General features: G+C 41.8%; 1 protein-coding gene across 1 annotated transcript; it reads right to left on the bottom strand.

Moving 5' to 3' along the window:
* Window positions 1-8,141: 8,141 nt before the first annotated feature.
* LOC106586887 (interferon-induced GTP-binding protein MxB-like) lies at window positions 8,142-44,793 on the bottom strand. The gene is made up of 11 exons (XM_082969244.1): window positions 44,709-44,793; window positions 31,820-31,854; window positions 31,040-31,221; window positions 30,342-30,476; window positions 28,393-28,604; window positions 27,655-27,870; window positions 26,969-27,101; window positions 26,630-26,788; window positions 23,653-23,729; window positions 23,111-23,305; window positions 8,142-18,006 (listed from the first exon to the last, which is right to left on the bottom strand). Exons 2-11 carry the CDS (start codon window positions 31,840-31,842, stop codon window positions 17,785-17,787), a joined length of 1,554 nt encoding a protein of 517 aa, XP_082825370.1. The 5' UTR covers window positions 31,843-31,854; window positions 44,709-44,793; the 3' UTR covers window positions 8,142-17,784.
* Between the last annotated feature and the right edge of the window lie 21,905 nt (window positions 44,794-66,698).

The following is a 66,698-nucleotide window of genomic DNA, read 5'->3' as shown; positions in this document are numbered from 1 at the left end:
TGGCAAATTTTCTGTTCACTATATATGACCTTACATGTAAGAAATATGTAAAAATGGACATGCAAATGTGAATGTTCTGTTTACATGTAACACATTGCTACAAAAATAAACTGACTGTATACGTACAAATGTGCATATCCTTTTTCTGTGTAATACAGTATTGTACAGTATTGACTTTTCCCAGTAAACTTTTACCTTCTGTTGAAATCCATATCTAAACAGCACAGTGTGATACACAATAGCATTCAGCTAGACAAAACTGACATTCTTGTATAGTACAGTAAGCAGTCAGTGTCAACAAAAAAGTAGAACAAAACTGAAATTTGTATATAACAAACATTTCCAGGGTTGACTGCAATGGTGAAAAAACATCAAAATATTTTGACCAGTACGGATCACACGATGACAAAAAAACTTTATTTTGGTGGCATTGGCCAATTTACTGACACAATAACTTGTTTTTGAAACATGAATTAAAAAGTTGTGCGTGAGTTATTACATTTTGCATACATGCAATAGAGTTGTGATGTCCCATAAAACAGTTGTGACAATTTACAATTTAGAGAATGTTAAGACTGTTTCAAAGAATTTGCCAAAGCAATTGAAAAAAACTGTAATAAACCAATTAGGCACATTTGGGCAGTCTTGATACAACATTTTGAACATAAATGCAATGGTTCATTGGCTCAGTCGAAAACTTTGCCCCTACACTGCTGTCATCTAGTGGCCAAAATCGAGTGTGCCTAACCTGGAATAATGCATTGTGACCGTTCTCTAGCATAAAAAAAAACTGTTAGATTTGAGTATGTCAAGTGTTGCAGTCATTTCAGTCACTGTAGTAGCTGACGTGTAGTGTTGAGTCATCCCAATACATAGACACACTGGCTTTACTCAAAGCCAGTGGCAATTCTGTAGTGAAGATTTTAAAAAGTTTAGGGCCTAAACAGCAGCCCTGGGGAATTCCTGATTCTACCACGATTTTGTAGGCGAGACTTCCATTAACCTCTTACATCTAGAGTACCCAGCCAGAAATAATCAGACACACATTTTTCAAGCTAGCATATAATGTCACAAAAAACAAAACCACAGCTAAATGCAGCACTAACCTTTGATGATCTTCATCAGAGGACACTCCTAGGACATTATGTTATACAATGCATGCATCTTTTGTTCAATCAAGTTCATATTTATATCAAAAACCAGCTTTTTACATTAGCATGTGACGTTCAGAACTAGCATTCCCACCGAACACTTCTGGTGAATTTACTAAATTACTCACGATAAACGTTCACAAAAAACATAGGGCTAGGGGGCAGTATTGACACGGCTGGATAAAAAACGTACCCGATTTAATCTGGTTACTACTCCTGCCCAGTAACTACAATATGCATATAATTATTGGCTTTGGATAGAAAACACCCTAAAGTTTCTAAAACTGTTTGAATGGTGTCTGTGAGTATAACAGAACTCATATGGCAGGCCAAAACCTGAGAAGATTCCATGCAGGAAGTGGCCTGTCTGACAATTTCTTGCCCTTCTTGATTATCTCTATCCATTACAGAGGATCTCTGCTGTTACGTGACACTTCCTACGGCTCCCATGGGCTCTCAGAAGGCGGCAAAAAGCTGAATCGTGGCTTTGCAGGCTCTGGCTGAAAAAAAGTAGCGCGTTTGGGTAGTGGCTGGTTACAGTACTGTGAGACTCAGGCGCGTGCCCGCGTCGACCCCATGCCTTGTTTTCTTTTGTCTGTTTACCTAAACGCAGATTCCCGGTCGGAATATTATCGCTTTTTTACGAGAAAAATGGCATAAAAATTGATTTTAAACAGCGCTTCGAAGTACGGTAATGGAATATTTAGAATTTTTTTGTCACGAATTGCGCCATGCTCGTGACCCTTATTTACACTTCGGATAGTGTCTTGAACGCACGAACAAAACGCCGCTATTTGGATATAACGATGGATTATTTTGGACCAAACCAATATTTGTTATTGAAGTAGCAGTCCTGGGAGTGCATTCTGACAAAGACCACCAAAGGTAATCAAACTTTAGTAATAGTAAATCGGAGTTTGGTCAGGGCTAAACTTGGTGGGTGTCTAAATAGCTAGCCGTGATGGCTGGGCTATGTACTCAGAATATTGCAAAATGTGCTTTCACCGAAAAGCTATTTTAAAATCGGACACCTCGATTGCACAAAGGAGTTCTGTATCTATAATTCTTAAAATAATTGTTATGTTTTTGTGAACGTTTATCGTGAGTAATTTAGTAAATTCACCGGAGGTTTGCGGGGGGTATGCTAGTTCTGAACGTCGCATGCTAATGTAAAAAGCTGGTTTTTGATATAAATATGAACTTGATTGAACAAAACATGCATGTATTGTATAACATAATGTCCTAGGTGTGTCATCCGATGAAGATCATCAAAGGTTAGTGCTGCATTTAGCTGTCTTCTGGGTTTTTGTGACATTATATGCTAGCTTGAAAAATGGGTGTCTGATTATTTCTGGCGGGGTACTCTACTGACATAATCTAATGTTTTGCTTTCGTTGTAAAGCCTTTTTGAAATCGGACAGTGTGGTTAGTTTAACAAGAGTCTTGTCTTTAAAATGGTGTAAAATAGTCATATGTTTGAGAAATTGAAGTAATAGCATTTCTAAGGTATTTGAAAATCGCGCCACGGGATTAGAGAGGTTAAGAATTATAGATACAGAACTCCTTTATGCAATCGCGGTGTCCGATTTTAAAATAGATTTTCGGTGAAAGCACATTTTGCAATATTCTGAGTAGATAGCCCGGCCATCACAGGCTAGCTATTTTGACACCCACCAAGTTTGGTACTCACCAAACTCAGATTTACTATAAGAAAAATTGGATTACCTTTGCTGTTCTTCGTCAGAATGCACTCCCAGGACTGCTACTTCAACAACAAATGTTGGTTTGGTTCCAAATAATCCATAGTTATATCCAAATAGCGGCGTTTTGTTCGTGCGTTCAAGACACTATCCGAAGGGTAACGAAGGGTGACGCGCGGACGCGTATCGTGACAAAAAAATTCAAAATATTCCATTACCGTACTTTGAAGCATGTCAAACGCTGTTTAAAATCAATTTTAATGCGATTTATCTCGTAAAATAGTGATAATATTCCGACCGGGAGTCGTTGTTTTCGTTCAAAGACTGATAATCTAAAATGGACTCTTCACGTGCACGCGCACGCCCGTCTCATTGTTCTCAGATCGACCACTATCCAAATGCGCTACTGTTTTTGAGCCATGGACTGCAAAGTCATCATTCAACGTTCTGGCGCCTTCTGAGAGCCTATGGGAGCCTTAGAAAGTGTCACGTTACAGCAGAGATCCTCTGTTTTCAATAAAGAGAATAAAGAAGGCCAAGAAATGGTCAGAGAGGGCACTTCCTGTTTGGAATCTTCTCAGGTTTTGGTCTGCCATATGAGTTCTGTTATACTCACAGACACCATTCAAACAGTTTTAGAAACTTTAGGGTGTTTTATATCCAAATCAAGCAATTATATGCATATTCTAGTTTCTGGGCAGGAGTAATAAACAGATTAATTCGGGGACGTTTTTTATCCGGGCGTGAAAATACTGCCCCCTATCCATAACAGGTTAACAGCTTTCTTTTTCAGCACCATGGAGGGATTCCTTTCCACCGCTACACCTGGCTATCAGCGAAGTCTCATCTGGCAGCGAAGCAGTTCATTCATCCTCATTTGCTGCCTTTTTAAAAAACATAGCTGATATGGCTGACTTGCTTAAACAAATGTGGTTTCTACTGACAATTGAGATGTACAAACTATGGCATAAGGGAACGATGAGGGGATAAGAGGCAATCCGTCATTTCGATTAAGACATTAATGAGCGAGCTAGGATGGACGTAGTCAATATAACTATTTGTTCAGCACTTTTGAAATTGACAGCGACAGAATTCAGAACATGGTCCGTTCTTACAGTATTCTCCCTGTACACAAGGGAGTCAGAACCGAAGGATAAATAAAGGTGGCATATAAGCAGAATATGAAAGCTCTTACAATATTTGATGATGACATTTCTCTAAAACAGGCTATAGGCTACATGTGCACCACCAAGTCAGAACAGTAGGCTAAGTTATGGGAGCAAAAGGGAGCAAGGGAAAGGGAGCAAATTAGGCACATGGGGTACTAACCAACCATTCTATTTTGTTAGTTTTTTCTCATTGTTTGTAACTTATTTTGTACATAATGTTGCTGCTACTGTCTCTTATGACCAAAAAGAGCTTCTGGACATCAGAACAGTGATTACTCACCTTGAATTGGACAAATAATTTTTCTTTAATGAGTCGGACGGGAGGGATTTACTCCAGACACCCGAACAGGCGTTAATTCCTACCATTCGCAGGAGAAAGAGACAGAGTTTTCACGGAAGGAGATCGGGGTGTCTTGTGATGATCAGGCGACGAGTGGCTAATCTGCCTTTGCTATCGGTACTATTGGCCAATGTACAATCGCTGGATAATAAAATGGATGAACTAAAAGCATGTATATCCTACCAACGGTAAATTAAAAACTGGAATATCTTATGTTTCACCAAGTCGTGGCTGAACAATTACATGAACAGCATACAACTGGTAGGTTATACACTGTACCGGCAGGTTGGAACAGCAGCCTCTGGTAAGACAAGGGGTGGAGGTCTATGTATATTTGTAAACAACAGCTGGTGCACGGTATCTAAAGAAGTCTCGAGATTTTGCTCGCCTGAGGAAGAGTATCTCATGATATGCTGTAGACCACACTATCTACATAAAGAGTTATCATCTATCTTCTTCGTAGTTGTCTATTTACCACCACAAACCGATGCTGGCACTCAATGAGCTGTAAACGGCTTTAACCTCTATGGGCTAGGGGGCGCTAGCGTCCCCCCGTGGTGCACTCCATCAACAGCAGGTGCATTTCAAGAGCGGCAAATTTGAATCCAAATAAATGTCAAAATTCAAATTTTTCAAACATACAACTATTTTACACCCTTTGAAAGATAAACATCTCCTTAACCTCTATGGGCTAGGTGGGACGCTAGCGTGCCACCCGTGGTGCACTCCATCAACAGCAGGTGCATTTCAAGAGCGGCAAATTTGAATCCAAATAAATGTCAAAATTCAAATTTTTCAAACATACAACTATTTTACACCCTTTGAAAGATAAGCATCTCCATAATCTAACCACGTTTTACGATTTCAAAAAGGTTTTACGGCGAAAGCATAAATTTAGAGTATGTTAGGACAGTACATTTACAAGAGTTGTGTGTAATGTTTTGTCAATTCAAAGACAGGGTCACCAAAACCATAAAACCAGCTAAAATGATGCACTAACCTTTTACAATCTCCATCAGATGACACTCCTAGGACATTATGTTAGACAATGCATGCATTTTTAGTTCTATCAAGTTCATATTTATATCCAAAAACAGCGTTTTACTATGGCATTGATGTTGAGGAAATCGTTTCCCTCCAATAACCGGCAGTCAAGTCAGCGTCACAAATTAAATAATTAAAATTAGAAAACATTGGTAAAATATTATATTGTCATTTAAAGAATTATAGATTTACATCTCTTGAACGCAATCAACTTGCCAGATTTAAAAATAACCTTACTGGGAAATCACACTTTGCAATAATCTGAGCACTGCGCCCAGAAAAATACGCGTTGCGATACAGACTAGACGTCATGTTGGGAAGATCTAAAATCGAAAATACTATGTAAATAATCCATGACCTTTGATTCTCTTCATCAGATGTCACTTCCAGGTATCCCAGGTCCATAACGAATGTAGTTTTGTTCAAAAAAGCTCATCATTTATGTCCAAAAATCTCCGTCTTGTTAGCACATGATCTAAGCCAGCCGGACTTCTCGTCATGAACGAGGGGAAAAAATATATTTACGTTCGTTCAAACATGTCAAACGTTGTATAGCATAAATCATTAGGGCCTTTTTTAACCAGAACATGAATAATATTCAAGGTGGACGAATGCATACTCTTTTATAACGTATTGGAACGAGGGTACCCAACATGAACTCGCGCGCCAGGTGTCTAATGGGACATCATCGTTCCATGGCTCTTGTTCGGTCAGATCTCCCTCCAGAAGACTCTAAACACTTTGTAAAGGCTGGTGACATCTAGTGGAAGCAATAGGAAGTGCCAAAATATTCCTCAGCCCCTGTGTTTTTCAATGGGATAGGTTTAAAGGTAATACAACACATCAGGTATCCACTTCCTGTCAGAAAATGTCTCAGGGTTTTGCCTGCCAAATGAGTTCTGTTATACTCACAGACACCATTCAAACAGTTTTAGAAACTTTAGAGTGTTTTCTATCCATATGTAATAAGTATATGCATATTCTAGTTACTGGGTAGGAGTGGTAACCAGATTAAATCGGGTACGTTTTTTTATCCAGCCGTGAAAATACTGCCCCCTAGCCATAACAGGTTAACGAGAGTCTTGTCTTTAAATAGCTGTAAAATAGTCATATGTTTGAGAAATTGAAGTAATAGCATTTCAAAGGTTTTGAAAATCGCGCCACAGGATTCAACTGGCTGTTACGTAGGTGGGACGAATTCGTCCCGCCTAGCCCAGAGAGGTTAACCTGTTGGGTCTAGGGGGCAGCATTTGCACGTCTGGATAAAAAAAATGTACCCGATTTAATCTGGTTACTAATCCTACCCAGTAACTAGAATATGCATATACTTATTATATATGGATAGAAAACACTCTAAAGTTTCCAAAACTGTTTGAATGGTGTCTGTGAGTATAACAGAACTCATTTGGCAGGCAAAACCCTGAGACATTTTCTGACAGGAAGTGGATACCTGATGTGTTGTATTGACTTTAAAGCTATCCCATTGAAAGACACAGGGGTTTAGGAATATTTTGGCACTTCCTATTGCTTCCACTAGATGTCACCAGCCTTTACAAAGTGTTTTGAGTCTTCTGGAGGGAGATCTGACCGAACAAGAGCCATGGAACGGTGATGTCCCATTAGACACCTGGCGCGCTACTTCATGTTGGGTACCCTCGTTCCAATACGTTATAAAAGGCTATGCATTCGTCCACCTTGAATATTATTCATGTTCTGGTTAAAAAAGGCCCTAATGATTTATGCTATACAACGTTTGACATGTTTGAACGAACGGAAATATATTTTTTCCCCTCGTTCATGACGAGAAGTCCGGCTGGCTTACATCATGTGCTAACGAGACGGAGATTTTTGGACATAAATGATGAGCTTTTTTGAACAAAACTACATTCGTTATGGACCTGTGATACCTGGAAGTGACATCTGATGAAGAGAATCAAAGGTAATGGATTATTTACATAGTATTTTCGATTTTAGATCTCCCCAACATGACGTCTAGTCTGTATCGCAACGCGTATTTTTCTGGGCACAGTGCTCAGATTATTGCAAAGTGTGATTTCCCAGTAAGGTTATTTTTAAATCTGGCAAGTTGATTGCGTTCAAAAGATGTAAATCTATAATTCTTTAAATGACAATATAATATTTTAACAATGTTTTCTAATTTTAATTATTTAATTTCTGACGCTGACTTGACTGCCGGTTATTGGAGGGAAACGATTTCCTCAACATCAATGCCATAGTAAAACGCTGTTTTTGTATATAAATATGAACTTGATAGAACTAAAAATGCATGCATTGTCTAACATAATGTCCTAGGAGTGTCATCTGATGGAGATTGTAAAAGGTTAGTGTATCATTTTAGCTGGTTTTATGGTTTTGGTGACCCTGTCTTTGACTTGACAAAACATTACACACAACTCTTGTAAATGTACTGTCCTAACATACTCTAAATTTATGCTTTCGCCGTAAAACCTTTTTGAAATCGTAAAACGTGGTTAGATTAAGGAGATGTTTATCTTTCAAATGGTGTAACATAGTTGTATTTTTGAAAAATTTGAATTTTGACATTTATTTGGATTCAAATTTGCCGCTCTTGAAATGCACCTGCTGTTGATGGAGTGCACCACAGGTGGCACGCTAGCGTCCCACCTAGCCCCAAGAGGTTAACAATCAATAAACTTTGACTAATCCCCAAGGTTTGTAAGACAATGGGTTAATAATTAGGCAAAGACTCAGCATCTGCAAAAGGTTCGTACGGTTTATTCAGAGAACGTTCTGCTCAACATTAACAAAGAAGTTCATTTTATCCTCTCCCCGCTTACGCACACATCTCCAAACAAACAGTAGGTGAATAGTATCCCTCCCTGGAGTTCCCATCACTGTTAATCACTACCTAGTGCTGTCTGTTCCTTTCCCCCGAGATTAGAGAAACCTTGAGGGTCACTCCCTTTCTCCTCTAAGTTACTCCAAGTTCCTCAGTTGCCGGGTCAATCACAGTCTACTTGTTGTTATCTTAGTCCCACTAAAACACACATGCACATTTTGTCCCTGTCCTCTACTAGACCTTATGGGCCAGTCGATTAGTACTTTAATTATTCATTATACATGCTACATCAACTACTAATTACTAATTAGATACGTTTCAGAGTGGATTCTTTATTCATTTACTTATAATCAATTATTTCACTTTCATTCCACCCCTAAATGATTAAATAATACACTTTGATAATCAAACGCTATATGGAAACGTAATTGTGATTACAAGAATTAACAAAACCAATACATGTATATACATCCAATACTCATCAATGACTGTCCTAGGCCTATCCCAAATTATGACACTTTGTTTCAGGATTTCCATCATAAAAGGAACAGTCAATCTAAACATTGAAAACAGTCTCATCAAACATTGGCTCCTCATGGTTAAAAGAAACGGAGTCATCTTCCAGGCCTGGAGGCCCGAATTTGTCCTCCCACTGGTCGGAGGGCGGAATCGGTCCATATCTCACCATCTGCTGCGTCTTCGATCTCTCTAAAGTTCTGGGGATTAAACCTCTCACACATGGGACAAGACAACATCCACACAACACAATACCAACACACTCATACAAGTGAAAGCAGCCCATAATACAGTTCTTACAACACTTTTCCATTTCCCAAATATGAGCTGTGTTATCAGGAATGTACTTGCAGCAATGAACCTAATCATTCTACCTACACCGCCCTCTTCTGCCAATAACATATCGAGAGTCAGTCTATTTTACTAGGTCACGAGGGAGGTGGCGGATAATTGGTCAGAGAACCTCTTTACTGCATCCCCGGTTTCATTCATGAATCTCTGTTGCATTAATACAATTATTATTATTATAAGGTTTATCTTTTCATTCTTATAAATGACAACAGTGTCGTATGATTAGTACCGGAAGGTGGTGGATCTGAATGTATCAGAAAGATTTCCAAGACTATGATGCAGCTCAGAGTCTCTACTCTTCCCAAAAACCGTCAACCCTCTCCTGCCCTTAGTTGATCTGCTAGGTACCACCCCATACTCACACCTCTAGGAGCACACACAGTGAAGTACGGTCGGGATAGGGAATCTTCGTTAAGGAGGTAACCCCCGGACCCTGTTGGTACTCGGTTCTTCTCTTAACTCTGTGTGTGATCAGCAGTGCTCATATGTGTACATACCTTCTTGCAGTGGGTAACGTGGACCCAAGTGACTCTCTCAGCTTTTCTAATGGCAAAGGCAGTGGTTTAACAGAACCTGGTATGGGCCTTCCCAACGGGGCTGCTTCCAGTCTTTTCTCCTCAGGGAATGGATCCACACCCAGTCTCCTGGTTGGATTGAGTGAATCACCTTCTTCTGTAATTCACCTGTTGGACACAAAATCTTGGACATACGGGTTTGGTTAACAAACAGTCTTCTCATGTGCTCTGCTAGTATATCTTTGACTTTAATGTCTACCTGTTCTAGTCTCTCTAACTCTGGCATTCTATTTGTTCCACTTGATTAGCTAAAATGTCATCCATCATTTAAAGAGATAGATCCTAGTAAACCAACTCTAGGGATAATATCTTGACCTAATATTTTAGCTACCATCATCGTGTCCACCAAGTAAGTTGGGAATGCTTCTACCCGTTTGTTATACTTATCTATTATTGTTAAACACCCCTTCTTCCCCTCACTTCGGAATAGTTCAATCAGTCCATTTTCAAATGTTGGAGTGGATATTCTACATTTTTTGAAAGTAATTATCCTCTAGGCCATGAAGTAGACCTCTAGGCCGCCACTCTTTCCTAACCTGCAGTGTTTCCTAACCTGTTCTATCACCTGCTCTACCATTCTTCCCCCCTGTTGATACATGGCTCCGCCCATGTGTCAATATTGCCGCATATCTAAACAGTGTCTTTGGTAAGATTAGTAAATTATCCTTATGTCAGACCTTCTCTTGTAGGATTGCCCACTTTCATTTTCCACATGTCCAATTCTCCCTGGGGCATTCGTTCTTGGCTATCCTGCAACAATTCTCTGTCAAGTGTCTTATCTTCTTTAAGATTTATCTGTGCTGCTTTGTATGGTTTTAAATGCCTGTGTGCTTGTCTGTGTAAATAGTAACTTTTTCTCTCCTTATTTCGCCGGCTCTAGTCAATGCTACTATTTCGGCCTGCTGTGCAGAATAGTGTCTGGGCAATGGTTCAGTGTCTAACACCTTAGTTCCTGAAACCAACTAAGCTTTCATTCCCCTTTTAGTTAGGGTAACAACTACTTACAACAAAATGATCATATCTCTTCCTAGCGAATTTACCAAACATAAACTTAAAATCAAAACTAAAATACCTGCCAATGGAGCCGATAGTCTCTCCATGAATTAATATCCCAAAGCTAAGCGAAACAAACTAAATTCTCTTCCTGTCTTCTCCTCCTGGCCCCCCTCCTTTCATCCTGCTACTCCCAAACCCTCAAGGTTTCAGCAGTGCGGGGGATGACTTCTCCGTCTGCCCTTCCTTCTATCTGCCTGTCACTCTTTCTCATAACAGTCAGTGTTAAATACTGATTGTTTCCAAATATTGACTAAATATCTCACTGTCTCCCTGGTTGCACTCCTGAATTTTATAAAAATCAACATGTCTATGGTAGTAATATCAAGATTATTGCACCGTTAAGTAAGTTTCTGTTACTCTCAATGATCCTGGATCACAGATGTCATATAACCCTGTCCTGTTGGCTTAGAACATGTCCTAAATACTTGACATTAGTCTACCATTATTAAACTTTTTCAACAACAAAATATAATAATACTATTACATCAATTCCACAGCCTTGTGTTAAATCTCTTCCACTGAATACAACAACAGCTGACTACATAAAGGAAAATACTTATCTAAATAATGTATATAAATACTACTACTGGTCAAAAGATATTCAAATAACATAATCAGATCAAAATGACTAATCTGAACAATACCACAAAGAAAAGTCATTGTACCCTTATCGTCATTCTGCCTTCTCATTGATTCAAATTACCAATATGACTAAGAACTTTAACCTGTTAGAGCTAGGGGGCAGTATTTACACGGCCGGATAAAAAAACGTACCCTCTTTAATCTGGTTACTACTCCTGCCCAGTAACTAGAATATGCATATAATTAGTAGATTTGGATAGAAAACACCCTAAAGTTTCTAAAACTGTTTGAATGGTGTCTGTGAGTATAACAGAACTCATATGGCAGGCCAAAACCTGAGAAGATTCCATACAGGAAGGCCCTGTCTGACCATTTGTTGTCCTTCTGAGGCATCTCTATCGAAAATACAGTATCTCTGCTGTAACGTGACAATTTCTAAGGCTTCCATTGGCTGTCTGAAGGTGCCAGAAAGTGGATTGGGGCGTCTGCTGTCTCTGGGCGAAGAACTGCAGCAGATTTTGTGAGTGGTCAGGCTGGGGACAGTGACACTGGATATGCGCATTCATGAGAATTCTCCATCTTTTCTTTCAGCCTTTGAATGAAAACAACGTCGTCCGGTTGGAATATTATCGCTATTTTACGAGAAAAATCGCATAAAAATGTATTTTAAACAGCGTTTGACATGCTTCTAAGTACGGTAATGGAATATTGTGAACATTTTTGTCACGATATGCGCTCGCGCATCACCCTTCGGATAGGGATCTGAACGCACAAACAAAACGGAGGATTTTTGCACATAATTATGGATTATTTTGAACCAAAACAACATTTGTTGTTGAAGTAGAAGTACTGGGAGTGCATTCTGATGAAGAACAGCAAAGGTAATCCAATTTTTCTTATAGTAATTCTGAGTTTAGTGAACACCAAACTTGGTGGGTGTCAAATTAGCTAGCCTGTGATGGCTGAGCTATCTTCTCAGAATATTGCAAAATGTACTTTTGCCAAAAAGCTATTTTAAAATCTGGCACCGCGATTGCATAAAGGAGTTCTGTATCTATAATTCTTAAAATAATTGTTATATATTTTGTGAAGGTTAATCATGAGTAATTTAGTAAATTCACCAGAAGTTTGCGGTGGGTATGCTAGTTCTGAACATCACATGCTAATGTAAAAAGCTGTTTTTTGATATAAATATGAACTTGATTGAACAAAACATGCATGTATTGTATAACATAATGTCCTAGGAGTGTCATCTGATGAAGATCAAAGGTTAGTGCTGCATTTAGCTGTGGTTTTGGTTTTTGTGACATATATGTTTGCTTTGAAAATGGCTGTGTGATTATTTTTGGATGGGTACTCTCCTGACTTAATCTAATGTTTTGCTTTTGATGTAAAGCCTTTTGAAATCAGACAATGTGGTTAGATTAACGAGAGTCTTATCTTTCAAATGGTGTAAAATAGTCATATGTTTGAGAAATTGAAGTTATAGCATATTTAAACAGCGGTTGACATGCTTCGAAGTACGGTAATGGAATATTTAGAATTCTTTTGTCACGAATTGCGCCAAGCTCGTCACCCTTATTTAGCCTTTAGGATAGTGTCTAGAATGCACGAACAAAACGCCGCCGCTGTTTGGATATAACGATGGATTATTTTGGACCAAACCAACATTTGTTATTGAAGTAGAAGTCCTGGGAGTGCATTCTGACGAAGACAACAAAGGTAAGAACATTTTTCTTATAGTAAATCTGACTTTGATGAGTGCTAAACCTGCTGGGTGTCTAAATAGCTAGCCCTGTGATGCCGGGCTATCTACTGAGAATATTGCAAAATGTGCTTTCACCGAAAAGCTATTTTAAAATCGGACATATCGAGTGCATAGAGGAGTTCTGTATCTATAATTCTTAAAATAATTGTTATGCTTTTTGTGAACGTTTATCGTGAGTAATTTAGTAAATTCACCGGCAGTGTTCGGTGGGAATGCTAGTCACATGCTAGTCACATGCTAATGTAAAATATTTTGATATAAATATGAACTTGATTGAACAAAACATGCATCTATTGTTTAACATAATGTCCTAGGGTTGTCATCTGATGAAGATCATCAAAGGTTAGTGCTACATTTAGCTGTGGTTTGGGTTTATGTGACATTATATGCTAGCTTGAAAAATGGGTGTCTGATTATTTCTGGCTGGGTAGTCTGCTGACATAATCTAATGTTTTGCTTTCGTTGTAAAGCTTTTTTGAAATCGGACAGTGTGGTTAGATTAACCTGTTAGGGCTAGGGGGCAGTATTGGCACGGCTGGATAAAAAAAATGTACCCGATTTAATCTGGTTACTAATCCTACCCAGTAACTAGAATATGCATATACTTATTATATATGCATAGAAAACACTCTAAAGTTTCTAAAACTGTTTGAATGGTGTCTGTGAGTATAACAGAACTCATTTGGCAGGCAAAACCCTGAGACATTTTCTGACAGGAAGTGGATACCTGATGTGTTGTATTGACTTTAAACCTATCCCATTGAAAAACACAGGGGCTGAGGAATATTTTGGCACTTCCTAGTGCTTCCACTAGATGTCACCAGCCTTTACAAAGTGTTTTATGGTTTTGGTGACCCTGTCTTTGAATTGACAAAACATTACACACAACTCTTGTAAATGTACTGTCCTAACATACTCTAAATTTATGCTTTCGCCGTAAAACCTTTTTGAAATCGTAAAACGTGGTTAGATTAAGGAGATGTTTATCTTTCAAAGGGTGTAAAATAGTTGTATGTTTGAAAAATTTGAATTTTGACATTTATTTGGATTCAAATTTGCCGCTCTTGAAATGCACCTGCTGTTGATGGAGTGCACCACGGGGGGGGGGGACGCTAGCGTCCCACCTAGCCCATAGAGGTTAACGAGAGTCTTATCTTTAAAATGGTGTAAAATAGTCATATTTCTGAAAAATTGAAGTAATAGCATATCTAAGGATTTGAATAACGCGCCACAGGATTCAACTGGCTGTTGAGTAGGTGGGACGCAAGCGTCCCACCTAGCCCATAGAGGTTAAGGTTTTTGTATTTCGCGCCACTCGATTTCAAAGGCTGTTGACTAGGTGGGACGCTCACGTCCCTCGTAGCCCAGGGAAGTTAACATCTGCTAACCATTTGTATGTGACAAATACAAATTTATTTGATATTATTTAACATGTTTTGTATGATGATCAAATGTTGGTATAATTATTGTAGCCTTTGTTTGTGTAATAACTCCTGTGATGATCTGAAGGATCAGCTTACAGTGGGGCCACTCTACAGCATGCTCTCTCTCGTAGAGGGGGAGAGGGGGAGAGAGGGAAGTCGGCTGTTTCATGGTCGGTCATAAAATACGCTGCCCCTATACTCTGTAGTGTTTGAGACCGGAATGTAAACTGTGGAATACAGAGTGACTCTTGGACATCAAAAGCTTAAAAAGTTAAATCATATTTATATTTTGAGAATGTAAGAGTGGTCCGTGGACACTTAACCTGTTGGGGCTAGGGGGCAGTATTTTCACGGCTGGATAAAAAAAACATACCCGATTTAATCTGGTTACTAATCCTACCCAGGAACTAGAATATGCATATACTTATTACATATGGATAGAAAACACCCTGAAGTTTCTAAAACTGTTTGAATGGTGTCTGTGAGTATAACAGAACTCATTTGGCAGGCAAAACCCTGAGACATTTTCTGACAGGAAGTGGATACCTGATGTGTTGAATTACCTTTAAGCCTATGCCATTGAAACACACAGGGGTTGATTAATGTTTTGGCACTTCCTATTGCTTCCACTAGATGTCACCAGCCTTTACAAAGTGTTTTGAGTCTTTTACTGTGAGATCTGACCGAACAAGAGCCATGGAATGGTGATGGCCGATTAGACTCTGGCGCGCGAGTTCATGTTGGGTACCCTCGTTCCAATACGTTATAAAAGAGAATGCATTCGTCCACCTTGAATATTATTCATGTTCTGGTTAAAAAAGGCCCTAATGATTTATGCTATACAACGTTTGACATGTTTGAACGAACGTAAATATATTTTTTCCCCTCGTTCATGAAGTGAAGTCCGGCGGGCTTAGATCATGTGCTAACAAGACGGAGATTTTTGGACATAAATGAGCTTTTTTGAACAAAACTACATTCGTTATGGACCTGTGATACCTGGAAGTGACATCTGATGAAGAGAATCAAAGGTAATGGATTATTTACATAGTATTTTCGATTTTAGATCTCCCCAACATGGCGGCTAGTCTGTATCGCAACGCGTATTTTTCTGGGCGCAGTGCTCAGATTATTGCAAAGTGTGATTTCCCAGTAAGGTTATTTTTAAATCTGGCAAGTTGATTGCGTTCAAGAGATGTAAATCTATAATTCTTTAAATGACAATATAATATTTTACCAATGTTTTCTAATTTTAATTATTTAATTTGTGGTGCTGACTTGACTGCGGGTTATTGGAGGGAAACGATTTCCTCAACATCAATGCCATAGTAAAACGCTGTTTTTGGATATAAATATGAACTTGATAGAACTAAAAATGCATGCATTGTCTAACATAATGTCCTAGGAGTGTCATCTGATGGAGATTGTAAAAGGTTAGTGCATCATTTTAGCTGGTTTTATGGTTTTGGTGACCCCGTCTTTGAATTGACAAAACATTACACACAGCTATTGTCAATGTACTCTCCTAACATAATCTAACTTTATGCTTTCGCCGTAAAAACTTTTTGAAATCGGACAACGTGGTTAGATTAAGGAGATGTTTATCTTTCAAAGGGTGTAAGATAGTTGTATGTTTGAAAAATTTGAATTTTGACATTTATTTGGTTTCAAATTTGCCGCTCTTGAAATGCACCTGCTGTTGATGGAGTGCACCACGGGGGGGACGCTAGCGTCCCACCTAGCCCATAGAGGTTAAGGGACAGTCATGACAAGTGTGTTTCATTTGGTGATCTCATGAAGGACAGGAAACACACATAAGTACATTTCCCATCTGTCAGGTTTACATCTAAATGTTGTGAAACGTATGTGATTGAACATTAAACTATTTGTGGAAATATGTTATGTGATGTTATCCTTCTAAATGAGAGTATGGATATTCACATGAAGTTTAATTTGTCAGTGGCCATGCCCCCGTGAGCCCAGACGTCACATTAGGTGTCATAGAACTGCCCCTTCTCAAAAAGAGTAGAAAACCCACTTTCTACAAAATGTACATTAAGTCAGAGAACGCCGGGATGGAGTCCCCACATTGAAATGGCTACAACTCTACAGGTCATTGTACCTGAGAAAATATGGCGCTGTCGCTACATGCTGGATTGGTTAAGAAATCTACAAACTGAAGTCAAACAACGCCGGGATGGACTCCCCATGTTGAAATGGCTACCACTCTATAGGCCCAGGAGACCAGGCAGCATGTAGTGTTGGCTACATGGCTGGAAATGGTTAAACTCTGAGACAATCGATCCCTACAGAATAAGAGCAAATTCTAGATTTAGAATTACTAGTCTGCAGCTGGAAAATACGTAAGTCTAGTATGAGAATACCAACAACCGCAGAAGCATCTACTCTATCCAACAACCATCTGTACGCCTGACATATACAATACATCAAACACTATCCAGAGTCACTGAGAAAGCTACAACCACAAAAGACATTGTGACTTCTGGGGAAGTTAACCAGAGACGCTCTGATGAACTGACTCTCCAGCAGACGACAGTGACTTATGGGCATACATATAAACATTGCAATTATTTTCGAATGAGCGGCCGTTCATGTGCAAAGGATTAGCATTTCAATGAATATAATTATCAACCGTTTGTAGTGAATCCATTTTGTCCTTCCTGCTCTTTATCCGTCCCCAACCCTTTCCATTGTCTAATAATACATTAATGAGAATGACTAATCGATAAGATATAAAAATATCTGGAGAGTCAATTCGGGAAATAGAGACTAAACATTTTCCTGTGGTGCCCCGACTTCCTAGTTAATTAAAGTTTACAAGATTAGTTTAATCAAGTAACAATAATTTCAAAGAGAATTAGTTTGATAAAATAACAGTCTTCACATTTAATGATAGTCACAGACACGACATTGACTATATCTCAGAATTTCTGCATTGAGAAATTGTCAAGCACTGTCTACTAATCTTGTCATTGTCTAGTCCAAGGCAATCCGCTTGGTCCTGCAACCTTTTATGTTTCCAGCCGACCTCTTGTTCCTCCTGTAGGATTTCACTGGTGTCGTCATTACAGCATCTCACTGATTTTAGCCGATCTCATACGTTTGTTGAACACAAATATACAAATTATATCTTATTTTACTCATTTTTTTAAATAAATAACATTTGGCCGTTACTGCCCTTTCCAAAAATCTGGTTATACTTATATTGACATGATTCTGTTTTTGGAAACATCTCTGAATTTTGTAACTGACAAGACATCAAACTCTCACAGGCTGCTGATTTTGTCATTGGCCAGTATAAGGCGATCCAATTGGGCCTGCAACTTTGCACGATACTGTTCAATCTCTGAATCCTCCTGTAGGATGTTATCAGTGTCATCTCTGTGTAGCAGATCCAGCATTTCACTGCACACAATCTTGGCTGACTGCTTCAGGATGAAGTAACTGATCAGCATGGGCACCTGGTCAGCCAGTCTTTGCACCACAATCTGTGAGAGAGGTGAGGTGGGATTGAGAGTAAGGGCCCAAAGTGATGAGATGGCCAAACGGCAACCAAGGCTCCGCAAGGTGAACTATAGACTTCAGAGTTGGATAGGTCTGCAAAATGCAATATACCAGAAATATGACCTATTATACCTATTATAGCATTCTCAGGAAGAAATCTTAGGCATGTATTGATTGGTGGGGAGTTAAGATAATAACATTTATTTTCCCTAACAACAGTGGTGAAACTAACCAATACACATTTTAGTGCGATTATATTTCTTTGTTCTGTGCTGCGATTCTTGCTGTATTTATTATAATATAACTGCCGTTCAAAAGTTTGAGGTCCTATTTTTGTCCTTTTTTTAAAGAAAAGCAATTATTTTGTCCATTAAAATAACATCAAATTGATCAGAAATACAGTGTAGACATTGTTAATGTTGTAAATGACTATTGTAGCTGGAAACAGCTGATTGTTAATGGAATATCTCCATAGGCTTTCAGAGGTCCATTATCAGCAACCATCACTCCTTTGTTCCAATACACGTTGTGTTAGTTAATCCAAGATAATATACACTGCTCCAAAAAATAAAGGGAACACTTAAACAACACAATGTAACTCCAAGTCAATCACACTTCTGTGAAATCAAACTGTCCACTTAGGAAGCAACACTGATTGACAATACATTTCACATGCTGTTGTGCAAATGGAATAGACAACAGATGGAAATTATAGGCAATTAGCAAGACACCCCCAATAAAGGAGTGGTTCTGCAGGTGGGGACCACAGACCACTTCTCAGTTCCTATGCTTCCTGGCTGATGTTTTGGTCACTTTTCAATGCTGGCGGTGCTTTCATTGTAGTGGTAGCATGAGACGGAGTCTACAACCGACACAAGTGGCTCAGGTAGTGCAGCTCATCCAGGATGGCACATCAATGCGAGCTGTGGCAAGAAGGTTTGCTGTGTCTGTCAGCGTAGTGTCCAGAGCATGGAGGCGCTACCAGGACACAGGCCAGTACATCAGGAGACGTGGAGGAGGCCGTAGGAGGGCAACAACCCAGCAGCAGGACCGCTACCTCCGCCTTTGTGCAAGGAGGAGCAGGAGAAGCACTGCCAGAGCCCTGCAAAATGACCTCCAGCAGGCCACAAATATGCATGTGTCTGCTCAAACGGTCAGAAACAGACTCCATGAGGGTGGTATGAGGGCCCGACGTCCACAGGTGGGGGTTGTGCTTACAGCCCAACACCGTGCAGGGCGTTTGGCATTTGCCAGAGAACACCAAGATTGGCAAATTTGCCACTGGCGCCCTGTGCTCTTCACAGATGAAAGCAGGTTCACACTGAGCACGTGACAGACGTGACAGAGTCTGGAGACGCCGTGGAGAACGTTCTGCTGCCTGCAACATCCTCCAGCATGACCGGTTTGGCGGTGGGTCAGTCATGGTGTGGGGTGGCATTTCTTTGGGGGGCCGCACAGCCCTCCTAATGGCAGCCTAGAGGTTGCCTGACTGCCATTAGGTACCGAGATGAGATCCTCAGACCCCTTGTGAGACCATATGCTGGTGCGGTTGGCCCTGGGTTCCTCCTAATGCAAGACAATGCTAGACCTCATGTGGCTGGAGTGTGTCAGCAGTTCCTGCAAGAGGAAGGCATTGATGCTATGGACTGGCCCGCCCGTTCCCCAGACCTGAATCCAATTGAGCACATCTGGGACATCATGTCTCGCTCCATCCACCAACGCCACGTTGCACCACAGACTGTCCAGGAGTTGGCGGATGCTTTAGTCCAGGTCTGGGAGGAGATCCCTCAGGAGACCATCCGCCACCTCATCAGGAGCTTGCCCAGGCATTGTAGGGAGGTCATACAGGCACGTGGAGGCCACACACACTACTGAGCCTCATTTTGACTTGTTTTAAGGACATTACATCAAAGTTGGATCAGCCTGTAGTGTGGTTTTCCACTTTAATTTTGAGTGTGACTCCAAATCCAGACCTCCATGGGTTGATAAATTGGATTTCCATTGATTATTTTTGTGTGATTTTGTTGTCAGCACATTCAACTATGTAAAGAAAAAAGTATTTATTAAGATTATTTCTTTCATTCAGATCTAGGATGTGTTGTTTAAGTGTTCCCTTTATTTTTTTGAGCAGTATATTTTAAAAGGCTAATTGATCATTAGAAAACCCTTTTGCAATTATGTTAGCACAGCTGAAAACTGTTGTCCTGATTAAATAAGCAATACAACTGGCCTTCTTTAGACTAGTTGAGTATCTGGAGCGTCAGCATTTGTGGGTTTGATTACAGGCTCAAAATGGCCACTCCTTTCACAGAACAGCACAAACTGGCTCTAACCTGAATAGAAAGAGAAGTGGGAGACCCCGGTGCACAAATGAGCAAAAGGACAAGTACATTAGAGGGTCTAGTTTGAGAAACCATTGAAGCACAGGAGTGATGGTTGCTGATAATGGGCCTCTGTACACATATGTAGATATAGCATAAAAAAATCTGCAGTTTCCAGCTACAATAGTCATTTACAACATGAACAATGTCTACAATGTATTTATGATCAATTTGATGTTATTTTAAAACTTGTTTGGGATAGGGGGCAGTATTTTCACGTTCGGATGAAAAGCGTGCCCAGAGTAAACTGCCTGCTACTCGGGCCCAGAGTCAAATATGTGCATATTATTAGTTGATCTGGATGGAAAACACTCTGAAGTTTCTAAAACTGTTTGAATCATGTCTGTGAGTAAAACAGAACTCATATGGCAGGCAAAAATCTGCGAAAAATCCAAACCGGAAGTGTGAAATCTTTGTAGTTTTTTTCATAGATGTTCGTAGTTTTTCAAGTGATTGCCTATCCAAACTACAGTGTCTGTGGGGTCCTTTTACACTTCCTAAGGCTTCCACTAGATGTCAACAGTCTTTAGAACCTTGTTTTATGCTTCTACTGTTACTAGGGAGAGAATAAGAGCTCACTGAACAAGTGTTCTGCCTGAGGCCAATGATTTGTTTACTGCGCGGTCACGCAGGTGTGCCGTTCCTTCTTTTTCCTCTGTAATGAATATGCTATTGTCCGGTTGGAATACTATCGAACGGTAATGGAACTTTTTGACTTTTCGTCTAGGGTTTTGCGCTCGCACAATGTGCCTTTGGAATAGTGATCTGAATGCGTGACCAAAACGGAGGTATTTGGACATAAATATGGAGTTTATCGAACAAAACAAACATTTCTTGTGGAAGTTGGAGTCCTGGAAGTGCATTCCGACAAAGATCAGCAAAGGTAAGTGAAGATTTATAGTTTTGTTGACTCCAGAACTTGGCAGGTAACTGTATAGCTTGCTTTGATTGCTGAGCTCTGTACTCAGAATATTGAACAATGTGCTTTCACTGTTTTGAAATCTGACACAGCGGTTGAGAAGGGTATCTATAATTCTTTCAATAACTGTTGTAAATTTTAATGATGAGTATTTCTGTAAATTGATGTGCTCATTCACCGGAGTTTTGGAGGCAAAACATTTTCTGAACATCACGCGCCAATGTAAAATGGGGTTTTTGGATATAAAAATGAACTTTATAGAACAAAACATACATGTATTGTGTAACATTGAGTCCTGGTGTCACGTCCTGGCCAGTATAAGGTTAATTGGTATTGTAGTTTGGTCAGGACGTGGCAGAGGGTATTTGTTTTATGTGGTTCGAGGTGGTGTGTTTGTTGAAGGGGCATTTGATTTAAGTATTCCGGGGTTTTTGGGCACTGTTTGGTTTTCATGTATTCTATGTTTAGTCTAGTGTGTCTGTTTCTATGTTTTGGTTAATTGGGGTTGGGACTCTCAGTTGAAGGCAGGTGTTGTCTATTTACCTTTGATTGAGAGTCCCATATATTAGGGTGTGTTTGTCATTTGTGGGAGATTGTTTAGTGTGTCAACATTACAGGACTATCCGTTTATCGTTCATTCTCTTGTTATTTATGTGTTCATTTTGGAGTGAATAAATGTTCAAAATGAACAACCGCATGCCTGCTGCGTTATGGTCCTCCTTCACCGTCGATAACTGTGACACCTGGGAGTGTCATCTGATGAAGATCGTCAAAGGTTAGTGATTAATTTTAGCTGTATTTCTGGTTTTTGTGATGCCTCTCCTTGCTTGGAAAATGGCTGTGTGGTTTTTCTTGCCAAGGTGATGTCCTTACATAATCTAATGTTATGCTTTTGCCGTAAAGCCATTTTGAAATCGGACAATGTAGTTGGATTAACGAGAAGTGTATCTTTAAAATAGGTTATAATAGTTGTATGTTTGAGAAATTTGAATTATGAGATTTGTTGTTTTGTATTTCGCGCCCTGCTATTCCATTGGCTGTTGGCGAGGGGTCCTGCTAGTGGAACGTCTGTCCATAACAGGTTTTAATGGATAAATATTTCGATTTTCTCTGAAAAACAAGGACATTTCTAAGTGACCCAACCCTTTTGAACTGCAGTGTATATAGAGAGTTGGAAAACATTTAGAACGGACCCCATGTTAGCCCTTGGAGCATTCCATTTATCCAGTCATGACAAGTATGTAGATTCTACTTCAAGACTTTCAGTTACACAGCATTGTTTAAAAAAATGTAAATGCCATGAACTGCTATTGGTCAATATTGTCAACATGGCTGACATATGGACATTGTTGATTATACTGTGTAATGTAAATGCATCATAATTCTATTTTTGATTATACCATTGCATAGTTGAATACTCGTTACTGATTGGCTTGAAGGGCATTCTAGAGCATGCATTATTTCCCTATAATGCATGGTACATCAGCACGGTACTGCATTGTTAATGGAGCTAGCACATAAGCATTTTGCTACACCTTTTATACCAGCTGTGAACTGTGTATGGATGAATACAATATGTCTCTGGGGTGGAGTACCAGGCTAGATGTAGTCCATACATACACGTTGAGATCTCCAAAAATTTGTGGAAGGCCCTGATGAGAAAGTGTGAGTTTGTTGATAAGCACACTACATAACATGCCAGTTTTATGTTAGCTGTAGGTTTAGTTAATTAGATTTAATATCTGGAACACTCTATACATACAGCATAGTAGATCTGTTGCATTTTACCTCATAGTATGCCTTGAGCAGCTCAGGGTACTTGCTCCTGGTGTCGTGAACTGAGCCTTCTGCTGTTCCCTCCATTCGACTATGTTTGTTGAAGATTTCATCTTGTGTGTAGACCTGCATCTCCATCTCAAACTGCTCCACGATCCTCTCCTTCACTATGGTTGACTGCTTTTCCTGGATTGTTTCATTTTTTCTCTGAGTTTAAACAAAGATTAAGATTCCATGAGGACATAAAGAATCTTGGATGCAGGGAGGCAGTAAAATACTCTTACTGTTTCAGATAAAAGTTCAGTTCGATATGCTCTAAATATCTTGTGGTGTTTTATTTTGAACATTTCAAGCTACGATCCTACAATGGACAACTTGTAAATTGTAATTCTTAATAAAAATATATTGTGATTTTTAAGTGCTACTTTGCCTCATGTATTCCTGCCTTCTTGCTAGTGCCACTAACTAAGATTTCCATTTCAGCCTAAAATCACAGAATAGAGAATTGTATGATTATCATGTCAGAGCACTTAACAGTTTACAATCGTCATTACCATTGAGACCCGATGAAGATAAGGATAATTCTTAAAGCTCTCTCTGGACAAATGATCAAATTGCTTCTGTACCATGTCTGAAAAACAAAAACAAATGTATTTTGTGAAGAGATATTCCACAAAATGTTATTATTTAAAGGAATAGTACATCCAAATTACAAGTCAATAGTCCCAATATTAATATTTCATGTCCAAGTAATCATTGAGTAACTTCATTGAGCTACACAATCAATTTGAGATTCATTTGGATATGAAGAGGAAAAAATGAAAACAGGTAAATTAAACCAATGCGTGGATTGATGTCACCTTGTCCATAGACTGCTTACAGGGTAAGGAAACCAATGTCATTTTGTAATTTGAGTGAAATGTTCCTTCATGTCCTATTTAGTCAATTAAAGTTCAAATGTCACTTGTGCAAGTTCAATGAAATGACGTTCTTGCAAACTGTAAACCCAACCATGAAGAATTAAAAATAACAGAAGATAGAACAAAAACACTAGAGAAATAAGAACGCGAGAAAGTAAGTTATATACATGGACAGTTCCAGGGTCAGTAGCTATATACAGGGACAGTTACAGGGTCAGTAGCTATATACATGGACAGTTCCAGGGTCAGTAGCTATATAGAGGGTCAGTTCCAGGGTCAGTAGCTATATACATGGACAGTTCCAGGGTCAGTAGCTATATAGAGGGTCAGTTCCAGGGTCAGTAGCTATATACATGGACAGTTCCAGGGTCAGTAGCTATATAGAGGGTCAGTTCCAGGGTCAGTAGCTACTGTTTGTTTCAGGGTCAGTAGCAATGTAGACAGGGTCAGTAGCTATATACATGGACAGTTCCAGGGTCAGTAGCTATATACATGGACAGTTCCAGGGTCAGTAGCTATATACATGGACAGTTCCAGGGTCAGTAGCTATATACATGGACAGTTCCAGGGTCAGTAGCTATATACATGGACAGTTCCAGGGTCAGTAGCTAGATACAGGGACAGTTCCAGGGTCAGTAGCTAGATACAGGAACAGTTCCAGGGTCAGTAGCTATATACAGGGGCAGTTCCAGGGTCAGTAAGCTAAATACAGGGTCAGTTCCAGGGTCAGTAGCTACTGTTTGTTCCAGGGTCAGTAGCAATTAATAGGGTCAGTAGCTATATACAGGGACAGTTCCAGGGTCAGTAGTTATATACAGGGACAGTTCCAGGGACAGTAGCTATATACAGGGACAGTTCCAGGGACAGTAGCTATATACAGGGACAGTTCCAGGGTCAGTAGCTATATACATGAACAGTTCCAGGGTCAGTTCCAGTACCATATGTACTATGTGGAGGGATACTGAAGTGGTATGGTTAGATACTGTATGTATAGGGGTAAGTTGACTAGGTATCAGGATATATGATAAACAGAGTAGCATCTCAGTATATGATGATTGCGTGTGCTTGTGTGTTTAGAGTCAGTATACGTGTGTAGATGTTGTGTGGTTGACCAAATTGAGTGAGTGCGTGTGCGTGTGTGCGTGTGTTGGAGTGACAGTGAGTGTGTGTAGAGTTCTGACAGTGTGCATAGAGACAGTGCAAAGATACAAATGAATAAAGGGGTCAACTTAGATAACAAAATGGTTACCTGACTATCTAGTTAGTAGTCTCATGGATTGGGGATAGAAGCTGTTCTGGAGCCTGTTCAGGAGCTGTTTGTCATGCTGATAAGATAATTATCTAATAAAGGTAAATGAATCAATGAACCATTATGAATTATAAGTCATGTAGTATGCTTAATGAATAATCAATGTAATGATCAATTAGTCCCAGAAAGTCCAGGAACCACTGGAGAGGGAGAGAAATGTGTGTGTGTGTGTAATTGGTGTAGAGAGCAGGGGACAGATGATCAAGGGAGTTAAAACTTCAAGGGGTTCCTAACCTTGAGGGAAAGGAACAGGCTGACCTGGATGGTGATAAACAGTCAAAGGGGAGATGCAGTTCACCAACAGTTTGTGTGTAAATGCGTGTGCGTAAGTAAAGAAGAAACTATATAATGACTGTTTTGTTATCTTGACCTCAGAACGTTCTCTGAATAAAGCTGAATGAACCTTTTGCAGAAAGCTGAGTCCTTGCCTAATTATTTAACCCATTGTCTTACAAACCTTGGGAATTAGTCAAGGCTTATTGATTATTGATTGTTATCATTAAGATATAAAATTATTTTAACACATGCAGAAGCAGAAAGAACAATCTATGGTTTGGGTGTCTGGGGTCTAACAGTTTTCCGGGCCTTCCTTTCACACCGCCTGATATAGATGTCCTGGATGGCACAGTGCTCTGCCCCAGCGATGTACTGGGCTGTCCGATCCACCCTCTGTAAATCCATACGATTGAGGGTGGTGATTTTGCCATACCAAGCAGTGATGCAGCTAGTCAAGAGGCTCTCAATGGTGCAGCTGTAGAACTTTGAGGATTTGAGGGCCCATGCCAAAGCTTTTCAACCTCCTGAGGGGGAAAAGACGCTGTCTCGCCTTCTTCACGACTGTGCGCACGTGTGTGGACATTAGCGATTTGGACACCGAGGAACTTAATGCTCTAGACCCGCTCCACTTCAGCCCTGACAATGTGGATTGGGGTGTGATTCACAAATACCTGCTTTCTTGGGGGCTTACTGCTTAGTATAATAGGCATGTTTGTTTTGTCATTACTACCATACAGACCCATACATAATGTTCAATAAAGGGGCTTTTGGAAAATTACATCGAACCTAGGGCTGTAACATGTACGCTAATAAATCTGGAAGCAAGTACAGGGAGTAAGTTTAATAAATAAACAAATTAAACAAAACAAGAGACACGAGTAGAATACAGACATGAAACACAGAACAGAAACAATAAGGTGTGTAACGATGGTGGCAGGTGTGCGTAATAATGATTAAACTGGCAACAACAAGCACCAGAGAGTGGGAGAGAAGGAGTAGATGTCACAAGGGCTTTTGGTCACTTACCTCTGATTGTCTGTAGTGTCATCATAGCTGGTCTCTTAAGTTCAGCCACTAGTTTCTGAACAACACGTTGAAATACCCTGTAGTTACTGAATCCTGGCAGCTCACTTCCCCTGTGCTTCTGATCATATTCATCCACCACTTGTTGCACTACTTCATGGTCTAAATTCAGGAAAACAATGTTAATCATTTATTGGAGATTATAATCACTGTTGTATGACATAACTATTAGTAGTATAATAATTATATCAGTAAATATTAGGAATGATTAGAGACATATATTCATTGGTCAGACATGGTATTATGATGAGCAATACCTGGGCTATTCAAAATTGTACCTACAATGTGATTTGGCATTTTCCAAACATTTCATCCACTCTGTAAATTCCTTTCGCATGAGCTCAAACAGATTTTCTTCAACGATCATATCTCCATTGGACAGTTGGGTAATCTGATCATTGAAATCTGTTATGACCTGAAGGAAACATTATAAAACATACCTGTTTAATATTTAGTCCTTTTAGATTACTGTTTAATGAAATTGCTCCACAAGACCCATCCATCCTTATGTTCTCTACAGATATTAAACAAGAACTATCTTACAGTGGCTTGTCCAAGTGTTTTTGTAAAATCAGATGTCAAGGCAAAGTATTGTTTAACCTAGTGACAAAGCTAATCAGCTGGAAATTAAGGAAAGGGAGTGGAGAAAGTGGGATTGTTAAGTGGGAGTGTGGAGAAAATGTTAATGCTATTTAATTTATCTTTCTGGACAGTATGTCAACTCTTAAACATGTGTGGCAAATTTGACCAATCCAAATGGCAGCGATTGTGCAACAGAGCTGATGCCTTTACATCAGGTACCATTGCCCAAGTTCTCTATAGGACATTATCCTGACAATTTACTGAACCATGACTATAACACACCTGGACTACTGTGCAACAGTATGGCTTCCAACCCCACAGACATTTGTATTGAAATTTTGTACAGAAGAAGTTTACGAAGCTGAAAGATAGAAAGATGTGCTCACCTGAATGAGGTACTTCCTCTTCTCTTCAGGTTCCAGGGGAGGCCTGTCCTCTATTTGACTCAATAAATGCTTTACCTCCACCAGCCGCTCCTTTATCGTCGCTGACATCTGGGGCAAGGATTTCTGACCAGGAGCAAACATACACGTTAATAGGTACCAGACCACATGTTTTCCAGTGTGCACTGGGTGTAGGGAGAACAGATAACCATAGGGTATCTGGTTGGACTAACTTTGATGTGTTTGACCAGGGCATTGCTGAGCTTGGTGGCTAGGCACTTGGTAGATGCCTTCTCCTCACGCAAGAGGGATCTATACATTGAAAGGGAGAGAAATAACAAACTAAGGGCACAAGGCGAGACCCAGATGCAGACACTGGAGGCAGAAGGTTTGAGTCTTGATATTTATTAATCAATCCAAAAAGGGGTAGGCAAGAGAATGGTCGTGGAAAGGCAAAAGGTCAAACCAGTTCAGAGTCCATGAGGAACAGAGTGGCAGGCAGGGGTCAGGTGTAACGGTCAGGCAGGCGGGTACAGCGTCCAGAAAACATGCAAGGTTCAAAAACCGGGAGGACTGGCAAAAGAAAATAGAAGCAGGAGTACGTGAAAACACACAGGTTGACTTGAAAAACATTCAACCATCATAGCTACCTTGCTAGCAATTATGGTAAAAAGTATTTACACCTGGCTAAAACAATTCATCATTAGTGAATTATAAGATGAGAAACAAGTGTCATGAGATAACCAAGCACTGTACTGGACAAAGTACAAAAGCTATACACAATAACGTTAGACTTACTTGGGCTCCGATGTCATCTGGTTGTCCTTTCACAGCCACCCTGGCAATCCCTGGTAAGTCAATCAGACTGAGGTCACACACCATGGAGGATGTGATCTTTAGAGTGATCAGGTGTTCACATATCCCCAATCCCTCTCCTGCTAACTCGTTCTGAGCTGTTAAATCAATGGGAAAATATTGATGAAATAACAGATGTGTCTATTATTTGTTTGTTTGTCTGTCTTATACCCCGACAGAACTCTTCTTATTATAATATATATTCTGTAGTTGTTTATGGTAAATACCATACAAACTTTTCCACATTAAATTTGAATAGATATGTCAATGTCAGTAGCAGTATGTGCCGTTTAAGATCTGTTTGTTTGTTTATTATTTGTTTGTTTGTCTGTCTTATACCCTGACAGAACTCTTCTATTTATAATATATTATGTATTCTGTAGTTGTCTGTGGTAAATACCATGCAAACTTTTCCACAATAAATTATAATAGATTTGTCAATGGTGGTCAGGTACCGTTTAAGATAAGGGAGAACAACATATTTTTTATGAGCATGGCTTATTTCTATTACAGCGTATAGGATGACTGTCATTCATATTCCATTCACCCAGCTCAATGTTACATCGATAGGTTTAGGCTACTACGTGATTCTGGAATTTCCCCTATACCCATGTCATGACTGTCCTGATCAGGTCAGGTTACAGGAGACCACAACCCTACAGATTATCTCTCAACCCCCAACAGAGGAGGAGAGATCTAGGGGTCTGAAGATGTGGGGGTTTTATGATGACCTGTTTTATGAACTCAAGCCGGAACACCTGGCCTACACTCCCCATCGAATCGTGGTATTTACGCTGTTTCATTCCTACGCTGTGAGCTCTGAGCTACAGAGCTGTTTGTCCTCGGGTACGTTTTTTATCCGTCCGTGAAAATACTGCCCCCTAGCCATAACAGGTTAACACATTTTCCAAAGAAGGGCCAGATGTATACAAAATGGTGTCGTCTGCGTAGAGGTGGATCAGAGAATCACCAGCAGCAAGAGCGACATCATTGATATATATAGAAAAAAAGATTTGACCTGAGAATTTAACCCTGTGGCACCCCCATAGAGAGTGCCAGAGGTCCGGACAACAGGCCCTCCGATTTGACACACTGAACTCTATCTGAGAAGTAGTTGGCGAACCATGCGAGGCAGTCATTTGAGAAACCAAGGCTATTGAGTCTGCCGATAAGAATGCGGTCATTGACAGTGTCGAAAGCCTAGGCCAGGTTGATGAAGACGGCTGCACAGTACTGTCTTTTATCGATGGCGGTTATGATATCGTTTAGGACCTTGAGCGTGGCTGAGGTGCACCCATGACCAGCTCGGAACCCAGATTGCATAGTGGAGAAGGTACGGTGGGATTCGAAATGGTCGGTGATCTGATTGTTAACTTGGTTGCTGCAGGGGGTGCAGAGCTATTGGCCGTGGTAGGGGTAGCCAGGTGGAAAGCATGGCCAGCTGTAGAAAATTGCTCTGGAAAAATGCTTATTGAAAAATGCATATTGAAATTATTGATTATCGTGTATATATATCTATATATATACCCAGTGGAAGATGTTAACTAGCTGTCCTCCGGCTACACAATGGTGCTACCTTACAGATTGCTGTTGAGGCTACTGTAGACCTTCATTGTAAAGTAGTGTGTTTTAATCAATTATTTGGTCATGTGAATATATTTAGTTTAGTTTTATTTAGAAAATATAACTTTATAAATATTTCGTTATTTAAATGTTTCTGAATTTCACTGAGGAGGATGGTCCTCCCCTTCCTCCTCTGAGGAGCCTCCACAGGTTAATGTACAGTGTAGAATAATATGTCTGTGTGTTTGTGTCTGTGTTCGTTCCCATCTGACCTTGTTCAACGTGGTTCACGACTTCTGAAGGTTCGTCAAAATCAAAGACTTTCTCTCCGTATGAGATGACAGCCTCCCATTTCACTGTCCTGTCATTACAGAGTTGAAGTAGCAGTGGGCACCTGGTGACAATACCTGGAAACAAGGAAGTACCAATGACAGATCATTATACTGTATTACAGAACAATCAATACAATACAATATGACAGTAGAGTCAACAACGGACCGGGACATGAATTTCATGATAAATATTTAACTTCTGCAGGCTACAGACAACAATGTAGCTCTAATGTTCTGAAAGCATGTCAGACATGTCTGACTAAATGTTGAGAAAACTCATGTCCAGTCAACTTGCAACGAACATTTTCTGAAAAGGTTGGCTGCGGTTATCAAATTAATTTGAAGGTTCTAAACATTTCAGTAATGTCCGTGTCTCTGTGGTCCTATTGTACTGTCTGTTTCCTGACCTCATCTATGGACAAGGACAGTGTGAATTCCTGCTTCAGGGTTGTTTACCTAGCCACTGGCATTAATCGCCAACTTCAGCATTTTCAAACCAAAAACTTGTCAATGCCCAAATCATGTTTAAGTTACACAACCACTTTCGGAGACTGGGTGATTTGGTCATTACATTTAAAATGCTAATATTGATTTCATATAGTTTGTTTGTGTGTTCAGAAAACATTACAGAATCTCACCAGTCCCTCTGGGCAGCGCCACCCCAGAAAGGGTCTCAAGCACAGAGCTCTTTCCTGAACTCTGGTCTCCCACTACAGCAATGGTTGGCAGTGGCAGCTCCTTATCTATCCCTATGGATCTCATGTTGTCTACTAAGTCTATGAAGGGCCGGACCTTCTCCGCCAGCTGGTCTTGGAACATGCTGATGGAATGTCAGGGGAAAAAACAATGCCATTATGAATGGTTAATTTGTTGATAGACATGCATGGCTAAATGTATTATTTGACACAGTTTTTATAGTTAGTAGCTTAATTAATATCATTTGAACTACATGGGATGAGAAAATGTATTCCCCAAAAATGTTAATACTACACCATGTGTAACAAAATGTCACACTATTTACTGCATAAATAATCCATACTATATAAATAAACACCACTGCATAAATAATCACCACTGCATAAATAATAACCACTGTATCAATAATCACCACTGTATCAATAATCACCACTGTATCAATAGTCACCACTGTATAAATAATGCACCACTGTATCAATGAGTCAGCCACTGTATCAATAGTCACCACTGTATCAATAGTCACCAGATGAATGAAATAGTCACCACTGTATAAATAGTCACCACTGTATAAATAGTCACCACTGTATCAATAATCACCATCACCATACAATTCTGAATATTAGGATCATAGTATTGTGGTACAGCGTAGTACAGAGTAGTACTGCAAGTGTGCAATAACAAGTGGAAAATAGAGGCCTTTTACTGAAGTAATGCTGTCCCACCTCGGTCCATCGTCATAAGACATGTCTCTCTTCCGCTGAAATAAAAGAGAATGAAAGCTAAACCATTTAGATGAAAATACAGAATAACAGCAATGCATCTGTATTTTGAACTGAAGTTATTATAATCTAAATCATAACATAACATAAATATAACATAAGAGGAGATACAGTCTCACATGCCCAGTTTGTAATCTTACAATTTGCCAACTGTAATACACTGGGTATACCAAACATTAAGAACAACTTCCTAATGTTGAGTTACTAGATGAGAATCTTGTAAAAATGAAAGAGTAGGGCAGTAACTGAATAAGTAAAATCCTTTTATGATTTTAAACATTACACTAGACTCCAGTATTTATGCTGCAGTAGTTTATGTGTCGGGGGGCTAGGGTCAGTCTGTTACATCTGGAGTATTTCTCTTGTCTTATCCGGTGTTCTGTGTGAATTTAAGTATGCTCTCTCTAATTCTCTCTTTCTCTCTTTCTTTCTTTCTCTCTCTCGGAGGACCTGAGCCCTAGGACCATGCCTCAGGACTGCCTGGCATGATGACTCCTTGCTGTCCCCAGTCCACCTGGCCGTGCTGCTGCTCCAGTTTCAACTGTTCTGACCTGTTCACTGGACGTGCTACCTGTCCCAGACCTGCTGTTTTCAACTCTCTAGAGACAGCAGGAGCGGTAGAGATCCTCTCAAAGATCGGCTATGAAAAAAGCCAACTGACACTTACTCTTGAGTTGCTGACTTGTTGCACCCTCGACAACTACTATGATTATTATTATTTGACCATGCTGGTCACTTATGAACATTTGAACATCTTGGCCATGTTCTGTTATAATCTCCACCCGGCACAGCCAGAAGAGGACTGGCCACCCCTCATAGCCTGGTTCCTCTCTAGGTTTCTTCCTCGGTTTTGGCCTTTCTAGGGAGTTTTTTCTGGCCAACTTGCTTCTACACCTGCATTGCTTGCTGTTTGGGGTTTTAGGCTGGGTTTTTGTACAGCACTTTGAGATATCAGCTGATGTAAGAAGGGCTATATAAATACATTTGATTTGATTTGATTTGACTATTAGATTAGAATGTATTTATTCCCTTGGTCAATGTCTATTGGAGCATAACTTGGTACACTATATATACACAAAGGTTTGTGGACACCCATTCAAATGAGTAGATTTGGCTATTTCAGCCCCACCCGTTGCTGACAGGTGTATAAAATCAAGCACACAGCCATGCAATCGCGATAGACAGACATTGGCAGAAGAATGGCTTTACTGAAGATCTCAGTGACTTCCAACGTGGCACGGTCATAGGATGCCACCTTTCCAACATGTAAGTTCTTAAAATTTCAACTCTGGTCAACTGTAAATGGTTTGCTTAGAAAATGATTGAATTACCTACAATACTGTTTAAATAGACCTACTGTGCTGTTTTTACCTTGAGAATTGTCCATTGTTATATGTTAGTATTTTTTGCTGATTCAGGATTGTTTTATGAGACTTAGTCATAAGTCCGGGCGTACAGATAAGAGCCGTTTAGGTGCGTCCTCAGTATGTGACATCCTGTTTTAACAATCTACAGGAACGTAGATGGGTGGAAACATGCAGGAAGGAACAGATAATGGTGGCAACGTCAGCTATCTTAATCTGCACAGACAAGCTAAATCAGCTTTTACACACCATGTTCCATCCCTGTTTCCACCCATCTGCTAAACTGCCACGTAGACAAAATAGGTTGTACTTTTTCTATAAGAGGAGAGAGACAACTCTGTTCGTTGGGCTTTCCTGACGATGCACCGTTGAGTGGTTGTTATTGATTGCTTTGTTTGTGCATATCTTATAGTAAAGTTGTTTTAAAGAATACAGTCTCTCTCCTTCTGGTTAGAATTACCACGACAGTTGGCGACGAGGATGGGATGCTAACTGCTTGCTGATCGCTCCTGGGAGACAGAGGTTAAACTGTGTGCAGGGGCTCCGTTAGACGTGGCTCAGGTTAGCCCACACTCTGACTAAAACGGAGCAGAGAGGGACACGCCTCGGACCTTCCGGTAGTGTCAGTGAGTTGATACGTCATTCTGGTCAGACAAAATAAATTACCACGACAGTGGAAGCAACAAAAGCTCAGCCCGCGAAAAGGTTGCATCGACTGGAGTGGTGTAAAGCTTTCCGTCATCAGACACTGGAGCAGTGCTCTCTGGAGTGATGAATCACACTTTACCATCTGGCAGTCCGACGTACGAATCTGGGTTTGGCAGATGCCTGGAAAACACTACCGGCCCTAATGCATAGTGCCAAGTGTAAAGTTTGGTGGAGGAGGAATAATGGTCTGGGGCTGTTTTTTCATAGTTTGGGCTAGGACACTTCGCTCCAGTGAAGGGAAATCTTAACGTTACAGCGTACAGCATACATTCTAGATGATTCTGGGTTTCCAACTTTGTGTCCCTTTCCTGTTTCAGCATGACAATGCCCCGTGCACAAAGCGAGGTCCATACAGAAATGGTTTGTTGATATCGGTGTGGAAGAACTTGATTGGGCTACACAGAACCCTGACCTCAACCCCATCGAACACTTTTGGGATGAATTGGATTGCCGACTGCGAGCCAGGCCTACTTGAACTAACATCAGTGCCCGACCTCACTAATGCTTTTGTGACTGAATGGAAGAAAGTCGCCGCAGCAATGTTCCCAACAACTAGTGGAAAGTCATCCCAGACGAGTGGAGGCTGTTACAGCAGCAAAGAGGGGACAAACTTCGTGTTAATGCCCAAGATTTTGGAATGAGATGTTTGACGAGGAGGTGTCAATACACTTTTGCTCATGTACTGTAGTTATTTAACTACCATAAAAATACTGTTATCACTAGATGCACCCTCATAGTTCTCTCCTCAAATAAAAGCCTAACGTCCTAATCATTACATCATCATTCAACTAAAATCATCAAACTTAATTTACACTGAACGCTTTACAAAAGTAAATTGTGCATCTATTTATCTCAAACCCACAGCAGATTTGCTTTGCTTTCATAAGATTGTTGACCACATTAGCCTGCTTTTCATTCACATCTGACAGAAGATCGCTTTGTGAAATGGAAGTTATGGAACTCCCTCGCGTGCTACTGTTATGGAAAAAAGTCCACAATGAAACTGAAATTAAATGTGGAGAATGATACAATAGAAACTTTTGAAATGTTGACATTTTTGCAAATTGATTGTGTAATACCCTTGTTAAAACCAAGTTTAGAGTTTATTTGTTATAATTAATTGGTATTAGATTTAAAAGGGGATCTAATTACAATGTTGTTAATGCATTTATTTTGAATAACTATTTATTTAATGTACAAGTGACTAAGTTGGTTTAATTTAAAGTTTAAGTTTTGACCAATAGGGTAGCTAGTTAAGCTATAATTCCTAAAACAGGGAATTTTTACTAGGATTAAATGTCAGGAATTGTGAAAAACAGTTTAAATGTATTTTGCTAAGGCATATGTAAACTTTCGACTTCAACTGTACCTCCACGATGAGACGGTAGCTTCAGTCCCTACTAAGTCTTTCTTAACAAAATAATAACTCTTATAAAATCAAATCAGTATTTCCATTCAAAACTAGGTAGGTATGGGTTTTGTTCTATTTTTATTGACTTCTTTAATAATTTTTCTTCACCAACACTGATAACGTCTCTCCATCTTTCTTCAACTTCTCTCCCTCTTTTTTCAACGTCTCTTTCCCAGGCCTCCTGTTAACCAGGTCAACTCTCCCATCATACAATGAAGCCAATGGTGACTTTAAAACAGTTACAGAGTTTAATGGCGGTGATAAGAGAAAACTGATCATGGATAAACAGCATTGTAGTTACTCCACAATACTAACCTAATTGACAAAGTCACCATTGACCTCATTGTAAAATCTCTGAACAGTTTCCTTCCTCTCCGGCAACTAAGTTAGGAAGGACACCTGTATCTTTGTAGTCACTGGGTGTATTGATACACCATCCAAAGTGTAATTAATAACTTCACCATGATCACAGGGATATTCTATGGTTCCGTTTATCATTTTTACCCATCTACTAATAGTTGCCCTTCCTGCGAGGCATTGGAAAACCTCCCTGGTCATTTTGGTTGAATCTGTGTTAGAATTTCACTGCTCCGGAGGGACCTTGCAGATAATTGTATTGTTGGAGTACAGAGATCGTGTAGTCATTAAAAAACACTATTATCGCAACTTATTATGTGACTAGTTAAACTCATTTTTACTCTTGAAGTTATTTAGGCTTGACATAACAAAGGGGTTGAATACTTGACTCAAAAAATGTAAGCTTTTCATTTTTTATTAACTTGTAAGAAAATGTTTAAAAAATAATTCCACTGACAGTGCAGGCCAGTGACAAAAAAGCTACATTGTAACGGCTGTCTTCTGTAGAAATGGACCAAGGCGCAGCAGGTATGTGAATACTCATCTTTAATTAAAATAAAGGAGTAGAGCATCCACTTAACAATTCAAACAATATATATGACAGGAACAGTTTTGCAGGCACACAACACGCAGTGCAAAAACAACTACCCACAAAACCAAGTGACAAACATACTCCTACATATATGACTCCCAATCAGGAACAACGATCCCCAGCTGTTCCTGATCAGGAGTCACAAGACCAACACAGAACAATCACACACACAAGACTGCCACGTCCTGACCCCAAAACTACAACAACAGCTCCATCTGCTGGTCAGGACGTGACATACATTTGATATAATATTACTTTCGTGCTCTAGATTGCATGGTAGAATTAACTTGACAATGGAAACTGAAGTACTATTACTTTTAGCTCTATATCTGAAGCAGGGTAACAATTAACACTGTGCACACAGACACACTTCAAACTGCAAGACAGCTCATTTATATATCACCTTGACCTTCAACCTCAAGAGTGATACTGATTGGCTGTTATTAAACACAAGGGAGTTATGGACTATCATTAAAGGTGTATAGCTCCATATATTACACCCCCGCCCTCTTAGCTAGAGCTTCCAAATAAACATAACTTTTTAACAAAAATATAGCATTTTTAATACTGCTGAATAGCCAAAAGGTAGGTGGTGGTCTACTTTCACTTACAATACCAGGTTTTACCTCTGACTCACTCAAGTACATAGTCCTGTAGGCTCGCTGGTAGTTTAATAAACCTGGCTGCTCTGGTGCACTGACTGGTGTGAGACTCTATGACAGAGGGTTCTGGTGCACTGACTGGTGTGAGTCTCTATGACAGAGGGTTCTGGTGCTCTGTCATTTGTCATGTTCTGTTCATTTGTGTCTCTTTGTGTCACCTCTTCGACCTCCTGGTTCGAATCAAAGTCAGTGATTGTGACTACTTCATTGTCCCTGTACCTGGCTGTTCTGTCAGGTCTGAGATGCTTTTTGTGAGCTCCTGCGGTCCATGCTGGGCATTTTTGGGAGTCACTGGCTGAAGGGCTGCTTTACTTGTAGGTCGTTTGGAGTGTAGGATATATCCCATGAGTAGCTGAGCAGGAGAGTACTGCAGACCCATGACAGGTGTGTTTCTCAGGTTCAGGAGAGCTGTGTGAGAGTCAACACCTGTCTGTGCTGTCGACTTGAGCATGCTTTTCACTGACTGAATGGTCCTCTCAGCCATTCCATTTGACTGGGGAAACACTGGACTAGAATGATTGATTTTGAAACTCCACTCTTTTGAAAACTGGGCCATCTCAGCTCTTGCAAAGGCTACATGATCTGCATTCAGTTCAGCTGCAATACCATGTCTAGCAAACATAGCTTTGAACTTTGCTACAACAGAACCTGATGTCTTGTCCGACAGCCTCAGCGCCTCTGGATATTTGGAGTAGTAGTCCACTGTCAGAAGGAATGAGCGTCCTTGGAACTCAAAGATATCAACTGTGATTCTATTGTCATGGAGTGTCATGCCCTTTGTGTGGTAGGAGTGGTTCCTTTTGGTTGCTGGGTAGTTTTTCTTGACAGGAAGTGCACGATTCGACCATCATTTGGACATCATCAGTGAAGCCAATAAATGAGAGCTCTGGCATGCACTAAGGAGCGTTGAATGCCCTGATGAGCAATGTGGAGCCTCTTAAGTACCTCAGCTCCAAAGACTTTGGGAATGATAATACATTTCTTTACCATGAGTAGTCCATCTTCAATGTAAAGAGAGTCTCTGATGTGCCAGTGCGCTTTCAGTGGTGCACTTTTCTTCTTGTGTGGCCATCCATCTCTATGCAGGTTCCTCAGGAGTTGCATCTCACTGTATGCATATCTGACTGCTCTCAGCTGTTGCATAACAGCACCCTCCAGTGGCTGATGTGCCAGGCACGACTCCAACACCATCATTAGGTTTGCAGACGACACAACAGTGGTAGGCCTGATCACCAATAACGATGAGACAGACTATAGGGAGGAGGTCAGAGTCCTGGCTGGTTGGTCCCAGAAAAACAACCTATCCCTCAACGTAATCAACAGAAAGGAGATGATTGTGGACTACAGGACCAAGGAGGACGCCCCCATTCTCATTGACGGGGCTGTAGTGGAGCAGGTTGAGCGCTTCAAGTTCCTTGGTGTCCACATCACCAACAAACTAGAATGGTCCAAACACACCAAGACTGTTGTGATTCGGCGTACGTGACAAATAAACTTCAATTTTAGAGTTTTTTCTTTTACTGCATAAATGATTCCTCATCGCTTACGTCACACTCTTCATTTGTGGCAGTCTGGGGTACAGCCCTGGATAGCGTGTCTGCTATTAACATGTCTATGTGAATGTCAAATATGTCATATTTCTTTATTTGAAACATGATCCTTTGAAGACAGGCTTGGTGATTTTTATTATTACTTCATATCTCCTTTTATTTAACCAGGTAGGCCAGTTGAGATCAAGTTCTCATTTACAACTGCGACCTGGCCACGATAAAGCAAAGCAATGTGACAAAAACAACAACACGGGTCCTTAGGATCCACTGTCTGGCCTTGTTCAGGTACTTAGGATCCACTGTCTGGCATTGTTCAGGTCCTTGGGATAAACTGTATGGCCTTGTTCAGGTACTTGGGATAAACTGTCTGGCCTTGTTCAGGTCCTTATGATCCACTGAACGGCCTTGTTCAGGTCCTTAGGATCCACTGTCTTGCCTTGTTCAGGTCCTTAGGATAAACTGTCTGGCCTTGCTCAGGTCCTTAGGATCCACTGTCTGGCCTTGCTCAGGTCCTTAGGATCCACTGAACGGCCTTGCTCAGGTCCTTAGGATCCACTGAACGGCCTTGCTCAGGTCCTTAGGATCCACTGAACGGCCTTGTTCAGGTCCTTAGGATCCACTGTCTTGCCTTGTTCAGGTACTTAGGATCCACTGTCTTGCCTTGTTCAGGTCCTTAGGATCCACTGTATGGCCTTGTTCAGGTCCTTATGATCCACTGTATGGCCTTGTTCAGGTCCTTAGGATCCAATGTATGGGGTCCTTGGGACCCAGAAACACCCTAAGAGAGCAATTTTTATTTTATGTTATGACCAGGCTTCTCACCCACGCTGTTGGTTTTGTTACTTTGGTGACCACACCCCTCTGTTCTTGAATGTCCAATGTCTCGGTATGTAGACCGTCATTGTAAAATAAGAATGTGTTAATTAACTGACTTTCCTAGTTAAATAAAGGTTAAATAAAACTGTTCCGTGTTATTGCTAGCTGACATAGCTTTAGCCTGAGCTGATGTAACTTATTTTGCACGTCAAACATCTGTGGCCTTAGTTTGGGTTAAATCTGAAATGGAAAGTAGTTTCTCTCTTAGTCCACTATCTGACGCTTAGCACAATTTTGTCCCTTAGAATTAGATCCTCAATGTTTTTGAACTCAAAGCTATGTGCTCTCAGTCTCAGTTTGGTTATAAACTTGTCAATACCTGCCTGTTCATTGAACTTGTGTGCCCAAAACATATGTCTCTGGGACACAGTATTCCTGAGTTGTGAACAGTAGTTTTCAAAAGCTTGGCCAGTTTCTTGTTTTCCTGGTCGGCATATGTGATCTCCATCGTGGTGTATATCTCCAGCACGTCTTCGCCGATGCAGTGTAACAAAACTGCTATTCTCTGGCTTCTCATTTAGCCCAATGGCTAAGTAATACAAGGTCAGTCTTTGTTCCCATTTCTGCCAATATTCTGCGAGGTTTCCAGTAAACAACAATGGAGATGGTGGTGTAAATGACTGCATTGGTGGTAATCCCAGCTTGATAGCAAAAAATATCAAAGTATGTTGTTTCACTCATGTTAGCGTTAGTCTGCTAACTAGCCACTCATTTTAGTAGCCTGCTGGTGAAGTCCACGTTCTCACTTATGCAGCTAGCACTGGACATTTTTCCTCAAATTTTTGTTTAACCTTCTGCCACTTTTGACACCATGTTGTGCTCTAGATGGCACGGTAGAAATCACTTGACAGTGGAGACTGAAGTACTATTATTTTTAGCTCTATATCTGAAGCAGGGTAACGATTAACACTGTGCACGCAGACACACTTCAAACTGCAAGACAGCTCATTTACATATCCCCTTGTCTTTCTCCCTCAAGAGTAATACTGATTGGCTGTTAAACACAAGGGAATTAAGGACTACCATTAAAGGTGTAGAGCTCCATATATTACAATTACTACCTACATTTAATATAAATATATAAATGTATATAAAAAAGATTTGTGGTGGGTCCCCCACCCACCACAAATCGAGTTGATTTGGGCAATTGCTCGGACGATTCTGGTGCTAAAATGGCAGCTTTGGCTCAGTTCCTGCGCTGGTTAAAAGCACATTTAAACTAGGGGTGTGACAACATGGTTATACTCATAATCATATCCATAAATTGACAGGTGATAGTTTGATTGGATCGGATGAAAGTCATGATCGGTAAGTTGTATAATATGCCTAAATAGATGGTGGCAAAATACCTCCCTGCACATTCTCACTGCAAAAAAAGCTGCAGATTAGGAGCAATGCGCTGAGGGATGTGTGTGTCCTCAACTTGCAGCTGACAGCCAAATTTGCTCACTCAGTCAGAATACACATCAGTGTTTCATATTTTTTTTCCCTACCCTTGCCCCACTTGTTAGATATTAAGCACATTGATAGCTTGATAGCAAACGTCCTCGCCATGTGTTTTATCATAGTAGCAGGTAGCAGGAACCTAAATGATCTGACCGAAAACATGCGAGGAAAACTTATCGGGTGAAATTATGAAGCCAGTGGATGGAGATATACAGCTTCACTCTATCTAATCAGAGCAGTGGGAACAACATACAGCCCGCCCTTCTCTTTACAGATGTCACGCCCTGACCTTAGAGAAGTTTTATTTCTCTATTTGGTTAGGTCAGGGAGTGATGTGGGGTGGGAATTCTATGTTGTTCATTTCTTTGTTTTTGGCCGAGTATGGTTCCTAATCAGAGGTAGCTGTCTATCGTTGTCTCTGATTGGGAATCATACTTATGATCGGGAGTTTGAAGACAGTGAACGTGACAACAGAGTTATTTAGACAAGGTAGAACCTCGCGCATGACTGACTGACATGAGAAAGATACGTGTTGGCACCTGAAAATTTGGGAGGGGATCACAGAAAATGACAAAAAAGACTCTGATCTTAATCGTATCCAGAAAATTGCCTATATCCATTACGATACTCGTTTTGATCGGCTACTCGGCACGCCCCTAATTTAAACAATCACCTGAGAGGAACTTTCTCTGAACAACACACGATGAACCGCTGAGTCTTACCTCTCCCAGAAGAGGCCCGAACGTTATATCTAACCCCAGTGTATGCACAAACTTTATTCATGTGAACTGAACCAAGAAACAAGAGAGCCTATACTTGAGCTCCGACGAGTGAAAAGCTTCTTTGATCAAAAGCTCCAAACGCCGGGACCATAGACCTTTTTCCTGGTCTACCACTCTGCCATCTCTCCCAACTGGACCAGACAACACAGCTAAAATTCATGTAAATATATGGTAGTGGAAGTAACTGAGTATTGTAAAACACAGTTAGTCTTAATTATATATCACAATGAATATTGCATTTTACCCATTTGTATGCGAACAGATAGCCTAGCCACTGGCGAACCATGGTGTAACCTTACTAATGTAGGCTGTCTTTAATAGCTCCTGTTTGCACGTATAAGAATTCCCCACTCTTCCAAAATCCAGTTAAAGTGTTGTCAAATCTGCAGATGAGTCCGTAAGTCTATTCAGTTGATCTGTAGTGTTTCCCATGCCAATGATTGTACTGCATTACATTTGTATCTTGTCTATTAAAACAACTGTCACTAGGGGAGAGCCGGGACGAAAGTAACAGGGCGAAAGTAACACGCCCGTTGTCTCATTACACAGAAGCTATTGAAATCCCACGGGGGGCAGGTACGAAAAAGAAAAAAAACATGTATGAAATGAAATGAAATGTATGCATTCACTACTGTAAGTCGCTCTGGATAAGAGTGTCTGCTAAATGACTAAAATGTAACAAAAAAAATGTAAAAAAATGTAATCAGCATGCTCCTCATGTGGCGTACGACAGAAAAGCAGAAATCAACCGAGTCTGACCATGTTTCTAATGTGTGGTATGACCTCCCTTGTCACGTCCTGACCAGTAAAGGGGGTTATTTGTTATTGTAGTTTGGTCAGGGTGTGGCAGGGGGTGTTTGTTTAGTGTCTTTCGTTTTTTGGGGGGGTAATGATCTATGTTAGTCTATTTCTATGTTTAGTCTAGTATGTCTATTTCTATGTTTGGTTAATTGGGTTGACCTTCAATTGGAAGCAGCTGCTCCTCGTTGCTTCTAATTGAAGGTCCTATTTAGTAGGGGTGTTTTTTCATGGGATTTGTGGGTAGTTGTTTCCTGTTTTGTGTTTGTTGCACCTGACAGGACTGTTTCCGTCGTTTGTTTGTTATTTTGTTAAGTGTTCACGGTTTCCTTCATTAAAGATGAGTATTCACATTCCCGCTGCATTTTGGTCTCATCAGTACGACGGGCGTGACATCCCTGCAGGAAACAGCCAAGTCTGACCATGTTCCCAATGTGGAGTACGACCTCCCTGCAGAAAACAGCCCAGTCTGACCATGTTTCTAATGTGGGGTATGATCTCCCTGCAGAAAACAGCCCAGTCTGACCATGTTTCTAATGTGGGGTATGATCTCCCTGCAGAAAACAGCCCAGTCTGACCATGTTTCTCAGAGTTATCAAAACAATTTGTTTTCAGTGATTTAAGAAAAAAAACAAAAAGGACCCAGAAATAGTTTTGGGTTGTAGAGTTGTTTAAAGTTCCAAACATATGTCATTTTCTAAATGTAACTATATGACAGCATAGATTTCAAGTATTATGTTACATAGTCTTGGGTGTTAGCCTTGGAGAGACGGGTAGGACAAAGGAGAGACGGGTAGGACAAAGCAACACAATGTAAACTGATGACCTGGAATAAAACATTGAAAGGTTAAAGCACAGTCTCATCTTGTTCATATTGCTTTTATAATGATAGCAAAATATCAACAAGTGACAATATTTTAAAATTATATACTGTATGACTTGTATAATTCATAAATTATCTTGAATAGCCAGGGGAGCAACTTTGTTTTATGTTTTTTTTATTCAGTTGGATAAACACGCCAAACAGCCTACCGACCGCTTGGAGGCGTCCGCATGGTCTTAAAGCAAACCCATGCCTAGTTTTGTATCACATTCCAATGATAAAACTGGGGGGGACAAAAATGCAATTTCAGAATGTGGGGGGGACATGTCCCCCCCATCCACAGTGAGAGTTGCGCCCTTGTCCGTTGCCAAAGACCCACAACACAGCCAACGCCCGAAATGTTGTTAATGGTTTTACGGAAGATGGGGTATTGATAGAGAAAAGTGGGGAAGACACACTTTAACTTGCATTGCCCGATCAATACCTATTATAGGGTTATAAAAGGGCAATGGGTTTCACTGAATTTCAGACAGACATAAAATGTTCTGCATCGTATCACTGTAATAACATCGTAATACGGCCACTATTATGCTGCGTTATATGGTATCAGGCTGTGGGTGTGTCATAAGATGTCATAAGGCTAGAAAATACAGCAATATCTTTGTCATAACACAATCATTACATATTTATGACAGCTTATGACATGCGTTATGAATCTTTACAACATGATTATGACATGTTCAAAGCTAGTGTTAGCCAAAATGTTGGTAAGCAATTTCCCCAATTATCAAATGTACAGCGTTGGACTATATGTCAGAGCTCACAATGTGCTGCAATTATTCTAAAGAACACACACTTGAAAACAGACCCGGCCTTCAACCTCTGAGCTCTCTTGTTCAGTAAATACATTTTCAGATTTAAAATACTGTGATTTTACTGTGATTTAAATACTAGCTAAAATACGTTAGCTGACATGGGCTAGTTGATCTGGACATTTCTGACAAGTCATAAATAGCTCTCTAAGGTCTGCGATGATCGACATGACAAGAGGAAAACTGGTGATGCACTCCCCAAATGCCCCCCCCCGCGCCCGCCGACCACGCACCCCACAGTTTGGAAACCACTGGAATAAATGTGGTCCATTATTTCTACAGTTTCAATTTGGTTTTAGTCCTTTCGATGTAGATTGAGGAAACCCTGCCTTAGATTATAACACCACCACTTCGAATGGAACTGTTCAGAGCTAACGATCTAATCCTGGGGTATTAAACTTTTTCAGCTAGAGACCCAAATTAGAAATTGACCGTCATCCCATCACCCAAATCAGAGGGAGTATTGTGCGACTATATATTTATTTTAATAATCTTGCGACTCAACTATCACACACTCAAGACCCACTTTTGATCCCGACCCATAGTTTGAAAGAAACCCTGATCTAGTCCATTAATTAAATGCACACTTACTTTGAAATCGGTGATGCCTTCGGACAAGTAGGTTGCGTGTTGAGGTTGCTTGTTGAGTCAGGGTAGCTTGAGTCTAACACCTTTTATAGAAGGTAAAATGAAAGTGAAACGGTGGTCCATTACCGGAAAGCATACCATTATACTCCATCTGTTACAAAGTGCCTAATCACATCTCAGATACAACCTCATTGGTTCTTAAGGGTCACATGATTTCCAAGAAAGTAAATTGAAACCAAGGTTGTTTCTCAAAGTGCATACTACCACAAAAAATTGATAAAAGCCCACTGTGGATGTAATAGACTTTACAATGGGGGATTACTTATACTGCACAGTATAAGGGGTATTGTGTCCCCATGAAATGGGCTATCTCCTCAGTGTTATTAACAGAACACAACTATGTAGAAATTACACAAATATTAGTTTTTTAGCTGCAGGACTTTGACCGTGCGAAATCAGCTCACTACACAGCCTATTGTGCATATTGAACATAGATTGGACTGTGCAGTCTAAACTAGAGATTGTGCACCCATGAAATGGGTATCAACCTACTCAGTGACACTCACAGAACTATGTACAGTTTACACACATATTAGTATCTTAGCTCTTATTGTGCCCCACCGTACACTTCACTTCCCTTCATTGAAAGGGGTTCTGTTGTTTCATCGCCCCCAAATGAAAAGCCCTGTACATATTGACCAACTACGGTTTGCACCCTATCATGCAGAATAGGTGGTTGGAGTTCATTGGTCCACAGTGCGGTGGTTGTGAGTATACTGGTAGCTAGACCATAGACTGATGCTTATGTATCTGGTTATGTATATTTGAAAGGTGTTGAAAAATACCCAGTTTGATAAACTAGTAGGCTAATTCCCAGCCAAGCAGATACATCTAGTAGAGTCATTTTGGTTGTGAAGTGCATTAGCAAAAAGCTTAGTTCTTTCTTTACAACAAAAAGCAATTGACCTCTCTATTACAGTGGCTTGCGAAAGTATTCACCCCCCTTGGCATTTTTCCTATTTTTTTGCCTTACAACTTGGAATTAAAATGTATTTTTGGGAGGGTTTGTATCAATTGATACAAACCCCCCTACCAATTTGCAGATGCAAAATATGTTTTATTGTGAAACAAACAAGAAATTTAAAAAAAAACAGAACATTTGAGTGTGCATAACTATTCATCCCCCAAAGTCAATACTTTGTAGAGCCACCTTTTGCAGCAATTACAGCTGCAAGTCTCTTGGGGTATGTCACTATAAACTTGGCACATCTAGTCACTGGGATATTTGCCCATTCTTCAAGGCAAAACTGGCCCAGCTCCTTCAAGTTGGATGGGTTCCGCTGGTGTACAGCAATCTTTGAGGTCTGGGCTTTTACTAGGCCATTCCAAGACATTTAAATGTTTCCCCTTAAACCACCCAAGTGTTGCTTTAGCAGTATGCTTAGAGTCATTGTCCTGCTGGAAGGAGAACCTCTGTCCCAGTCTCAAATCTCTGGATGACTGAAACATGTTTCCCTGAAGAATTTCCCTGTATTTAGCGCCATCCATCATTCTTTCAATTCTGACCAGTTTCCCAGTCCCTGGTAATGAAAAACATACCACAGCATGATGCTGCCACCACCATGCTTCACTGTGGGGATGGTATTCTCAGGGTGATGAGAGGTGTTGGGTTTGCACCAGACGTAGTGTTTTCCTTGATAGCCAAAAAGCTAAATTGTGTGTCATCTGACCAGAGTACCTTCTTCCATATGTTTGTGGAGTCTCCCACATGCCTTTTGGCGAACACCAAACGTGTTTGCTTATTTTTTCTTTAAGCAATGACTTTTTCTGACCACTCTTCTATAAAGCCCAGCTCTGTGGAGTGTACAGCTTAAAGTGGTCCTATGGACAGATACTCCAGTCTCTGCTGTGGAGCTTTGCAACTCCTTCATGGTTATCGTTGGTCTCTTTGTTGTCTCTGATTAATGCCCTCTTTGCCTGGTCCATGAGTTTTGGTGGGCTCTCTTGGCTGGGTTGTTGTGGAGCTATATTCTTTCATTTTTTTAATAATGGATTTAATGGTGCTCCGTGGGATGTTCAAAGTTTTGGATATGTTTTAATAACCCGACCCTGATTTGTACTTCTCCACAACTTTGTCCCTGACCGGTTTGGAGAGCTCCTTGGTCTTCATGGTGCCGCTTGCTTGGTGGTGCCCCTTGCTTAGTGGTGTTGCTGACTCTGGGGCCTTTCAAAACAGGTGTATAAATACTGAGATCATGTGACAGATCATGTGAGACTTAGATTGCACACAGGTGGACTTTATTTAAGTATGGCACAAATTAGGCAACAGCAAGCCGTGCAGATCTTTTCTCCATTTGCACGCCTTGCGAATCAAAGCTGCCAAGAAAAATATTAAGCTGGAGTCCATTTGTGCAACGGTATCAAGCTAGTAATAAGCTAATTGAGAAACTGGGCTCCCAAAGTATAGCCTAATTTCACAGAGTCCTACACAACACCAGTGATGTTCTGTCTGTCTGTGGCCATACGGCCTGAGGCAAGGTCCTCCTCTGTGCTGACAGAGTGGCTGAGGCTCAGTGACGGAGAGAGGGAGAGGCTGATTTATCTATCCAATGTTTATTAACTTCTTCTCTCATTCCTTTGTTCCCCTGGAGGACTGGCACCTATCCAGGGAGCACTAATGCAAAACGGATGATGTCTTCCGCCTGCTGCACTGGGAGCTATCCATTACGTCTTTGTGTGTGTGTGTGTGTGTGTGTGTGTGTGTGTGTGTGTGTGTGTGTGTGTGTGTGTGTGTGTGTGTGTGTGTGTGTGTGTGTGTGTGTGTGTGTGTGTGTGACAGCGAACCAGAGCTGTTTTTAGGATACGCAGTGCGGAAGACAGTCAGTGATAGTCACACAAGTCAGCCTGCGTGCAAATCCAGTTACAAATGCTCAAAACAACGATGACGTGAAGCCGAGCTGTCTGCAGAAAAAACCCCAATGGGGTTTGAAGTCATGTAGGAAAACGGAACATCCAAAATGGTCAGGGTTCCCAATCTGGCAGCCCTGCGGGTGACGTTATTTAGCCCCCCCCCCCCCCCAAGGTTATTTATATGTTTTATTGTTTGGCAGGAAAAGGTGCAACACTCGCTCACCATTAAAAATACATAGTATTATTAGATAAGTTAAACATTTCGATGTTTCGGCCTTCAATGGCCTTCTTCAGAATAATCACAAAGGGAATGGACAAGTTCATATTGGGCATGTGGAAGACAGTTAGGAACAAAACTCTCTTCAGCTGGTGGTGCTAATGAGAGAGTGTGGCAGACCACACAAGTTGCATGGTGCTCTGTGGTCAATGTCTCCACCTGGCGTTGAAATACAGAAGTGAAATCAGTAAACAACAATTGGAAAAACTGGACAAGCTTTTTTTCAACTACAGTAGGTGTAGTAACATATAACCACTACTATATAATACCTGTGTGAATATTTTTTGTATTGAAAAAGAAACAACAGGGAAACTAGGGATAACATCAATTAACATGTACAGCTTGGGCAAAGAGATCTAGCAACTGGTTTGGACAACAGTTTTTGAGCTAGTAAGCTCCCTCCGTATGTAAACAGGAAGTACAAATAGGGGGGGGGGGGGGACGACAACAAAGGGATGGGGCCCTTCACAAAAGCATACTATAGTCCTTCTCTAGATTAAGACCTCTGTACTAAAGTGTCCAAGGAATGGATCCAGAACATCTCCCTGGAACTTCAGTGTTTGTCAATGTCGCCACCACGTTTGTTTTGACTGACTTGTTCAATTCCAAAATAAAAAAAACTCACTAAGTGTCTTCTCTCTTTGAAATGGAGGGCCTCTGGTTTCTCTCTTCGGCCTCTCTCTCTCTCTCTGGTCTCTCTCTGTCTCTGGTATCTCTCTCTCTCTGGTCTTTCTTTGGTCTCTCTCTGGTCTCTCTCTGGTCTCTCTCTGGTATCTCTCTCTCTCTGGTCTCTCTCTGGTCTCTCTCTGGTCTCTCTCTGGTATCTCTCTCTCTCTGGTCTCTCTCTGGTCTCTCTCTCTGGTCTCTCTCTGGTCTCTCTCTCTGGTCTCTCTCTGGTATCTCTCTGGTATCTCTCTCTCTCTGGTCTCTCTCTGGTCTCTCTCTCTGGTCTCTCTCTGGTCTCTCTCTCTGGTCTCTCTCTGGTCTCTCTCTGGTCTCTCTCTGGTCTCTCTCTCTCTCTGGTCTCTCTCTGGTATCTCTCTCTCTCTGGTCTCTCTCTCTCTGGTCTCTCTCTGGTCTCTCTCGCTCTGGTCTCTCTCTCTGGTCTATCACTCTCTCTCTTTGGGTTCTCTCTCCTTGGGGTCTCTCTCTTTGTGTTCTCTCTCCCTGGGTTCTCTCTCTCTGGGTTCTCTCTCTATGGTCTCTGAGCTCACTCCTCTCTCCACCCCCTCTCTCATTCTCTCTCTGTCTCTCTCTTTCGCTCTCCTTGTACTTGACATTAAAAGGGAGGTTAAAGTGGGATGGGCTAGCGTCTGGCCAAGGGCTGTCTGGCTGGGAAGGACTGGCTGGTAGAGAAGGGCTGGCTGGGAAGGGCTGGCTGGCTGGGAAGGGCATTTCACAGTAAAGTCTACACCTGCTGTATTCAGTGCATGTGACAAAAACAATTGGATTTGATTCGATTTACCCTGGTGTTTGAGTGGGACTGTGAGCTACACTTAGTGAACAGAGGCTGATAACTGTACCAGACTACAGTGGTCTCTCTCTCAGACAGTAGCTACACCAGGACAGGCAGTGTTGTTGTATCACTCCATTCTCTATAACTGTCTGGCTGTGTTGCTGTCTGGCTGTGTTGCTGTCTGGCTGTCTGGCTGTCTGGTTGTGTTGCTGTCTGGCTGTGTTGCTGTCTGGCTGTCTGGCTGTGTTGCTGTCTGGCTGTCTGGCTGTGTTGCTGTCTGGCTGTCTGGCTGTGTTGCTGTCTGGCTGTCTGGCTGTTGCTGCTGTCTGGCTGTCTGGCTGTGTTGCTGTCTGGCTGAGTTGCTGTTTGGCTGTCTGGCTGTCTGGCTGTGTTGCTGTCTGGCTGTGTTGCTGTCTGGCTGTCTGGCTGTGTTGCTGTCTGGCTGTGTTGCTGTTTGGCTGTCTGGCTGTCTGGCTGTGTTGCTGTCTGACTGTTTAAGCTTTTCAATTGAATTGTTTTCTTTTTGCAGGGACTTTCTGTTTGTCAGCCAGAGTTGGTTCATGTCAGCTCTCCTCTCTCTCCTTTTAGTCCGCGCTCCCTCCCTTCTAATCTCCCTCCTCCTCACCCCCCCGTTCAGAGAGACATTCCGCTGTACGTTCTGTCAGACAGAGGGAGAGGAGGATGAGTCTGCAGTGCCTAAGAAGGATGCTAGGACCTTGGTGGCCAGTTTCAACAAACAGATCGAGCCCATCTACGTGCTGCTGAGTGAGACCAAGGACGTCCACCAAGGACGTCAAATGACCTGCTGGAGCCCGAGCCTGCCAAGATCCCCGCCCTCTAACGGAGGTAAGCTCCACCCCGTCTTCATGTTAACCAGTCCAACAATAAACTGCTCTGTCACCACTGAGCTAGTCCTGTAAATGTTACAGATTTACAGATTAAACCCTTTTATCTGTTATTAGTGAAATGGAACATTGTCAACTCTGTTTTCAAGTTCATTGTAAACTACAGTCCCGTGCTACTTTCCGGTGCTACTGTCCCATGCTACTGTCCCGTTCTATGCAGTTAACTGTCTCTCCCTCCTTTCTGTCATCCCCTGAAGTGTTCAAGTTCACAAGTGCCATTGTAAACTGCTGTCCTGTGCTTCAATGTCAATCCTACTATCCCGTGCTACTGTCCCATGCTACAATGTTAACGCTACTGTCCTGTGCTACTGTCCCATGCTACTGTCTCATGCTACAATGTTAACTTTACTCTCCCATGCTACTGTCCCATTCTACTGTCCCATACTATTGTCCCATGCTACAATGTTAACCCTACTGTCCCGTGCTACTGTCCCATACTATTGTCCCATGCTACAATGTTAACTCTACTGTCCCGTGCTTCAATGTTAACCATACTGTCCCATGCTACAATGTTAACCCTACTGTCCCATGCTACTGACCCATGCTACTGTCCCATGCTACAATGTTAACTCTACTGTCCCATGCTACTGGCCCATGCTACAGTTTTAACCCTACTGTCCCTTGCTACTGTCCCATGCTACAATGTTAACTCTACTGGCCCATGCTACAATGTTAACTCTACTGTCCCATGCTACTGTCCCATGCTACAATGTTAACTCTACTGTCCCATGCTATAATGTTAACTCTAGTGTCCCATGCTACTGTCCCATGATTCAATGTTAACTTTATTCTACCATGCTACCTACCCATGCTACAATGTTAACTCTACTGTCCCATGCTACAATGTTAACTCTACTGTCCCATGCTACAATGTTAACTCTACTGTCCCATGCTACTGTCCCATGCTACTCTACTGTCCCATGTGTAACAGTGTAGGTTCCGTCCCTCTCTTCGCCCCAACCTGGGCTCGAACCAGGGACCCTTGCACACATCAACAACTGACACCCACGAAGCATCGTTACCCATCGCGCCACAAAAGCCACGGCCCTTGCAACGCAAGGGGAAACCCTACTTCAAGTCTCAGAGCGAGTGACGTCACTGACTGAAATGCTATTAGCGCGCACCACCGCTAACTAACTAGCCATTTCACATCGGTTACACATGCTACAATGTTAACTCTACTGTCCCATGCTACTGTCCCATGCTACAATGTTAACTCTAGTGTCTCATGCTACAATGTTAAACCTACTGTCCCATGCTACTGTCCCATGCTACAATGTTACATAATTTAAATTCGTGACCATTTAGTCACAGTAATTAGGTTTTTCTAAGCTCTGATTCTGCTGATGGTCATTAGTAGCCAACCAAACATGCTAACTGTCTGGTACTCAGCACACTCGATTGTCCCTCTAATCACTCTGACATCAATGCAAATGCAATCAAAAATGTAATCAAACACTTCATGAGAGCCCATGAGCGCATGTTGCGCAACACTACAGGCGATGCAATTGTGTGAGAAAAGGAAGTTTTGATGGCCTCTATTAAAAAGTGAAGGATCCCATCAACTGATGGGAGATGTATTTTTTCCCCCTGCCACTTTTCCAAGATAGGTGCATGATAATGGACGTTTCTAAATCCAAATTAATTTCACACATACAGTACCAGTCAAAAGTTGGCCACACCTACTCATTCAAGAATTGTACTATTTTCTACATTGTAGAATAATAGTGAAAACATCAGAACTATGAAATAACACACATGGAAAATAAATTAAGGATAAATAAAATAATATTTTTGACGCTGGCATGCTGCTATGGCTCCGCCTCCTGCCAGCCTCTTCTTGTGGATGAGCAGGGTGTGCATCACTTCCAGGTTTTCGTCTGATTGGCCGCCGCCAATTACAGCCACGCCATCTGGGCTCCTGCCGCTTCGACTTGGCCTGAGATCACACATCAATCAGAAACATCTTACCTTAACCTTACTACTTAGTGATTGTCTATCCCTTTTTCTCCCCAGTTTCGTGGTATCCAATTGGTAGTTACAGTCTTGTCTCATCGCTGCAACTACCGTACGGAGTCGGAAGAGGAGAAGGTCGAGAGCCGTGCGTCCTCCAAAACACGACCCACCCAAGCCGTACTGCTTCTTGGCACACTGCTCGCTTAACCAGCCAGCCGCACCAATGTGTCAGAGGAAACACCGTACACCTGGTGACCATGTCAGTGTGCATGCGCCCGGCACGCCACAAGAGTTGCTAGAGCGTGATGGGACAAACCCTCCCCTAATCTGGGACGGCGCTGGGCCAATTGTACGCTGCGACAGAGCCTGGACTCGATCCAGTGTCTCTAGTGGCACAGCTAGCACTGAGATGCAGTGCCTTAAACCACTGCACCATTCGGAAGGCCCTTCCTCCCTGTATTAAGGTTACTGCAAGCTTCATTTTGTATCTCTACGTGTGTGTGAGCACATGGTGTGAGATTTTTTGTAAACATAATACGTATATACTTGCCAGTCCCACTCTCATTCACAAGGGGGCAATAGTATTTTTTATTTGTTTATTTTGTGAAAGCAAGGAAGTCACCTTTCCTTGCTAGTAGTAGCTAGATGACAGCCTGGCTAGCTTGCTTTAGCCTGGATAAAAACATAGCTTCCCACACATTCATGTGAAATAATCAGATTTATAATAAAAAAATATGCCCTGGAAAATACACTGATTATACAAAACATTACGAACACCTGCTCTTTCCATGACATAGACTGACCAGTTTAATCCAGGTGAAAGCTATGATCCCTTATTGATGTCACCTGTTAAATTCCCTTCAATCAGTGTAGAATGATGAAAGGGAGGAGACCGGTTAAAGAATGATTTTTAAGCCTTGAGACAGTTGAGATATGGATTGTGTATGTGTGCCATTAAGAGGATGAATGTAAAGTGCCTTTGAAAGGGGTATGGTAATAGCTTCCAGGCACACAGGTTTGTTTCAAGACCTGCAACGCTGCTGGGTTATCTTGGTTAACAGTTTCCTGTGTGTATTAAGAATGGTCCATCACCCATCCAGCCAACTTAAAACAACTGTGGGAAGCATTGGAGTCAACATGGGCCAGCATCCCTGTGGAACGCTTTCAACACCTTGTAGAGTCCATGCCCCAACAAATTGATGCCAAAAGGGGATGCGGGGGTGTGGGGGGATGGGACTGGAACGGGTGCAACTCAATATTAAGAAGGTGTTTTTAATGTCTGGTATACTCAGTTTATTGTTATACTTGCCAGTGTAACCTAAAACACTATCACAGTTTGATATGCTGCTGGTGTATTCATTCCTTTATCAGGTAAAAATGAACATCATCATATTTTGGTCAAGGAGAAAAAAAGCACATGGCTAGCTAGTTGTCAGGTTCTACCATTTCACAATAGCCTGTAATTACAAGTTATTACTTCTAAACAAAAATATTTTGGGGGGGTGGATTCTTGTTGTTTGGTTTACCGTTCGAACAGTAGCTGAGATGATATTTGTTCATCAATGCAAAATAGGATACTTTATGGCCTGTAGATCAGATCAAGGAACCTAGCGACTACCTCAAAAGGCTGAGGAAAGAATGATATGGTGTGTCTCAATTTTCAGGTAGTAAAAAAAAGATGTGTAATGGCAGAGCTTATTATAGGGAGCCAACCCTTCTGTGAGCAAAAACTATACTGCAACCTCCTGAATCTTGGATCTGAGTGGAGCTTGTACTGTAGTACTGTAGAAAGCTTTACAGCAGCTTTACAGCAGCTTTACGTTCCAACACGACTATAGAGCTGCTCTATAACCATTGCATTCCTTGTCCCTGAGTACTAGCAAAGACACACACACACACACACACAAACACACACACACTGTGAATTATTTCCTGTTCCTGTAGCTGAAGAACAGAACAGAAAAAACTTTTTTTGGATAGGGGGCAGCATTCGGAATTTTGGACGAAAAGCGTGCCCAAAGAAAACTGCCTTCTACTCAGGCCCAGAAGCTAGGATATGCATATAATTGGTAGATTTGGATAGAAAACACTAACGTTTCCAAAATTGTTAAAATAATGTCTGTGAGTATAACAGAACTGATATGGCAGGCGAAAACCTGAGGAAAATCCATCCAGGAAGTGCCATTATTTTGAAATGGCTGTTTTTCCAATGAAAGCCTATCCAAATAAAATCAAATCAAATGTATTTATATAGCCCTTCTTACATCAGCTGATATCTCAAAGTGCTGTACAGAAACCCAGCCTAAAACCCCAAACAGCAAGCAATGCAGGTGTAGAAGCACGGTGGCTAGGAAAAACTCTCTAGAAAGGCCAAAACCTAGGAAGAAACCTAGAGAGGAACCAGGCTATGAGGGGTGGCCAGTCCTCTTCTGGCTGTGCCGGGTGGAGATTATAACAGAACATGGCCAAGATGTTCAAATGTTCATAAATGACCAGCATGGTCAAATAATAATAATCACAGTTGTTGAGGGTGCAACAAGTCAGCACCTCAAGAGTAAATGTCAGTTGGCTTTTCATAGCCGATCATTGAGAGTATCTCTACCGCTCCTGCTGTCTCTAGAGAGTTGAAAACAGCAGGTCTGGGACAGGTAGCACCTCCGGTGAACAGGTCAAGGTTCCATAGCCACAGGCAGAACAGTTGAAACTGGAACAGCAGCACGGCCAGGTGGACTGGGGACAGCAAGGAGTCATCATGTCAGGTAGTCCTGAGGCATGGTCCTAGGGCTCAGGTCCTCCGAGAGAGAGAAAGAAAGAAAGAGAGAAAGAGAGAATTAGAGAGAGCATACTTAAATTCACACAGCACACCGGATAAGACAGGAGAAATACTCCAGATATAACAGACTGACCCTAGCCCCCCGACACATAAACTAATATAATATGCATATTCTAGTTTCTGGGCCCGAGTAGTAGACAGTTTAATTTGGGTAAGTTTTTCATCCGGCTGTGAAAATACTGCCCCCTACCCAAGAGAAGTAAAATGTTTTTGTTTATTTCACTTTTGTATATTATCTACCTCACTTGCTTTGGCAATGTTAACATATGTTTCCCATGCCAATAAAGCCCATTGGACGGACGGACGGACTGAATGAGGAGGGAGACGGACAGACGAAATGAGGAGATGGAATGAGGGGACGGACGGATGGACGGAATGAGGAGGGAGCCGGACGGACGGAATGAGGAGATGGACGGAATGAGGCGGGAGACGGACGGACGGACGGAATGAGGAGACGGACGGATGGAATGAGGAGGGAGACGGACGGACAGACGGAATGAGGAGACGGACGGATGGAATGAGGAGGGAGACGGACGGACGGACGGAATGATGAGACGGACGGACGGACGGAATGAGTGGACGGACGGAATGGACGGACGAACGGACAGAATGAGCGGACGGACGGAATGAGCGGACAGACGGACAGAATGAGCGGACGACGTAATGAGCGGACGGACGGATGGAATGAGGAGACGGACGGACGGAATGAGGAGACGGACGGAAGGACGGAATGAGGGGACGGATGGACGGAATGAGGAGACGGACGGACGGACGGAATGAGGAGACGGACGGACGGAATGAGGGGATGGACGGAGGGACGGAATGAGGAGACGGACGGACAGACGGACGGATGGACGAACGGACGGAATGAGGAGATGGACGGACGGACGGAATGAGTGGACGGACGGACGGACGGAATGAGGGGACGGACGGACAGACGGACGGAATGAGGGGACGGACGGACGGAATGAGGAGACGGACGGACGGAATGAGGAGACGGACGGACGGAATGAGGGGACGGACAGACGGACGGAATGAGGGGACGGACGGACGGACAGAATGAGGAGACGGACGGACGGAATGAGGAGACGGACGGACGGACGGAATGAGGAGACGGACGGACGGGCGGGATGAGGAGACAGAGGGACGGACGGGATGAGGAGACAGAGGGACGGACGGGATGAGGAGACAGAGGGACGGACGGGATGAGGAGACAGAGGGACGTCCGGACGGAGGGACGGAATGAGGAGACAGAGACTGGTGGAGGGGATGAGGAGACAGAGGGACGGACGGAATGAGGAGACAGAGGGACGGACGGAATGAGGAGACAGAGGGATGGACGGAGGGAGGGACGGGATGAGGAGACAGACTGGTGGAGGGGATGAGTAGACAGAGACTGGTAGAGGGGATGAGTAGACAGACAGAGAGACAGGTGGAGGGGATGAGTAGACAGACAGAGAGACAGGTGGAGGGGATGAGTAGACAGAGAGACTGGTGGAGGGTTTGAGTAGACAGACAGAGAGACTGGTGGAGGGGATGAGTAGACAGACAGAGAGACTGGTGGAGGGGATGAGTAGACAGACAGAGAGACAGGTGGAGGGGATGAGTAGACAGACAGAGAGACAGGTGGAGGGGATGAGTAGACAGAGAGACTGGTGGAGGGTTTGAGTAGACAGACAGAGAGACTGGTGGAGGGGATGAGTAGACAGACAGAGAGACTGGTGGAGGGGATGAGTAGACAGACAGAGAGACAGGTGGAGGGGATGAGTAGACAGACAGAGAGACTGGTGGAGGGGATGAGTAGACAGACAGAGAGACAGGTGGAGGGGATGAGTAGACAGACAGAGAGACAGGTGGAGGGGATGAGTAGACAGACAGAGAGACTGGTGGAGGGGATGAGTAGACAGACATAGAGACTGGTGGAGGGGATGAGTAGACAGACAGAGAGACTGGTGGGGATGAGTAGACAGACAGAAAGAAAGAGGAGGATGACCTACTCTCTTACATACAGTATTTGTTTTTTGTAACCAGAAGAAACTGGGTGTTCTGTTCCTGTCCCCACAAACACAGGCTACCTATCTCCAATTAATGTCTGTCCTCATTTCAAAGCCAGGATGTAGCCGTGCTGCGGTCGCATCCCCTTGACACACAAAGACACAGCAGCCATTATTCAATATGGTGTTTTATTCATGTGAAGCCCCACTTTTCTTGTCAACCCAAGGACACTGTTTTTGGGAGATTAATATTTAATTTGTGTCATACATGGACAAAGGTTAGCGATGGATCTCCTTAACCCAGGGGTATCATTTTGTCCCTCCCAGGGATAATTTCCTGTTAAGGCAATGGAAAGGAGGGCTGCTGCTCATCGGCGCAACGGTCACCCTGTTTACTGTTTACATATGACTGAACAGTAAAACTGATTAGTAAAATTGCACAGTAAAACTTGCACCCACAAACAGGGCCGGCTCAAGGCATAAGTGACATAAGCGACCTCCAGCCGTTATGGGCCCACGACAAAAAATAAGTAAATAAATAATAATAGTAAATATATATACACATTCAATACAAGTCAAAAGTTTGGATACACATCTACTCATTCTAGTGCTAAACTATGAACAATCCTCCCAACTCATAATGTTACTACCCTGCATGAATCTGCAGATAGCTAACCAACCAGGTTCAATGTTAGCTAGCTAACATTATGCTATAACTAGCAATGCAAATAGCTCTGAGATACAAATAATATTACTACACAGATCATACACGTAACATTAGCTAGCAAGTCAGTCAGCTAACGTTAGTTAGCTAACAGTACACTTTAACTTGAAATGTCACTGATGCCATGGTTGCCCTTACAGTACCAGTCAAAAGTTTGGACATACCTATTCATTCAAGGGTTTTTCTTTGTTTTTACTTTTTTCTACATCGTAGAATAATAGTGAAGACATCAAAATTATGAATTAACACATCATTTAGTAACCAAAAACATTTTTAACAAATCAAAATAGATTTTATTTTTGAGATTCTTCAACGTAACCACCCTTTGTGTTGATGACAGCTTTGCACACTCTTGACATTCACTTCATCACCTAGAATGCTTTTCCAACAGTCTTGAAGTTCCCACATATGCTGAGCACGTGTTTGCTGCTTTTCCTTTATTCTGCGATCCAACTCATCCCAAACCATCTCAATTTGGTGGACGTCGGGGGATTGTGGAGGCCATCTGATGCAGCACTCAATCATTCTCCTTCTTGGTCAAAATAGCCCTTACACAACTTGGGGGTGTGTGTTTGGTCTTTGTCCTGTTGAAAAACAAATGCTAGTCCCACTAAGCGCTGTGGTAGCCATGCTGGTTAAGTGTGCCTTGAATTCTAAATAAATCACATACAGTGTCACCAGCAAAGCACCCCCACACCATAACACCTCCTCCTCCACGCTGCATGGTGGGAACCACACATGCGGAGATCATCCGTTCACCTACTCTGCGTCTCATAAAGACACGGCGGTGGGAATCAAAAATCTCAAATTTGGACTCATCAGCCCAAAGGACAGATTTCCACTGGTCTAATGTCCATTGCTCGTGTTTCTTGGCCCAAGCAAGTCTCTTCTTGTTATTGTTGTCCTTTAGTAGTGGTTTCTTTACAGCAATTCGACCATGAAGACTTGATTCACGCAGTCTTCTCTGAACAGTTGATGTTGAGATGTGTCTGTTACTTAAACTTTGTGAAGCATTTATTTGGGCTGCAATCTGAGGTGCAGTTAACCTCTTACATCTAGACGTTCCGCTAGCGGAACACCTGCTCCAATATCCAATGATAGGCGTGGCGCGAATTACAAATTCCTCAAAAATACAAAAACTTCAATTTTTCAAACATATGACTATTTCACAGCATTTTAAAGACAAGACTCTCCTTTATCTAACCACACTGTCCGATTTCAAAAAGGCTTTACAGCGAAAGCAAAACATTAGATTATGTCAGCAGAGTACCAAGCCAGAAATAATTAGACACCCATTTTTCAAGCTAGAATATAATGTCACAAAAACCCAGAAGACAGCTAAATGCAGCACTAACCTTTGATGATCTTCATCAGATGACACACCTAGGACATTATGATATACAATACATGCATGTTTTGTTGAATCAAGTTCATATTTATATAAAAAAACAGCTTTTTACATTAGCATGTGACGTTCAGAACTAGCATACCCCCGCAAACTTCCGGGGAATTTGCTAACAATTTACTAAATTACTCATGATAAACGTTCACAAAAAGCATAACAATTATTTTAAGAATTATAGATACAGAACTCCTCTATGCACTCGATATGTCCGATTTTAAAATAGCTTTTTGGTGAAAGCACATTTTGCAATATTCTAAGTACATAGCCCAGCCATCACGGGCTAGCTATTTAGACACCCGGCAAGTTTAGCCTTCACCAAAATCAGATTTACTATTATAAAAGTTTGATTACCTTTTGTTGTCTTCGTCAGAATGCACTCCCAGGACTGCTACTTCAATAACAAATGTTGGTTTGGTCCAAAATAATCCATCGTTATATCCGAATAGCGGCGTTTTGTTCGTGCGTCCCAGACACTATCCGAAATGGTAAATCAGGGTCGTGCGCATGGCGCAATTCGTGACAAAAAATTTGTAAATATTCCATTACCGTACTTTGAAGCATGTCAACCGCTGTTTAAAATCAATTTTTATGCAATTTATCTCGTGAAAAAGCGATAATATTCCGACCGGGAATCTCCTTTTCGGCAAACAGAGGAAAAATCACAAAGACGGGGGTGGCCAGGGCACGCGCCTAAGCCCACAGTCCCTTGATCGGCCACTTGAGAAAGGCGATAATGTGTTTCAGCCTGGGGCTGGGATGACGACATTCAGGTTTTTCCCGGGATCTGAGCGCCCATGGAAGACGTACGAAGTGTCACGTTAGAGCAGAGATCCTTTGTAAAAGATAGAGATGGCAAAGAAGTTCAAGAAATGGTCAGACAGGCCACTTCCTGTAAAGGAATCTCTGAGGTTTTGACCTGCCATTTGAGTTCTGTTATACTCACAGACACCATTCAAACAGTTTTAGAAACTTTGGAGTGTTTTCTATCCAAAGCCAATAAGTATATGCATATTCTTGTTACTGGGCAGGAGTAGTAACCAGATTAAATCGGGTACGTTTTTTATCCAGCCGTGAAAATACTGCCCCCTAGCCATAACAGGTTAAACAGCGGTTGACATGCTTCAAAGTACGATAATTGAATATTTAGAATTTTTTTGTCACGAATTGCGCCATGCTCGTGACCCTTACTTACACTTCGGATAGTGTCTTGGAATGCACGAACAAAACGCCGCTATTTGGATATAACGATGGATTATTTTGGACCAAACCAACATTTGTTATTGAAGTAGCAGTCCTGGGAGTGCATTCTGACGAAGACAACAAAGGTAATCAAACTTTTGTAATAGTAAATCGGAGTTTGGTCAGGGCTAAACTTGGTCGGTGTCTAAATGGCTAGCCGTGATGGCTGGGCTATCTACTGAGAATATTGCAAAATGTGCTTTCACCGAAAAGCTATTTTAAAATCGGACACCTCGATTGCACAAAGGAGTTCTGTATCTATAATTCTTTAAATAATTGTTATGTTTTTTGTGAACGTTTATCGTGAGTAATTTAGTAAAATCACCGGAGGTTTGCGGGGGGTATGCTAGTTCTGAACATTACATGCTAATGTAAAAAGCTGTTTTTTGATATAAATATGAACTTGATTGAACAAAACATGCATGTATTGTATAACATAATGTCCTAGGTGTGTCATCTGATGAAGATCATCAAAGGTTACTGCTGCATTTAGCTGTCTTCTGGGTTTTTGTGACATTATATGCTAGCTTGAAAAATGGGTGTCTGATTATTTCTGGCTGGGTCCTCTGCTGACATAATCTAATGTTTTGCTTTCGTTGTAAAGCCTTTTTGAAATCGGACAGTGTGGTTAGATTAACCTCTATGGGCTAGGCGGGACGAATTCGTCCCACCTACGTAACAGCCACTTGAAGCCTGTGGCGCGATTTTCAAAACCTTAAAAATCCTATTACTTCAATTTCTCAAACATATGACTATTTTACAGCTATTTAAAGACAAGACTCTCGTTAATCTAACCACACTTTACTAAAATTAGCGGCGTTTTGTTCGTGCGTCCCTGATACTATCTGAAATGGTAAATCAGGGTCGTGCGCATGGCGCAATTCGTGACAAAAAAAATCTAAATATTCCATTACCGTACTTCGAAGCATGTCAACCGCTGTTTAAAATCCATTTTTATGCCATTTTTCTCGTAGAAAAGCGATAATATTTAGACCGGGAATGTCCATTTAGCTAAACTGAGGAAAGTAAACAAAGCTTTCGGTCGACGCGGGCACGAGCCTGAGTCTCACAGTACTGTAACCAGCCACTACCCAAACGCGCTACTTTTTTTCAGCCAGAGCCTGCAAAGCCACGATTCAGCTTTTTGCCGCCTTCTGAGACCCTATGGCAGCCGTAGGAAGTGTCACGGGACAGCTAAGATCCTCACTCTTCAATAAACAGAGACAAGAAGAACGACACCTTGTCAGACAGGCCACTTCCTGCCTGAAACCTTGTCAGGTTTTTGCCTGCTAAATGAGTTCTGTTATACTCACAGACACCATTCAAACAGTTTTAGAAACTTTAGGGTGTTTTCTATCCATGTGTAATACGTATATGCATATTCTAGTTACTGGGTAGGAGTGGTAACCAGATTAAATCGGGTACGTTTTTTATCCAGCCGTGTCAATACTGCCCCCTATCCTAAACAGGTTAACGAGAGTCTTGTCTTTAAAATGCTGTAAAGTAGTCATATGTTTGAGAAATTGAAGTAATAGCATTTCTAAGGTATTTGAAAATCGCGCCACTGGCTTACACTGGCTGTTGCGTAGGTGGGACGAATTCGTCCCGCCTAGCCCAGAGAGGTTATATCCAAATAGCGACGTTTTGTTGTGCGTTCAAGACACTATCCGAAGGGTAACGAAGGGTGACGCGCCCGGCGCGTTTCGTGACAAAAATTTTCAAAATATTCCATTACCGTACTTCGAAGCATGTCAGACGCTGTTTAAAATCATTTTTTATGCGATTTTTCTAGTAAAAAAGCGATAATATTCCAACCGGGAGTCGTTGTTTTCATTCAAAGTCAGAGAAAGTATAATGGACTCTTCTCGTGCACGCGTGCGCCAGTCTCATTGTTCTCAGATCGAGCACTATCCAAATGCGCTACTGTTTTCAGCCATGGCCTGCAAAGTCATCATTCAACGTTCTGGCGCCTTCTGAGAGCCTATGGGAGCGTTAGAAAATGTCACGTTACAGCAGAGATCTCCTGTTTTGGATAGAGATGATCAAGAAGGCCAAGAAATGGTCAGAGAGGGCGCTTCCTGTTTGGAATCTTCTCAGGTTTTGGCCTGCCAAATGAGTTCTGTTATACTCACAGACACCATTCAAACAGTTTTAGAAACTTTGGAGTGTTTTCTATCCAACGCTAATAATTATATGCATATTCTAGTTTCTGGGCAGAAGTAATAATTAGATTAAATCGGGTACGTTTTTTATCCGACCGTGAAAATACTGCCCCCTATCCATAACAAGTTAATGAAGTTGAGGCTGGAGCCTCTCATCTTTCCTGTGTCTATCAGTCTGAACTGGTCCCAGCCCCCTCTGCCTGCCTTGAAGCTCAACGGAGAGAAACATTATTTTTAGTTCACAAACATCTGCCTTGACAGCCTGCAGTTGTTGTGTCACAGTGCAGCTGATGTGTCACAGTGCAGCTGATGTGTCACTGGGCAGCTGAAATGTCACAATGCAGCTGAAACGTTAAGTACAGCTGAAATATCACTGGGCAGCTGATACGTCACTGGGCAGCTGAAATGTCACAATGCCACTGAAATGTTAAGTACAGCTGAATTGTCACTGGGCAGCTGAAATGTCACTGGGCAGCTAAAATGTCAAAGTACAGCTGAAATGTCACAATGCAGCTGAAATGTTAAGTACAGCTGAATTGTCACTGGGCAGCTGAAATGTCACTGGGCAACTAAAATGTCAGAGTACAGCTGAAATGTCAGAGTACAGCTGAAATGTCACAGATCAGGATGATTTCATCTCTGAGGAAAAATAACACAAGTAGAGAGGAGAAAAGAGAGCCATGCAGCCAAGTGGAAGAGAAAGATAGATAGATAGATAGATAGATAGATAGATAGATAGATAGATAGATAGATAGATAGATAGATAGATAGATAGATAGATAGATAGATAGATAGATAGATAGATAGATAGATAGATAGATAGATAGATAGATAGATAGATAGATAGATAGATAGATAGATAGATAGATAGATAGATAGATAGATAGATAGATAGATAGATAGATAGATAGATATGGATAATGATGAGAGAGATGGCAGGAGAGCGATGGAGGAGACAGATGGAGGAGAGAGATGCTGGAGAGAGATGGCAGGAGAGGAAAGAGATGACTGGAGAGAGCTGAAGGAGTGAGATGCAGGAGAGAGATGGGAGGAGAGAGATGGGAGGGGAGAGTTAGAGGAGAGAGATGCTGGAGAGAGATTGCTGGAGAGAGCTGGCAGAAGAAAGCTGGCAGGAGAGAGATGGCAGGAGAGAGATGGTAGGAGAGAGATGGCAGGAGAGAGATGCAGGAGAGACATTGCTGGAGAGAGCTGAAAGAGATGGAGGAGAGAGATGGCAGCAGAGAGATGACAGGAGAGAGATGGCAGCAGAGAGCTGCAGGAGAGAGTTGGGAGGAGAGAGATGGCAGGAGAGAGATGGGAGGATAAAGATGGCAGGAGTGAGACGGAGGAGAGAGATGCAGGAGAGACATTGCTGGAGAGAGTTGAAGGATAGAGATGGCAGGAGAGAGATGGCAGGAGAGAGATGGCAGGAGAGAGATGGCAGGAGAGAGATGGAGGAGTGAGATGGAGGAGAAAGATGGGAGGAGAGAGTTAGAGGAGAGAGATGCTGGAGAGAGATGCAGGAGAGACATTGCTGGAGAGAGCTGAAGGAGAAAGATGGAGGAGAGAGCTGAAGGAGAGAGATGGCAGGAGTGAGACGGAAGAGAGAGATGGAGAGAGATGACAGGAGAGAGATGGAAGGAGAGAGATGCAGGAGAGAGGTAAAGGAGAGAGGTAAAGGAGAGAGGTAAAGGAGAGAGGTAAAGGAGAGAGATGGAAGGAGAGAGGTAAAGGAGAGAGGTAAAGGAGAGAGCTGAAGGAGAGAGCTGAAGGAGAGAGATGGCAGGAGAGAGCTGAAGGAGAGAGATGGCAGGAGAGAGATGGCGGGAGAGCAATGGAGGAGAGAGATGGAAGAGAGAGATGGGAGGATGGTGATGGGAGGAGAGAGATGGGAGGAGAGAGATGGCAGGAGAGCGATGAAGGAGAGAGCTGAAGGAGAGAGATCGCAGGAGAGAGATGAAGGAGAGAGGTAAAGGAGAGAGATGGAGGAGAGAGATGCTGGAGAGAGCTGAAGGAGAGAGCTGAAGGAGAGAGCTGGCAGGAGAGAGCTGAAGGAGAGAGATGGCAGGAGAGCAATGGAGGAGAGAGATGGCAGGAGAGAGATGGAAGAGAGAGATGGGAGGATAGTGATGGGAGGAGAGAGATGGCAGGAGAGAGATGGAGGAGAGAGATGCTGAAGGAGAGAGCTGAAGGAGAGAGATGGCAGGAGAGAGATGGCAGGAGAGAGATGGAAGAGAGAGATGGGAGGATAGTGATGGCAGGAGCGAGATGAAGGAGAGAGATGGAGGAGAGAGATGCTGGAGAGAGCTGAGGAAGAGAGCTGAAGGAGAGAGCTGAAAGAGAGAGGTGGAGGAGAGAGGGCAGGAGAGCAATGGAGGAGAGAGACGAAGGAGAGAGATGGAGGAGAGAGATGCAGGCGAGAGATGGCAGGAGAGAGATGGTGAGAAATGGCATCAGAGAGCTGCAGGAAAGAGATGGCAGTAGAGAGATTGCTGGAGAGAGCTGAAGGAGAGAGCTGAAGGAGAGAGATGGCAGGAGAGAGATGGGAGGAGAGAGATGGTTTTGCCAAGGTGTAGTAATCTAGAGGTCTTGCCTCCGTCTTTTGAATGTTTCATTTTTTATTTACTTTATTTGGCTCCTGTTGGTTCAGACGTCCACTCCCTCCTCTTCCTTCCTCCTCCTCTTCTGGCCTGCTCGGAAAGTCACATGAGTTGGTTTGGTTAGCGAGAGGCTCCCAGGGAGTTGGTGTGGTTGACGAGAGGCTCCCAGGGATTTGCGGACGCAGGGACTTGTTTGTTTGTACCCTGCCTGCCTGACACTGTCTCCTGGCCGAATGAGAAACTACCAATTAATTTGTGTCTGACTCATTCGTTTTCCTGGCGTTTCTCATTAAGCTAGCAGGTCTCTCACATTGTTTTATTCTATTAGCCACAGGTCTTTTGCATAGGATGATATATTGCTTGACTTTTTGGCTGATTCTAATCAAAGACCAACCTTTGTAGGAGTGGCCTGTGAAAAGACAGTTTAATCTTCACAAACGTCAACAATGTAGAGCGATTAGTACTTCAGCATGACACCTAATGTTCTCAACAGTGTCCTTTCTGATGAAGTCTTGTTTTGAAAGTGTGAGCTTGCTCTCTGTTAATATAATTATCTAATTAATCCTACCTCATTAAAAGTGAATCGATGTCCTGATCAATGAGTGGTTTGTGGCTAGAAGTAATCCGCAATTAGTTTGAAAGTTTTACCCAATCTCAGTTTCGTACAAGTTCCTGTATACTTTATGATGTAGCATGATACCCAGACTACTACAACAGTTACTGCTAACATTTAGTTCCGTAGCTAACTGGACAACAGTTACTGCTAACATTTATTCACATAGCTAACCAGACAACAGTTACTGCTAACATTTAGCCCTGTAGCAAACCGGACAACAGTTACTGCTGACATTTAGCCCTGTAGCTAACCGGACAACAGTTACTGCTGACATTTAGTTCCGTAGCTAACTGAACAACAGTTACTGCTAACATTTATTCACATAGCTAACCAGACAACAGTTACTGCTAACATTTAGCCCTGTAGCAAACCGGACAACAGTTACTGCTAACATTTAGCCCTGTAGCTAACCGGACAACAGTTACTGCTAACATGTAGTCCTGTAGCTATCCGGACAACAGTTACTGCTAACATGTAGTCCTGTAGCTAACCGGACAACAGTTACTGCTAACATTTAGTCCTGTAGCTAACAGGACAACAGTTACTGTTAACATTTAGTCCTGTAACTAACAGGACAACAGTTACTGCTAACATTTAGTCCTGTAGCTAACAGGACAACAGTTACTGCTGACATTTAGTCCTGTAGCTAACAGGACAACAGTTACTGTTAACATTTAGTCCTGTAGCTAACAGGACAACAGTTACTGCTAACATTTAGTCCTGTAGCTAACCAGACAACAGTTACTGCTAACATTTAGTCCTGTAGCTAACAGGACAACAGTTACTGTTAACATTTAGTCCTGTAGCTAACCGGACAACAGTTACTGCTGACATTTAGTCCTGTAGCTAACCGGACAACAGTTACTGCTAACATTTAGTCCGGTGGCTAAGCGGACAACAGTTACTGCTAACATGT

Source organism: Salmo salar, chromosome 25 (assembly GCF_965601325.2).
Source record: "Salmo salar chromosome 25, fSalSal1, whole genome shotgun sequence".
Taxonomy (NCBI): domain Eukaryota; kingdom Metazoa; phylum Chordata; class Actinopteri; order Salmoniformes; family Salmonidae; genus Salmo; species Salmo salar.
The sequence above is the reverse complement of the archived record's forward strand: the minus strand, read 5'-3'. Positions and strand labels throughout refer to the sequence as shown.

Bases quoted from the DNA above. Each gene is read 5' to 3' on its own strand.
- LOC106586887 (XM_082969244.1), bottom strand. From the start codon at position 31,842: ATGTCTTATGACGATGGACCGAG. The intron at 27,102-27,654 runs GTGAGCACATCT...TGTTTCCTTCAG, and splicing joins AGAGGAAGTACCTCATTCAG to GTCATAACAGATTTCAATGA. The intron at 26,789-26,968 runs GTAGGTACAATT...TCCTGAATTTAG, and splicing joins GGAAAATGCCAAATCACATT to ACCATGAAGTAGTGCAACAA.